The 71,697-nt window shown below is 46.8% G+C and overlaps 3 protein-coding genes and 1 long non-coding RNA gene across 4 annotated transcripts; all 4 read left to right on the top strand.

Annotated features, from left to right (window-relative positions):
- Positions 1-10,441: 10,441 nt before the first annotated feature.
- On the top strand, positions 10,442-12,535 carry LOC100277147 (uncharacterized). Its single transcript, NM_001374577.1, has 2 exons — positions 10,442-11,596; positions 12,265-12,535. Exons 1-2 carry the CDS (start codon positions 10,655-10,657, stop codon positions 12,322-12,324), a joined length of 1,002 nt encoding a protein of 333 aa, NP_001361506.1. The 5' UTR covers positions 10,442-10,654; the 3' UTR covers positions 12,325-12,535.
- A 10,183-nt stretch (positions 12,536-22,718) lies between these two features.
- Positions 22,719-23,263, top strand: LOC103636187 (uncharacterized). Its single transcript, XR_557850.2, has 3 exons — positions 22,719-22,923; positions 23,014-23,101; positions 23,182-23,263. It is a non-coding gene; the product is annotated as an uncharacterized lncRNA (long non-coding RNA).
- Positions 23,264-23,306: 43 nt separating this feature from the next.
- LOC103636188 (uncharacterized) lies at positions 23,307-32,272 on the top strand. Its single transcript, XM_020543188.3, has 11 exons — positions 23,307-24,562; positions 25,493-25,695; positions 25,794-25,993; positions 26,500-26,692; positions 26,787-26,891; positions 26,982-27,143; positions 27,631-28,762; positions 29,693-29,895; positions 29,994-30,892; positions 31,182-31,343; positions 31,830-32,272. The coding sequence occupies exons 1-7, from the start codon at positions 24,250-24,252 to the stop codon at positions 28,177-28,179; spliced, it is 1,725 nt and encodes a 574-aa protein (XP_020398777.1). The 5' UTR covers positions 23,307-24,249; the 3' UTR covers positions 28,180-28,762; positions 29,693-29,895; positions 29,994-30,892; positions 31,182-31,343; positions 31,830-32,272.
- A 5,513-nt stretch (positions 32,273-37,785) lies between these two features.
- Positions 37,786-39,752, top strand: LOC103636189 (transcription factor MYB4). Its single transcript, XM_008658541.4, has 2 exons — positions 37,786-38,355; positions 38,514-39,752. The coding sequence occupies exons 1-2, from the start codon at positions 38,220-38,222 to the stop codon at positions 39,356-39,358; spliced, it is 981 nt and encodes a 326-aa protein (XP_008656763.1). The 5' UTR covers positions 37,786-38,219; the 3' UTR covers positions 39,359-39,752.
- The last annotated feature ends 31,945 nt before the right edge of the window (positions 39,753-71,697 follow it).

A 71,697-nucleotide genomic window follows, 5' to 3' on the forward strand; every position in this document is an offset into this window, starting at 1 on the left:
TGGCTAGTGCAGGACCAGTGATTGAACTAGGGTAGAAAGAACTCTAGTTGCAGGTAATTGTACTTAACTTGACAAATAAAATTGGATTTTTAAGGATCCACTTTAGTAAGCATTTCTGCAAAACAGAGTCTTTGATTATTGAAAAGCCTTATCTTGACTCCCATATAACCAGCATACCCTTGAGAGTCTTTTCTTTAGTCGGGTAAGTCTTGCTGAGTAATTCCATACTCAGGGTTTATCCCTTTGTTGTTTTTAGGTGAGGAAGTAGCAGATTTCTGCTGCTTCTGTGCCAAGGTGGTTCCCCATGATGAAAAACAAGATTGAAGTGCGGGAGGACTTGGTCCTCCACATAGGTTCTTTTGCTTAAAGCTTATCGGGAGGAGTCTGTGCCTCCCTTGGTTTGTATAATATTACTACTCAGCACTCGCCTTTTTAGTTCTAGTCTGTAATAAAATAACTTAAGCTTGCTTTTAAAATAAATGTAATTTATGTAATCGCTTCCGCATTTCTTTATCTCCGATGTTCTGTAATGTCTGCAAGACGAGTGAATCGTTCCTGGTAAGGTAAGGAAAGATACCGAACTTGTCAAGTGACTTAGGAACATCTACAGGGTGTCTGATGTCTGTTAGACAAGGACAACTGTAGGTGGGCCTAATTACTTGGGAGGTTCCGTCACACTCTTCATTTTCATCCTCATCCGCTACCTCAAACTGCGGGTACGCTGAGTAATAATGCGAACACATCTCGGCCACTGGCAGCCCCGGATGGTCTTCGATTGTGCCTTCGGCAACATAGAACCAAAATTCCCACCAGTTGCCCCATTTATTGTGGGCGCAGGGAACCAACTCAACGACTTCCATCGAAGTCTTGCCGGTCTTCGGTGTAAATGTACAAGATCCAAATTGAGCAATCTTATTTCCGATTTTCCTTTTCTGCCAATGCAGACAATAATACTTCGCGAAGACTTCGACCGATGGCTGCCTGCCGTACGAAGTCATTGCCCAGACATATTTTGACAGGGCCACCACGGCATTCGACGTCAGCTGGTGGACCTGGACATTGAATCTACGCAGAACTTCCCCCACAAAACGATGCGCGGGCAAACGAAGACCAGCGGCGAAAAAAGCCTCGAAGACGACCAACTCGCCTTCCGGCTCGGGGACCTCCTCTGTCCCCGGGACACGTGCCACTCCGCCACCGAAATAACCAAGTTGTTGCATGTCCTGCACGCGAACCGAGGACATCCGCGACACGCCGAACTCCACTGTGTCGCCGGCGCGCAACTCCTCCGCCGCCACATTGCTCAGCGTCTCCTTGGACGACGCGCCGACCGACGGCGGCGTATCGGCAGCAGAAGAGGAAGAGGACGACATCGCTACGTACCGTTGGCGGCGGCGGACGGTCTGCTTCACACGGGCCAGATCTCCGACGAGCAAAAGCAAGGAGGGCAGATGAGCAGCGGGCGGTTTGAGAAGGATATTAGGGTTTTCGCGGGGCGCGGAAAGATAAGGTTCAAAACACGCCGCCCCTCGCCCCCTTTTATACCCAGGGCGCGGCGCTTCGGGAAACCCGCAATTCAACAGTACGACGTCAATCAACGGTCATGTCAGAAACCCCTGTGGAACCACTTCGAGCGAGGGCAGCGTCTCCACCATCTAGCGACGTCTTCGGCACCAGATGACTTAGTCGAACTGGTCCCTCGGAGGGCAAATGTTGGGGCGAAGGCGAAGACGCCACCCTTCGCTCGATGCCTTCGCCAACCTCGCTGCACCAACGGAGCAAGACGACTGGCAGATTTACCCTTCATCCCACGCGTCGCCGGACAAAGACCTGTGACAAGGTCGTCGCATCATGCGGCCTCGTCCAACATGGAGGCCCACGTGTAATCCGGCCCATTGTAACAGGCCCTACGTGGCCGCTGCGCATTACGGGCCTAATTTGTAAAGGTCTCCCTATAATTATAGTCTGTAACCCTGCTTTATGGGAATATTCCGGGGATAACCTAGGTGCCTGAGGGCACATGCGTCCTTAACATTGGGCGTTGGGCACTCAGATACCTATAAATACCCCGCACAGTGCCCTTGAGAGGCTGGATTAACAGAGCTATTGCTGTCTCGAGCAAAAACCATGTTTACGTTGCTTCACTCCCCCGTTGGATCAACTTGTCCAGGAGAGCAAGTTCCAACACATGGAATACCCCTGGAACGACGAGGTGGTAGCTCAGTTTTATGCCACCCTCTGGGTCAAGAAAGTAGATGAAGAAGTCGATGGGTATGATTACCCTGTCATGTATTTCTTCATCCAGGGGAACTGGCACAAAGTCAGTTACCGTCGTTTTGCCCATATTTTGGGCTTCTCTGATGGTGATATTCAGGGCAGCAACATGCGAGTCCATGACATTAGGCTGCCCATGCGGGAAGAGGCTGAATTTATTCATGTCTCTATGGATCGGGAGTTCTGGACGACCGCTAACATGCATAGGTACTATAGGTACCTTAACTCTTTGTCCAGGATGGCCGTTCTCCCGAAGGGCGGGAATCAAATGAACGTCCTTGGGGAGAGTCGGGTCTTCCTTCTCCTCCTTGCTCCCAACAGTCTCGCCCACATTAATGTGTTTGACATGATCTGGGAAGAGATCATTCGTGCTTCCTGGTCTCCTCTTAAAGGGTGTCTTCATGCACCCTTTATCATGAAGATGATCGAAGTGGTCACCCAGACTCACTTCGAAAAACCTATCAAACACTTCCGCTACATACCCTACTGGGTTGATTCCTCCAACCCAGCTGCTCGTACGAAGCGGGCTCCCTCAGGGCCTGGAAGCCCTGCCTCCTCTGATGAGCCTCCTCCTCAGCCTCCACATCATCCTTCTTCCTCTCGCGCCGCCGCTGCCTCATATCTGATGGACCGCAGCGGGTAGGGATGTAATATGGTTCAGAAAATATCCGTTCGGATCCGGATTCGAAGATGGTGAACACTGGTTCGGATGGAATTTTCGGATATCCGGACTTTTTCGGATAACGGATACGAATAAGAATATTTTGTTCGGATATCGAATTCGAATACAATATGTCTGATATCCGTCGGATATCGAATATCCGGATATTTTCTCGGATAAATCTTCTCGGATATCCGGATAGCTGTGTGCATTTTGTTGATTTTCTGTAGAAAAAATTTAATAATACACAAATAGCCTTAGAAATTCATGAAAATTTATGGAGGCATATCATATGTTCATATATAATCCTCCAAAATATTTGGACCATAAAATCCACAATATGATAGTGTTTCTTTCATTTCACTTTCACTTGTTGTGTGAATTACACGTGAAATCACTCTAAGTATCCAAGTTCACTTTATCATTTTCATGTGGAGACTTGAGGTTATATTCTTATAGAATGTTTATTAGTTTTGGTAACTTATTTGCATTTTGATGATTTTATACAAAATAAATTAATAACACGCACATAGGCTAAAAATTCATGAATTTTACAAAAAACGTGACATATGTACACATATAATACAAAAAAATGTTTAGACTCAAGGAGTGGATACATGATTACAACCATGATATGTGTGGAATGATGTCTTACACGATATCCGACAAAAAATTCGTTACCGACAATATCCGTGTCCGACTAGTTCCGTATTCGACACACAACTATTTGTATTTCCGAGAACATCCGTATTCGTATTCGTATCCGAAGCTATCCGTATTCGAAATCGAATTCGAATAAAAATATGAAAACAAATATGGTTTTTAGTGATATCTGTCCGTATTCGATCTGATTACATCCCTAGCAGCGGGAGAGGAAGTGGTCCGGGCCAGGGACGGGGTAGAGGCCGGGGACTTTTCATTTGTCTGGCCAAGGGCCTTCTTGGCGTCTTCGCCATGTGCCGCACCCGGGCGGTCGAAGAGTCTGTGCGCCGTCGCAGGACCGACCGACTGCATGATGATTTTCTTCGTTATGCAGCCGAGACTGGTCATCCTCTCCCTCCCGGGTCCCCTCCACCTCTAGCCCCCACCTTCCCCGTAGACCTTAATGAGTGGCACCAACAGGAGTTTGGTGTGCCATTCATTACCCCGGAGGATGAGGTCGAGGACTATGATGACCCTTTCTACACCTCGGATCCTCCCCATCCTCCTCCTCCCTACTCGGGTCAGGAACCCACTCCCGGTGACCCCAGGCCGTCCGGTTCTGGTCACTATCCTCCTCCTCCCTACCCGGATTCAGGACCCATTCCTGGTGACCTGCGGCCTTCCAGCTCTGGTTACCATCACCACCCTCCTCCTCCACCTCCTCCTCATCATTGTACATCTTCTGCATCCGGTTTTTCTGTGGGTGATGAGCCCCCTAGGGACTCCTCACTCGAGGAAGACATCATGAGGACTTTCTTTCCCGACTACACATCATATCCTCCATCCTATCCTCCTCCTGGGGGATATTGATTTATGTGTCTTCTTCTCCCTCTCTTCGTTTTTTTGGTACTTGCTGCCAAAAAGGGGGAGAAAATCCAAAATTTCGAGTCATTCTGTTTGTGGTTCTTTCAGTTATGTATTTCTTTTTTATTATTGTTTTTGTTTTGGCCACTGTTGTGGCTTGTATCCTCTTATCACTGTATGAAATAAAACTGCTGGGTTATTATTCAATGTGATATGATGGTCTTCTGGCCATCATCTTTTGTCCCATCAATTTGTAATGATTGCCTTGCTATGAAGTGAAAATGATGTGTGTTTAGAGATAGTCATATGCATCACAACTCCTGTTATGACACTCTTGCACCCCTCGGATGGTTGTATTTAGTATGGTCTTGGTCACTATCTCTAAATGTGTTGCTCACATGACATATTATGTCAAAACATTGGATTCACACTTGTGCACACATTTAGGGGAGCCATCTACATACAATCATTCAAAAGAAATTTTCTATTTCAAATGTTTATCTTTTTTACCTTAATTGTTTTGGCATCAATCACCAAAAAGGGGGAGATTGTAAGTGCAATCAACCCCAAGTGAGGGTTTTGGTGATTTAATGACAAAACAAATAAGGGTACTAACCGTTTTTGTTCCCAATGTATGATTAGAAAGAAACAGGAACTTAAGGAAGCACCAAGGACTTCATGCAACAGACGTATAAAATTTTATGTAAAATCTTGAGTTGCATGATGTAATTCCTCCTTATTCTTTTCCGCACAGGTAAAGGTGTTTGCTATAGCTCAAGTCCCCAAATTCAAAAGCTATTTTTGAAAACCAAAAATTACTTTAACATTCTTTGGTTGACCATGGTTAGGTTTGAGAAACCTAGAGTGTTCTTGCTGAAAAGCAGCTGAACTTCTTCAACTGCAGCTGAGCTTTCCAGCTGAACTTAACTTCAGCTGAGTTGAGCTTCTTCAGCTGCAGCTGAGCTTTTCAGCTAAGCTGGACTTCAGCTGAGTTGAGCTTTCAACTCCAGCTGAACTTCAACTTCAGTTGTGGACCTCTTTGACCATACACCAGCTGAACTTGCCCCCGGGCAGTTGAGCTGGGGTTTTCTCTCCTAAACTCTCTGGTCTATACCAGCTAAACTGGTCCTAGGGGGCAGTTCAACTGGTCTCTGACCCCTCTGACTTCTGACCTATAGTCTGCCAGTCAGACTGGCAATCAGGTCACCAGGGTTGTCAGGGGGCGGTTCAACCGCCCTAGGGGGCGGTTCAACCGGTCCTGTCATGTCTGACCAGCCTGCAGGTCAATCTGCCACTCAGTCTGGCAGTCAGACTGGCAGACAGTCTGCTGACCTGTCAGGGGGCGGTTCAACCAGTTTTCTGTGGGGTTCCTGGTCAAACGGCTAGTTTTTGAGCCGTGACTATAAATAGAACCCTCTCCCCCCTTCTTCAATGATGTTGTACACTTACACATTTATTGCTCACCTAACTTGAGACAAAGCACTCCTTTCTCCCATCTCTCTCACACTTAAATCTTCCTCAAGATTCAACCTTGTTGGAGGAGCTCTTGGGTGTGAGGTTTGTGCTTGTGCTCACGATTTGGCTTTCCTCTCCCATCTCTTTTTAAAGGCTTGAGCTTGTGCAAACCCCTCTTGTGCTTTCTTGGTGTTCTTGAAACCCTAGGTTTCAAGATCTTTTGAGGTTGCTTGGGAGTCTCCAAATTTGTGGATGACCCCAAGAAGTTTGTTACACCCGCTCCTTGAGCTGAGATAAGAAGAGATTGCCTTGACCTTTGTGGTCGGCTTTTGGAGGATTAGGGTTGAAAAAGACCCGGCCCTTTGTGGGCTCCTCAACGGGGAGTAGGACACCTTTGTGGTGTGGCCGATCCTCGGATTAAATCTTGTGTCTTGTGTTCTTGCTTGTCTTTAACTTAAGATATTTTTACTTGCAAGATTGACATATAGATTTTTCCGTAGAGTATATCTAGAAGTGAAATAGCCTTTACATATTCATCTTCCAATTCTAACTTAGTTATACCTTACTTCTCAAAAGGACTCGCGAAATACTTTTTCGAGTAGATTATAGTCTAAAGTTTATAAAACAGTTGGATTGGTTCAGAGTGGTTCAACTTGCGCACATAGCTGTTGAACCGGCCTGCGCCAGTCGAACTGTGTATTTAACAATCTTTCGAAGTTTGTTGTGAAAATTTTCAGATTAGCCTATTCACCCCCCTCTAGGCTACTTTCACTCTCCCTCCTCTCTCTAGTTCTCTTGCTTCGACTCGATTTCATATCAACTTAAGTTGCTCCCTAAGTAATCTACGATCACTTGAGCAACTTGTGCAAGAACGCTTTCCCCCGCACTACGATCTTACTTATTCTCGTTCTAACGCTAACATGGGTTTGGAGTTTGTGTTTTAAGTTGTAAATTTCAGGTTTCGTCTATTCACCCCTCTAGGTGACTTTCAATTGATATTGGAGCCCGACACTTCATTAGAGTCTAACAACTCGAAGTCATATCGGGAGAAGCCGCCAAGAACGGGAAGGAACCCTCGGGAGGAAAATTCGAGCCTTCGATAATAAAATACGAAGACAACGTGTCATTCGGTGAGAAGTGCGAGGAATCCCATGGATCCTCAACATCGCACAAGAAGAAGGAGGACAAGAAGAAGAAGAGGAAGAGGATGATGGTCTACTACGAGTCCCTTTGTGGTCTCAAGGAGTTCCTTCGTGGTTCACGGGCTTTTACACCCCAACTTGTGCACCAGAGTCTCACTTGTGGTTCCTAAGATGAAAGCGTTGATAATGTCGACATTGGTGAGGTAAGTCAGCTCGTTGCATTGCCACGAGAAGCGCCAGATGTAATCCCTCAAGGTTTCGTCCGGTTTATGTCGGCAATTCTTATGGTCCCACGGGTTACCTGTATGGCTTGATGCACGTACGTGCCCTAGAAATTTCCAACAAAAAATTTCAAAGTCGGCCTTGCTTTGGAAACATACGGGCCTCAAGTTTTGTAGCCACGCTCTTGCCGAATTTGCCAAGTATAGGGGGAGGTTCCGAATTACGAAATCATCATGGTTTGCCCCTCATGCCTGACACGCCAGTCGGTAGTCTTCTAGCCAGAGGCTAGGGTTTCATTATCCTGATTATTTTACGATGTTGGTGGGTGCCCTATATAGTTGTGGTACCAACGCCTAGAGGATGTGGTGGTTGAAGGCTAGAGGTCCCGGTGGAGGGGGCTCAAACTTCATTCCTCATTGTGATTAAATAGTCCTCTGTGGCGTCGATTGTATCAATAGACGATGTCTAGACCCTCTCGTACTTTTACCTAATGCCCGGGGACGGGCACGCTCCGCACGCTTCTTCCTATCCTCGGGTGCCGACGGGACGGGACCCATGTCGTGCCTTCCTCCTTATACTGGGCACCCGTCCTGATGAAGCTCCATTTTTCGACAGTGCGGACACGGTATGCTGGCTGACCCTAGACTCACGGCGTCGCGACATGGAACTCTCGGCTTGCTATTGCGCAACAAGGTCGAGAAGACCCTAGAGCTTGTGGTGGGCCCTCTATTCGCCTAGAGTCTCAGCCTCACGAAGCTTGTCAAGAAGCACTGTGGCTACCGCAACGTTCTAGCTCTCCTAGGGGAATCATGGTGGTCCACTTCCGTCATGGATTATATGGCAGAGACATTCGTCATTGCAGCATACACTTGTCCAACATATTTTTGTGACCGTCCCAACCGTCGTCGTGGTGTACCTCATCCACCGGTCGGGGGCACTTACTGCTTTGGGAAGGACTTGGTCCTAGCGATGGCTTTCGGCAAGGTGGGTCGAGCCATAATGGAGATGTGAGTGTCTTTTTAGGGTATCTGTTGTGAAGCACTCCTGAGCCAGGTTGCGACCTGCTCCTCCAAACGGGGAGCTATCTTCGTGTTCTGACCCTAACAAGAGGAGGTCGTGGAATGAATCCCTGATGGGGTCCACTATTCCTACGAACTTAGCACAAGCGGGTTCTATCGTGCACCGTCGTACGTCACTTCCCTTGACGGACCTGAGCCAGAGGCCTCCGAGCCCCCTAGCAACATCGGTCAAGTCCTTTGTCGAGGGGATAGGGATTTTGAGACCCTGATCATTGTTCCCTCGTTGTTGATGACGAAGTCAAGGCTTCCGAAACAAATGGTCATTCCGGGGCCCCAAACTACACCGTGGTTGGCCATTCGAAGCCTGGAGAAGTCGTTGGGAACGCGCAAGGCCGCTACCTTGCGCGCCAACTCTCGATGTTTCGAACTAGCTCCGTTAAGTACATTTATTAGTGTGTGTTCTATGGTCTGGATGGTGTGCTCAGTGGGCGCAAGATTTATACTTAGAACGTCCCTACATCTAGTCTTCGGTGGCTCGCGCTACTGGCACCTTGTTGCTCAAAGCTCGTAGTAGGAGTTACAAGTGGAGAGTGAGGGAGGAGCTCACAAGTCTCTTATGCGTGGCTAGACCTAAATACTACGGGTTGGATGCTCTCTACCAAGCCTTGGGCGTCATGGTGGTTCGCTCCTTGGCTTCGACCTCCATGGTCCTCCGGATCTTCTAGTGTTGTCGTTCGTCCGTTGTTTCTGTTCCTGCATTGTTTGCGTTCGGCCGACCTCCCCCTTTTATAGGTCAAGATGGGGGTCACCTACCAGCAGCTTCCCTAGGAATGAGCTACTGTGTCGTGGTAAAACGAAGCATTTTACCTTAGTAAAGTTGCGTTTGTCCGTATGTGTCTCGATCGTCTAGGCTTCCCTGGTAGCGGTCTTTATGGCGGGCGATGTGGGCGGCGAAGAGCTCCGGCACCATCATTGTCGTCTATGTGCCACTTCGACCGCTGGCCACCGTAGCTTGGGTCTCGGTGTGGCTCGTCATGTTGCGGGGCCTGTAGGTGGCCAGTGCACTCAGGCCTAGACTCGATAGGTCATGAGTGGGCCATAGGCTAGGGACCCGTAGGTCATGAGTGGAAGGTGGATCGACTCTCCCTGTGTGGGCTCGATGACATGTGCAGTTAATGCGACATATCATTTAGGGCGGATCTGTCCTGGGTCTAGGGTGGGCACTTTTTCACCATAAACAGAAAACCGAATCGAATCGAACCGTACCGAAATTTCGGTTTTTTGGTAGTTCGGTTTCGGTTTTTGTATCTAAGAAGTACGGTTTTTTGTATCGTAATTGGTTTTCACCGTATACCGAACCGAAATACCAAAAAATCGAATACCAAACTTTATAATTCTAAAATTTGACTATTTAATTATGTGAACTAATTGTGTGATGCAATTAAATTGTTATTCACTTATTTGTATGTGATGTATGATGTATCTCTAAATATTTCTATCTATATATTTTTTACCTTTTAAAATTATATGTAATATATCATGTAAACTTGTTGTATGTGTTGTCTTGAGTATAAATTTGGTATTCAATTTTTATCGAAAACCTGAACTAAAAACCGAAACCAAACTTCTCGTTTTTTTATTTTCTAGAAAATCGATCGGTTTTTAATGTCTGGAAAACCGAAGTTTTTTTAAAACAAAAAAATCGAACCAAGTTTAAAAATCCAAATGCCCAACGCTATCTGAGTCAGGCGTGGAATCCATTCGAGTAGCTTCCTCTCGATCTGCCTAACCCTTCTTTTGGCTCTGCCTCATCCGACCCCACGCTCGGCGTCTCAGGACTTATCTGAGGTGGGTCCTTTCGGGCCGAACCTTTCCCTCACCCTTATACTAACTAGTGGGTTTCGGGGGCTCGGAGATCGTTTCCCCCAACAATACCATATGCAAAGACACTCTTTTTTGGTCTCTCACATCTTTCACCTGAAGGGTCATCGAATATATCAAAATCTACAACGTAATCACTTGGTAATATTTTTCTTTCTATTTATGTGGCCTTCACATGGTGAATACGAGGGTCTGTAGTGCGTTTGCATCGTTGTGTAGATATTTTTTTTCCGGTTTTAAGAGGTCGGGCAAGCGAAAATAGGCTCGCCTCTACCTCGGCTCGGGCGCAGAGCACGCGGCACCGGCGCGTCCTCTCCTCCTGCTCCGATCTCTCTGCCCAGCCCCGCCTGTGCGCTTCGCTACTACGCTTCCTCCATGCATCCCCTCAGCCATGTACGCCTGTATTTGAGAAGACATTAGCGGAGTTGAATCCAGAAGAAGAGCCGAAGAGTTATCTTAGCCACAGCCAGGTCGCCCGTTAGTTGTTCGCGGAAATGTCCCTCCGCCAGCTGCTTCACCAAACGCGTCCGTGGCGCGCGCTTGAGCAGCCCACGAAGATGTCTTGTCTCCTCTCCATCTTCCGTGCGCTCTCCATTCTCCGTTCTGAAGGCTCGGCTGAGCCACTGCGCAGATCTTCATCTGTGCCAGCCCCGCTGCCAAGAAGCTTGCCTTGCTCCAGCTCTGACCCCCTTGGCCCCAGATTCAGCATCGACGTGGTCGACTCGGACCATTGGCCCTCGTCATTTGACTTGTTGTCCGACGCTGCACGGAGCAATGAATGCCCAGATGTCTTCGAGCAACGTGAGGATGATGAACTGCACGACTCTGATGATGAGATAGATGACATGAGGCATCGAAAGAAGCTATTCTACAAGCTGGATAGGGGGTCTAGAGAGTTTGAAGAGAACAATGTGCTGTTACGCCGCAGGAAGAGAGACAAAACCAGTGCAAAGAACCCAAAGGAGTGCAAGGAGGCGCAGCCTCCCAAGTCTGTTTCTACCAACGTTCCAAAACTGAAGGAAAAGCGTTCTATGCGTGTGGACGACTTGGTTGAGGTGAAGCGCGAACGGGTGCCGACATTCAACCAAATGACGGATCCTTACCACCACCCTTTCTGTCTAGATATACATGTCACAAAGGGATCAGTGCGTGCTTGCTTTGTGCACAGAGTGACCAGCCGGGTGGTGACTGTTGCACACTCCATATCGAAGGACATGAAGTTTGATCTTGGTTCGAAGAAGGGTAAGGGCATGAAGGCGTGTGTGGCAGTTGGGGCATTGCTTGCGAAGCGTGCAATAGAGGATGATATTCACAATGCAATCTATACACCAAGGAAAGGGGATAGGATTGAAGGGAAAATTGAGGCTGTGTTGTGTGCAATAACCGAGAATGGAGTTGATGTGAAGGTGAAACTGAAGCAAAGAAAGCCGATAAAGGTATTTCTTTAGTTGTATATTCTTTATTTTTATGCTACTGATCCTGAGCTTAAGAGGAAGTTGCTGCAAGTTTGTCAATAATCATTTTCCCTTCAGGTGTACAAATTATTACATATACTGTAGGATAATGAAGTATTTTGAAAAAAACTGGAGGGTTCAAGTATATTAACTCATAGACAACCAAAATGGCCCGAGCTCAGCATTCGCCATGAAAAGGGAAAAAATGAACAGAAGCTTACCTGGTGATATTTAGTTAGAGCATCTAGTGAAACCACATCAAATCATTTGCTTTTGTATTTGCACATACTATATATTGTTCAGATTTCGTAGTAAAAATTTTCGTGAACAAACATCATGAACCGAACCTTGCACATTTCACTCATTTACATGTATAAATTAAAATGTTGGCTGATGAGCATGACCATCTTGGCACAATTGCACTCTAGTATTACTGCAGTACTGCTGGTTTTGTGGCCAGCCCAAGACATTTGTCCGATTGCCTTTTATATCTTCAGAACTGCTACATCAACAAGCTTGGAAGCTTGATCAATTGCTTAGAAACTTTCCACAGCAAATAGAAACAAAACGGTCAGAAGTACATTCCAGTGAAGCGTTTGATTTGCCTTACCGAACATTTTTAACGCTTATCTGTTTCTGTTACTTTGCAGAACACACACAGTATGAGCAGTCCTTCCGACGATTCAGCTGTTGGTCGACACAACTCCTAAGCAGCATGACCCTGAGTGCCTTTCTGGTTCGAATGTCGTCTTATTTTATTGCATGCAAAACTGACAGGGGTACAGGCAACTGAAGGAGACGTAGAAGTAGCCAAGATGGTCCCAGCATTCTTTGTTTCATGTGCTTATCCATCGTTTGTGTGTATGGGTAGTTCCTGACTGCCTGTATCAAGTTCTGAATAGACCATCTGTACGCACTGCCAGTCCGTTGCTGCCGAATCAAGCTGTATGCTTTTTTTTAACGTAATACTGTACTTCAGATCCCCGTAAGTGCTTCGGTTAGTAGGGATTGCAGGAGATTAAATTCCTTCCTAGTCAAAATTGAATAGAAAGAATTTAATCCACCTCAATATCCCTGCATAACCGAACAAGGCTAATTGTGTGCACAACATGCATTCTGTAGCACTCAGTCTCAATTATACTTTTTTAGTAGAATATGGTAGGTGCACTACCGTTTCATTGTAGAGAGGATTGAATAGTTATGAAGTACATACACGAAATCATAGGCGGCGGAAAACCAGTAGTAAACGAAAATAAAGAAGGAAAATCAAAGCTACCAAAAGAAATGGAGAATCAGCCTCTAGGAGCCTCAGGGAGGAGCATCTCTGGCCATACGTTCTAGCATTACATCATTTTTTTATCAAAGCTGCCAGTTCGTTAACGGTAGAAATTGTTTCCTGGTAAATGCGTCGGCATCTTTCCTTCCAAATGTGACAGGTGTGTATATGGCCACGGGAGTGGTAGATCTATTTCTTCTGTTTTTGGATCACCACTGCACTATGGATCTGCTCCTGTGGTGAGGGAGTCGCATCCCGAACCATTGCACAATCTTTCGCCAAACTGCTCTTGCGAACGACCATAAGCATCATATGAAGATGTGGTTCGCGTGCTACTGAACACAACGAGCGATATGGTTGGTTTGATCAGCCCACCTATTAATACGGTCAACCCTAAGAAGTCTGATGTGATGGAGCAACCACATGAACATTCTGCATTTGTTATGTATTTGTACCTTCCAGACCGACGTGAGATGGTGACATTGAGTGTTGCTGAGGAACTAAGCTTCATACGCCGACCTTGCATAGTATTGCTGTTTGGAACCAAAGTGAGCCGGCAGACGGTCCGGCTCTGAGGCTAGACGGTCCGCGGTCCGGACGGTCCGCGCCTGTGGGCCGGACGGTCCGCGGAGTTTTATGCTACGGTTGTTAGCTAAATTTACGGGATTCGCTTGGAAATTAGTTTGTAAAGGGTTCAGCCCCCCTCCTCTATAAATAGAGAGGTATACGGCCGATTTGTAATCATCAATCGAATCAATACCACTTCTATTTCGCATTTATTTCCAGCACAATTAGGAGTAGTTCTAGTCTAGTTCTAGTTTAGCCTCTCGATCCCCAAATTCTTCGTCTCTCTTCGACTCTATGCCGATTAGAGGAGTCTAGGTCGGCCGACCCGAGCCTAGACAACTCCTAGAATCTCTCCTCCCCGACGGGGTCCCTCTCGGGAGCGAGATCCAGGCGCCGCCGGCGATCTTCCGCCGCCCGTGCGCACGCGCGGACCGTCCGGCCCCAGGGTGCGGACCGTCCGGCCGTCAGGCAGGAGACCCTAGCCCCTGCGCCAGGTCGCGGACCGTCCGCGCCTGACCAGAGAGCACCGTCACGGTTCTTGTTGGTGTTTGGCGCTCCAAAAAGGCGTCAACATACTTTTTGGCGACTCCGCTGGGGAAAGCGAATATAGACACATCAAATCGGCCCTCAATGGCCGGTTCAAAGGAAAGCTCTGAAGCTTCCACCAGCAATATCATCACACCGACATGGGAAACCTTGCCTACTGAAGAACAGCTCCTGTTTGAGGAGCGCCAGGAGCAGCTGATCCAAGAAGCAAAGGCGAAGTTCCTGGCCGACTTCAAAGTGGACAGGAACAACAAAGTCGTTCGGCAACGGGCGACAGATCTGGCTTCGCTCCGACCTACTACGATTACCCCCAATGTAAGTAGCACCAACGAACTCCAATCTCTTAAAGCTTACATAGACGAACAGCGAGAACAGTTACAACGTATCGTAGGGGATATACAAAATGATCATAAAAGGCTAGTGTGTGTGCTTGATAAGTCTACTATGGCAAATCTTCCTTCGCACGAGGTTGAATTGAGGGAATACACACATAATTCATCGGCTACAGGTTGTCACGACCAGTCACAACCCCTTTATGGGATGCCGATGGACATGTACCCTAGGCAACGACAGCCTCCCACGCACATCGGTGATAAATTTGCCGATCTGCGTATGTCCGGACCGTCCGCACGTAGGCGCGGACCGTCCGTGCCAACGGTGGCCGATCCCATTTTTAGAAGCGAATTACCGAGACCTGCACCCAACCCGCCACATGTCGTGCAAACCCTAGATAGCCCATTCGGACCATCTGCGTATGGCGCCAGACAGTCTGAATATAATGTCGGACGGTCCGGCCACATGGCCGGACAGTCCGCGCACAGGGCCGGACGATCCGCGCACGGGGCCGAACGGTCCGCGTATTTAACCGGACGGTTCGGCACAGAGTTTTTTAAGGAGGATGGATATCCAACTCCGTATCCGTCCCATCTAGACTCCCCATCTCACCATATGACACACCAGCACCAAAATATAATCTATCAAACCCATGAGAGTGAGTACTTTCCGGCCCCTAGAAGGCCAGAAAGGAATGGCCAGTCCTATGAACCTCATAGGGCATGCATTAACGCGCTGCAAAACCCAAACCAATGGGGAGGAAAACAACATACCAACATCCAAACAAACTCACCCATATTGGATCAAAGAGCCGGTGGTCTCCCACCGGCTGCCATCGATATGGTAAGGGAGGAAATAGCTGGGGCGTTCCGAGATAAGCTCGGAGTTAGTATAGTCCCCGGGGGGGCAGTCATATCGGAGACCTTATGATAGCCAGTTTGACCGGCTTCCATACCCACAAGGGACCAGAATACCTGAATTCGCAAAGTTTTCGGGTGACCAAGAAAAGAGCACGCGTGAGCACATAGACCAGTTCTTAGCACAGTTAGGAGAATTGGCCGACACCGAAGCATTCCGTGTACGTTTATTTTCATTATCTTTAACAGGAACTGCATTCACATGGTATGCCACGCTCCCTCCTAACTCCATTTTGTCGTGGGGAGATTTAGAACAAAAATTTCATGAACATTTCTTCTCTGGCGATTATGAGCTAGATTTAGTAGACTTAGTAGCCCTACGACAAGAAAAAGATGAATCGGTTAGTGATTACATCCGGAGATTCTGGGATACGAGAAACCGATGCTTTCAAATTCATTTAACAGATAAACAACTGGCGGGAATAGCCTTTGATGGATTGCACTATTATTTAAAAGAGAAATTAGAAGGCATCCAGTTCTTTACGCTAGCACAATTACATCAGAGAGCTTCGGCTTGTGAAAGCCGAAGCAAAGAACTAGTCAAAACGGTTCATCATAATGTCCATATAGTAGAACATAGTCAAAGTAGTTCGGACGGTGAACCAAAGGAAATTTACACTGCCAAAATAGTTTGGCCTGACTAGGCCAAATCTTCGGCTTGCTCCTCCTTGCAGCCAGTTCAAAAGAAACGGCAGGAGGAGATTAAGTTTACATTTAATGTTGGCAGATGTGATAAGATATTCGATGAATTACTAAAAAATGGTAACATTAAGATTGATTATATCGTTCCATCTGCCGACAAACTAAAGCGTCGCGCATATTGCAAGTGGCACAACTAATTTTCTCATGCCACTAATGATTGTAATGTGTTCCGACGACAAATCCAATTGGCCATTAATGAGGGACGATTGAAATTTCAGGAGGACACAGAGCCCTTTCCAATGAATATGATCGACTTCAATGGCAAAAAGGTCCTAATTCGGCCCAGCACAGCCGATAAGGGCAAAGACAAAGAAGTCATCATCGGCAACGCACGGGAGGCCAATGGAAACAACAAAATTGCTTGCAGGAAAGTAGTGGCCGAGAAGACTCCTAATGGAGGGGAGACACTGAAGGTGACCATCACAAACTCCGGCACTGGAGGGCAAGTGCAGACAAGGGGACATGCGCAAGAACCCATACTACACATCGCGGACGGTCCGGTGCTCAGGCGCAGACGGTCCGTGGCATCGCCAGACGGTCCAGAGCGTTCCAGCGGACGGTCCGGCAACGCCGAAGAACCAAGGCGACCACGTACCTTCAAACCACGACGACCAGAAATAGGTACGTGGAAAACTAACACGTTTAAGGCAACTGGTCGGTTGGTAAAATCTAGTCCGACCTTTGATCAATTATTGTCTAAATATGTGAAAAAGAAGGCTGGCCCCAGCGACCGACCACCAAAGCGACCTTGCTTACCCACCCAGGTGCGACGGCAGGTTAGGCCGATTGGACCACCACACCAATCGAAAAGGACGGGAGGTCATAATGTTCAATTAAGGCCTAACGTACCTGCATGGACACCTCCACCACCATATCCACCTATGCCATATCCATACACATACATACCTCCACCATATGTCCCAAATCAAATGTGGGGCATGACACCATACCCATTTGGGATGCCACAGTACCCCGCTTGGGGGGCACCCCACACATCTGTATTCAATAGGTTGACATCTCCAGTACAAGACCGATTGAGAGCCCCTCAATCTGGTCCACGAGCACAGGCCCAGCAAGATTGCCGAACAACTCGGCCCCAAAGGCTGACTAATCCGGCAGGGGGGCATACAGCTACAACCTCCAACAGTACGAAAAAAGTAGACGTCATTAAAATAGGAACGACAGATGTCGTCGTACAACAAAATAACGAAGGGCCAATGATTTTTGGTGAATCGGCCAACACAAACAAAAAGAAGGTACGCCTGTCAACAAAGTAGCCGATCCAAAATACTCCATGCCCCGATGGTGCCCATCGGGATTGACACGATCACAAAAGCAAAAATTACAGCGCCTTAGAGCAAAGGAGAATCAGGAGAAGGAGGCGGAAAAAATATTCAATGACACACATCCGCAGTATCCGCCACCACAAAAGAGATGGAGACCAAAGGTCGTTGAGGAAAATCAAACGGCCACAAAGACAGATAAAACAACAATTGTGCAGCTCTTTGCAGGTATGGCAGATAGTTCGGCTATAAAGACCGGACCAACCGTACAGGGCGCGGACCGTCCGACCCCTGAGGCCGACTCATCCGCAATACACCATGACACCTGCAATGACGTACCAACACCCATGGAGGAAGACGACCTGCAAGGAGAAGACCTGGTTGACTACGAAGCTACGCCAGAACACTTAGAAAATTAGGAAAGCAAGGTGACGAATTGGTCAGGACCAGTATGGCGCTCGGCGGTATTGGGACTAACAGTTCGATCAAAGCTAAAGGGGTCACGTCCGTTGAGTCAACCATCGGGACTAAGGCCACTGCGTATCATCCTAGTAAGTGTCAAGATGCCTAAGAAAACTGATGTGATCACATCGAGTTAGTTGCTTTTGGTTCGCCCAGCTCCACCAAAAGGCAGGGGGCATATGTTTGGAACCAAAGTGAGCCGACGGACGGTCCGCTCCTATGGGTCGGATAGTCCGCGCAAGCGCAGGACAGATTAGGGTTCCGAGTTTTGTGCTACAATTGTAGCTAAATTCACGGGATTCGCTCGGAAATTAGTTTGTAAAGGGTCCAACCCCCCTCCTCTATAAATAGAGAGGTATACGGCCGATTTGTAATCATCAATCGAATCAATACCACTTCTATTTCACATTTATTTCTAGCACAATTAGGAGTAGTTCTAGTCTAGTTCTCACTACAACACATATAGCCTTCTATGACGAATACCTTGTGACAATAGATCAAAATGTCATAAGCCTCTCCTACTTATGACGTTTTGTAGGGGATGATTGCCTTTAGTGATGAAAAGTAAAACTTTGTCATTAAGACCAATGCAAAATCGTCATAAATATGAAAGTGTCACATTTGTGACGAACACTCTTTCAATCTTATGACAATTAGGTAGTGTCACTATTTCATGACAATGTTGGTCGTCATAATTCTCATGTGAATTTCCTAAAAAGCAAAAATGTAGACGCCACTACAAATAATGAAATAAATCAAAATGACTATGAAATAAGTTTGAATATGAAATTGTAAAGCCCAAAATTGATAGGAGAAATAAAATAAAATAAATAAATAAGTAAATTTATATGTGGATGTTTTGGGGATTCCTTGAATTCCTTTTTATTTCTCTTTGCATACTCAACTAATGGCATTAAATTATGCAAATAACAAATAAATAAATAAATAAATATGCATTTCATGCTGAACTATTTTGGTTTGTATAATCACTTTAAGTTTGAAATTTTGAAACTAGATTTAAATTTATAAATAATATGAAGTGAAACTAGAAAACATAAAAGAAAAAGGGAAGAGATGACTCACATGCGCATGGGCCAATTCCTCCTGATCGTGGCCCAAAAGCCCACTTCACCTGGCACCCCCTCCGCCTCCTGTGCGTGGATGCACTACACCACCGATCGCCAATGACCCGTGGGCCCAGGTCGTCAAGATCACCTTCCTCGCCAAAGCACGCTCACCGGCTCACCGCTATCCTCGTAACAGACTTCCACCGCAACAAACTCTGCAGGCTCCGCGCGATTTCCTAGATCCCATCCTCCTTGGACTCGCGACTTCGGAGTATAAAGCTGGGCACCACCCTCCTCTCTCTTCTCATCTTCTTGCGCTACCGTGGGGAGCAGAGGGATTAAGCAGAACGTTACCGCCGTGTGGAGACCCAGCCGCCACGCCTGGAATCTCTCCGCGTTACCAGCCCTGTAGTTCTGTTGGACCGCGCCGGTACTTGCGGTACTCTCTCCGTGCTTGCCCGGTGGTCTGGGCGACCATAATTTCTCGCCGGGGGTCGAACTTCGCCGCGGATCCGCCCGCTGCCGTGGCCAGCCTGCAATATACATGATCAACGCCAGTATGTGACTACTACAAGTTCGTTACACACTGCTATAGGCCTAGGACGAATCGGTTATGGGTAGGGCGCGCTAGCTCGCCGGATCTGCACGTCGGTGAACTACAACGCCGCCGTGGGGAGCTCGGCTGCAGGCGTGAGGTAGATGACGGGTCGATGGCCGTTGATCCCATAGCAAACGGCTAGGATTAGATCTAGACGAAATAAATCCTGAGCGACGAATTTAGATATGGGTGGCCACGATTTGATTTGGCGTACCCTTTCGTCGCAATGAATCGTGGCTGTGTGTCGTGGATCTAGGGGGATCTCGACTTCTTTAAATCCCTGCCCTTGATTGTAGATCCAAGGGTTCCTGCTGCGTACCGGTTCGGGAGCGTAGGATTCTAATCCGAGCCGTGTATTGCCGATCGGACGGCTCAAAACATACGATACTCCTTCGCGGCTGCAACTTTTCAAAAGAGTCCCTGCGCTTTTATAAAATAAACCCGTCGTCCTCGCGGAGAGTAGTCTGAGTCTGGTAGAGTTTTATATGTTTAACCCTAGGCTCTCTGATATTAACGTCCTCGGTCCAGAACACTTAGGATATTCAGAAATTAATAAAGAAATAGGTTTTTAGTATAAAAATAAATCCAGCAACTTGTTTAATCCGTATTTAATTCATTTTAAGTCTAAATTGATCCATTCCCGTTCCTATAATTATATTTAAATATTATTAATCACTCAGTAATATTGTTTTAGCATGAAACCCATGATGAAATTCATCTCTTAATTAATTAAGTATTAAACACATAAAACCTTTAGAAATTCATCCATAACTCCAAATTGATTTATTACAGAGGCATTAATTTTGTTTAAATATTGTTTATTACTTAGTACCTTTGTTTAACCATGAAACTTGTTTTAAAATTATTCACATAGATAACTCTATTTTAGGCATTAAATAACTTTAGAAAATCATAACTTAATAACTCTATTTTAGGCATTAAACATTTTTTAAAATAAAAACGTTGGAATGTCGAATGAGTTTTAAATTTTTTCAGCACTAGTAATTTACTATGTTATATTTTATTTCAATGTTTTGCAAATGGATAGATCTTGGATCAAAGACAGACTATTTAGTGATGCACATTTGGATGGGGTCAAAGAGTTCATGAATTTGGTTTCATAAAGATTTGATAAGAATGAGGAGGTACTATGTCCATGTCGAAGGCGTCTGAATCGAGTTCATCAACATAAGGGGGAGGTGTATGATCATTTACTTATTCATGGGATGACTAGCACATACACTAGATGGGTACATCATGGAGAACCATTTGAGGCTGAAATTAATGAAAATTATGATCATGTAGATGAATATATTGGTATCAATGAGGATGACAGTATGAACGAGAATGAAGAAGATGAGCCTGATAATAGAATTCGTGATATGATTCGGGAGTTGTATCCAACTAATGACCAAAGTAGAGGGAAATCTATGTTTGCAGCTTTATTAGAAGAAATGAAGCATGAACTTTACCCTGGAGCACCTTGCACACATTTTTCTTTTTTTGGTGAAGTTACTTCATATCAAGTCATTTTATCGAATCAGCAACGTTGCATTCACTGCAATACTAAAACTATAATCAGCAGCATTCCCAGATTGCTCTCTTCCTGCATCTTACCATGAAGCAAAGAATGTTATTAATGCGTTAGGACTTGGATATGACTCAATCCATGTGTGCCCAAACAATTGTGTTCTATTTCGAAAGGAATATGCAAAACATGATGAATGTCTGGTTTGTGGTGCATCAAGATGGAAAGATAGTTCAGATGGAAAAAAACATATTCCTGAGAAAGTACTACCACATTTTCCAATTATTCCAAGGTTGAAAAGGTTCTTTGCTTCCAAAAAATATCAGAGGAGACACAATGGCATTTATTGAAGAGGAAGGCAGTGGAGAATGAACTAAGCCATCCAGCTGATGGTGAGGCATGGAAAGATTTTGATAGAAAATATAAGTGGTTTGCAAAATATGGAAGGAACATTAGACTTGGTCTTGCTACGGATGGTTTCAATCCATTTGGCAAAATGAACTCTTCATACAACATGTGGCCTATATTTATTATTCCTTACAGCTTTCCTCCATGGGAGTGTGTGGAGCAATCCAACTTCATGATGTGACTACTAATTCATGGTCCATCATGTCCAAGAAAGGATTTAGATGTTTTTTTGGAGCCACTCATTGAAGAGTTGCAAGAGCTTTGGAAAGGTGTCTCTACTTTTGATGCGTTGACAGGAAAAGATTTTGATCAACATGCTGTTGTTATATGGTGCATTCATGATTACCCAGCTTTGAGTACATTGTCAGGTCGAGTCACTAAAGGTTATTATGCTTGTGTGCATTGTGACAAAAATCCATGCTCTAGAAGAATAAAAAATAAGATATGCTATATTGGCCATCGACGTTTCCTTCCAGGGGACCATATATGGAGGACAAAAAAATGGTTTGATGGTAAGGAGGACCATCTTGAAAAACCAGAGGAATTTAGTACAGACGAGTTGATGCAGCAGTTGGAGAGGGTCAAGGATGTTAGGCCGGGACAACACCCTCAAAGTAAAAACAGAAAGCGAGAAGTAGATGGTCAATGTTGGAAACGAAGATCATCATTGTGGGATTTGCCTTATTGGTCAAATTTGAAGCTACGCCATAACCTTGATGTGATGCACATTGAAAAGAATATATGTGGGTCCATTATTGGTACATTTCTTGGCATTATTGGGAAGACAAAGGACACTATTAATGCTAGGCTTGACTTGGAAGAAATGAGCATAAGGAAACATTTGCATTTGAAGCGTGATGGAAATTCCTACTCCGTTCCTCATGCCCCCTATGTAATGAATAGGAGCCAAAAGTTAGTTTTTTGTGACTTCTTGAGAAGAGTAAAATTTCCTGATGGGTATGCTTCTAACTTAGCAAAATCTATTACTAGTGATGGATGTAACCTTCAAGGATTGAAAACTCATGACTGTCATATCCTACTCCAAAGAATTTTACATGTTGCTATCCGAGGAATTATGCATAGGGATATATACGAAGCAATTGCCGAATTAGGTCAATTCTTTCAACAATTATGTGCTAAGACTGTAAAGTTAGATTTTTGCATACAATGAAAGCTAAAATCCCAGTCATTTTGTGCAAACTTGAGAAAATATTTCCTCCTGCTTTCTTTGATGTAATGCTACACCTAGCTATTCATTTGCCTGATGAGGCAATCCTTAGAGGCCCAGTACAATATGGATGGATGTACCCAGTAGAAAGACGATTGTTGACATTGAAACGGTTTGTGAGGAACATGGCAAGACCTGAAGGATCCATTGCAGAAGCATATGTCGCTAATGAGTGTTTGACATCATGCTCAAGGTACTTTGATGATATTGACACACGACACAATCGTGAAGGAAGGAACAAAGAGCGTGTTGATTTGAGAAAAGGTGATTTTTCTGTGTTCCAGCATGGAGTCGATCTACTTGGAGCACCAAGGCTTACATATCTTGAAGATAATTATGACAGAATGGTTTGGTTTGTGCTAAACAATTGTCCGGAGGTTGAGCAATATTTGAAGTATAACGCCCTGATATAATTCTAATTTATCTGTGTGACTTGCTAATTATTAGATTCGATGTTCGAATTAACTATGTTTCATAATTACAGGATATACAAGGAAGAGTTAGCGGATCAAGGAACTCCTTATGTTCAAAAAACCCATGATAAGCAATTTTCTTTCTGGTTTAAGAAGCATGTAAGTTTTATGCCAATATAATATTTATTAAAAAATATAATTTGTGTTGATTTTCACCATATTATTATTCTATTGTTTAGATTGCAAAACTACGTTACGTGGATGGAGAAGACATTAGTGATGACCTATTTGCATTGTCATGTGAACCGGACCTTCGGGTTCAAATATTTTCAGCATGTCTTGTCGATGGGGTTCGATATCACACTATCGACCGTGAAATAAATAGAAGAACACAAAATAGTGGAGTCATGTGTGAGGGTTGCCATGGTGACGAAAATATCGAATTTTATGGTCGATTGAAAGAAATAATTGAGTTGCGTTATAACTCAGATATGTCCAAATGTCGCACAGTGGTTCTATTTCGTTGTGACTGGTTTGACACTTATAGCAAGAAGGTTAGAATGAAAGATGATGGATATTTTAGAAGCATCAACCATGGTAGTTGTTGGTACAAGGATGATCCTTTTATTCTATAAACACAAGCAACAAAAGTATTTTACTTGGATGACACTAAACACTGTGAAAGCTGGAGAATTGTTCAAAAGTTTACACATAGGCACTTATGGAATGTCACTGAAAATGAAAATGAGGAAACACCCATGGGCTTGGGACTATCATACCAAGATGAAACATGTGCAGGTTTTCATGTACAAGTGAATGAAGGCAATTTGAATGATGAAGTACTGGATAGTGAAGATTGTCACCACGTCGATACAAGTTTAGTTGACGAGTTTCGTAAACCAAGGCAAGACAATGTGCAAGGAGACGGGACAAGCGATGATGAAGATGAAACTATATGGCAATATGTTAGTGATGATGAAAGTCCAACAATTCTTGTCGAGGAGGATGATGATGACAAGATGCCGAGTAAAGACTAGAGTAAGGTGTACCATTTTGTTTACATGTTTTAAATTGGCAAAATAATGCAAAAAAGGATTGATATAAAAAATTCAATGAAACATACAAAATTTTGTTTACATGTTTTAAATTGGCAAAATAATGCAAAAAGGGCAAAAACTATATCAAAGCAAGGATTTAAACCTGGCATCTATAGTCTCTGGTAACCAAGGCATACCACTACGCTACATGACACTTAGTGACGACATAGCAAAGCAGACAATAATTATTCAGTACGTTCGTCTGTTTATATGGATCAAAACCTGCAGTTAGAACTTAGACGAACACATTCCCCATTCCCCACGACGTCCCCAGGTAAATCGGAGCTACAGGCTACAGCTCCCTCCCCACGCCGGCCACTCTCCTGCTCGCACATCGGTAAATCCGCTCGATCAACTCCCCCATCGATCCGTCTTCTGCTCGATCCACTCCCCCATCAATCACTCTCCTGCTCGCACATCGGTGAGTCTGCTGAATCCACTCCCCCGTCGGCTCATCTGCTCGATCTGGAGACCACCATGGCGCCTGGGCGTAAAACTACAGCAAAATCAACCAAACCAACAGGTAATTTCTTGACATCTTGCATTGGGATGATGAGGGAGAGGTCGTCCTTGTTGGGTGGTCATATACAGGCACCAGCGCCGTCTTCAAATTTCAGACCTAATTGCAGTGGCAAGCAAACTTATTAACTCATTTTGAATGCTAGGGCCAAGATAATGAACATGAATTTCATCATTAGTGATGCGCTGAACATGTTGTTGCAGAATTGGGTCAAATTCAGCTAGCATTTCAATCAGTCCTAAAATATTCCCATTATTATCTTGGTTCAATTTGCAAGTCATACCAAGTAGCCATATTTGTAAGATGTTCTGCACCACTTTCATGCTCTTTAAGTCTAATGCCAAGGTGATGCCAATCATTGAAACCCTCATTTGCTAGCTGACCCTTCACTTTTGAAATTATCCAGAGCACCCTTTTGAGATTGAGCTGCTGCTTCTAATCTTTGTTTCTTCTTTCGCTTTTGTGCACCAGAATCATATTTTCTATTACTAGAATACATGATAATCAATATGATTTGGAGTCATGTTTGATAAATGAATTAATTAGGGCTTGGGCAAGATTAAAAAAACAAAAGAGCCACACTATGCACTTTGTAGATTAAATAAAAGGAACTTTCATCTAGTTGCCTACTTGCACGTGGGGTGGGTGAGACTGAGAGCATAGAGCCAATTAAAAAATTGAAAGAACGTGCCTGGCGTCTGGCCAGTGGCGTGCTTGGTGCTTGCTAGTTAATTCAGACTCAGAGCAAAGCAACTTGGACTTGGCGGCTTCACACGAGATGGCAGGGCTCTGCTAAGCGACGGGGCTGCAGGCACACATGACATTCCCTGAACAAATCATATATAGAGGTTTCCATGGGGTCAATGATAATGCTGCATGTACATCTATTGACCATCATATTTAGTACATAAATAATTTTTATTTCATGTGCAGAAGTGCCACTAACAGAATATGAGAAATTGAGAGCTGAGAATTTGATGAGGAATAACCAAAAGTTGCAAAGACTTGGTGTCACTACACTAGTGTCAATACTTAACCATACTTCTGCAAAGAGCAAGGTTGACACTCGTGAAAAATCTGGATCTTTGTATGAGGTCCAGGAAGGTGAAGGTTCTGAAGATGAGGAAGTCAATCAGGTATTATTTTTCGTCGCATGTAGATATTTCTTCAATCTAATTTTCTTGTACATTTCAGCATACAAATTTGCTAATTTGGTTCATATTTTTTCCACAAGTGTGCAACAAACCGGAGAAACAGATTAAAGAGGGTCTTGGCACCTGCGCAACAAGATGAACCTACAAGATTTACTAGGCAGAATACAAGGGATTTGGCTTTAACTTTCAGTCCAGAACTGCAACAAGTCGAAACCTTAGGCCTCTCTACTATCACATCCACCCCTCAACAGGACCAGAACAACTCTAGTGATCAAGGCAAGTGATTGTATCTAATTTGTGCAATGCAATCTATTTTCATTTTGTTTTCATACAATGATTAGTTATATACTATCATGTGTCCTATTACTTTGGTAATCGGTAAACATAATAATGAGTGTGGCTCAAAACTGGAGATAACTTTTCCATTTTTAACAAACCATGAAGCATCACACTTTGCAATTTTAGAGAAGCTTCTTAACCAGATACTACCTAATTGAATCCATGCTACAATACTTCCTAGCATCATAATATAGTAATAAAACTGTGGAAGCTAAATATAGTAATCGGAATGCACTAGTTTCAATTAGGACTAGGAAAGACGATAGTAATCACATATATTAGGCGCTTCCTATCTGTTGTTCTAACCTAATATAGAGAAGATTAATTCAGAACCTGATTAATGTCCTTCTGGCTAGATTAGCAATATCATCTTTACAATTCCATGATTACAATTCTTCTGGCTTCATTATATACATAACCTGATTTAGTATCAATGTTTTCTTGAAGACGCAACATCTCATCTTGTTGCATTCATGCTATCTTGCATTGCATCTTTTATATTATCCAGATACTTTCTTGTGTCATGTCACTCATGTATCATATGCAGGAAAAGTGTACCAAAAACCAACTAAATCAAGAGAATGTCCGGTTACATCAGCGCACTGGATCTCGATGCTACATTGCACAGGCCCATGTTGTGGTAAGAAATGAAACAATAATGTGTATGGTCACTATTCTTGAGACCATGTTCTTGTTTCAAGATAATAGCTCGTTACTGTTTGCAATTATTTTAGAAGAAAGATATATTCAAAGATGTAGAGCCCACCTCAATTGATCTATTCAAGAACTTCCATTGTGGCAAAAAAAATGGATTTACCGAGTCTGTACAGAAAGCAATTGTTAGTGATTGTTTACTTTTATTCCTTCTCTACATAAAGTATACATGAATAATACCATGTAAGAAACATCTACTATTGTCATTTTGCTAGGATGATATGGAAGGCATTATGAGTGAACCAGTACAAGATGGACAGGAACCAAAGTCAGCAAAAGAAGCTGTTTCTCAGGTTGTCAAATCAACTACTTTTCTTCGTGTTGCAGGTGTTTGTTCAGCCTCCAAGAGTACCTCTAGAGGTGCAATATCATCACAGGTACAAGTGTTTCACATACCAGTCATGTTCCCTTCTTTCTTTGGATCATTTGTACATGCAACATGTACTTTTTCTAAAGGGTTTGACATAGAGAACATCTTGTTTGACTGCGAGAATTAGTGGCTGCGACTGATGCCACAACTTATTATGTGTAGTAAGTACTGTAAATGGACAACAATAAGGGTATTAGGTGAAGAATAAATGGTTGTAGGTTGCTGCGATCTACTCTCATAAGTTACTATAGCATTACTGTACAATTGTACAGACAACAAGAGCAGCTGAAAGTAGCTACAATTAATGCTGACAGTATCTAGAAAATTTAAAACTATTTTGATAGCCCCTTTTTTTTGCACAACTAGCACATCATATTCCATTCTTGACTAGCAGCACAACTAGCTGAAAGTAGCTACAATTAATTATGTTCTTGTTCTTATTTCTCTATATGTGCATGTCTAGATATGAAGTAATAAGTTATGTTTATTTATAGGTCCACGATCTTCAGGTTGAGCTTGAGAATGAGAAGCAAGAAAAAGGAGAACTTCAACAAGAGTTGGATAATTTGAAGATGGAATCAGAAACTTCAAGGGTAAAACATTCTGAGGAAATAGAGGGTTTAAAGAAGACATCACAAGAAATGCATGGTCTCCTTCGCCAACTATTGAGCTTCAACCAGGGTTGTGAAAGCTGGAGAATTGTTCAAAAGTTTACACATAGGCACTTATGGAATGTCACTGAAAATGAAAATGAGGAAACACCCATGGGCTTGGGACTATCATACCAAGATGAAACATGTGCAGGTTTTCATGTACAAGTGAATGAAGGCAATTTGAATGATGAAGTACTGGATAGTGAAGATTGTCACCACGTCGATACAAGTTTAGTTGACGAGTTTCGTAAACCAAGGCAAGACAATGTGCAAGGAGACGGGACAAGCGATGATGAAGATGAAACTATATGGCAATATGTTAGTGATGATGAAAGTCCAACAATTCTTGTCGAGGAGGATGATGATGACAAGATGCCGAGTAAAGACTAGAGTAAGGTGTACCATTTTGTTTACATGTTTTAAATTGGCAAAATAATGCAAAAAAGGATTGATATAAAAAATTCAATGAAACATACAAAATTTTGTTTACATGTTTTAAATTGGCAAAATAATGCAAAAAGGGCAAAAACTATATCAAAGCAAGGATTTAAACCTGGCATCTATAGTCTCTGGTAACCAAGGCATACCACTACGCTACATGACACTTAGTGACGACATAGCAAAGCAGACAATAATTATTCAGTACGTTCGTCTGTTTATATGGATCAAAACCTGCAGTTAGAACTTAGACGAACACATTCCCCATTCCCCACGACGTCCCCAGGTAAATCGGAGCTACAGGCTACAGCTCCCTCCCCACGCCGGCCACTCTCCTGCTCGCACATCGGTAAATCCGCTCGATCAACTCCCCCATCGATCCGTCTTCTGCTCGATCCACTCCCCCATCAATCACTCTCCTGCTCGCACATCGGTGAGTCTGCTGAATCCACTCCCCCGTCGGCTCATCTGCTCGATCTGGAGACCACCATGGCGCCTGGGCGTAAAACTACAGCAAAATCAACCAAACCAACAGGTAATTTCTTGACATCTTGCATTGGGATGATGAGGGAGAGGTCGTCCTTGTTGGGTGGTCATATACAGGCACCAGCGCCGTCTTCAAATTTCAGACCTAATTGCAGTGGCAAGCAAACTTATTAACTCATTTTGAATGCTAGGGCCAAGATAATGAACATGAATTTCATCATTAGTGATGCGCTGAACATGTTGTTGCAGAATTGGGTCAAATTCAGCTAGCATTTCAATCAGTCCTAAAATATTCCCATTATTATCTTGGTTCAATTTGCAAGTCATACCAAGTAGCCATATTTGTAAGATGTTCTGCACCACTTTCATGCTCTTTAAGTCTAATGCCAAGGTGATGCCAATCATTGAAACCCTCATTTGCTAGCTGACCCTTCACTTTTGAAATTATCCAGAGCACCCTTTTGAGATTGAGCTGCTGCTTCTAATCTTTGTTTCTTCTTTCGCTTTTGTGCACCAGAATCATATTTTCTATTACTAGAATACATGATAATCAATATGATTTGGAGTCATGTTTGATAAATGAATTAATTAGGGCTTGGGCAAGATTAAAAAAACAAAAGAGCCACACTATGCACTTTGTAGATTAAATAAAAGGAACTTTCATCTAGTTGCCTACTTGCACGTGGGGTGGGTGAGACTGAGAGCATAGAGCCAATTAAAAAATTGAAAGAACGTGCCTGGCGTCTGGCCAGTGGCGTGCTTGGTGCTTGCTAGTTAATTCAGACTCAGAGCAAAGCAACTTGGACTTGGCGGCTTCACACGAGATGGCAGGGCTCTGCTAAGCGACGGGGCTGCAGGCACACATGACATTCCCTGAACAAATCATATATAGAGGTTTCCATGGGGTCAATGATAATGCTGCATGTACATCTATTGACCATCATATTTAGTACATAAATAATTTTTATTTCATGTGCAGAAGTGCCACTAACAGAATATGAGAAATTGAGAGCTGAGAATTTGATGAGGAATAACCAAAAGTTGCAAAGACTTGGTGTCACTACACTAGTGTCAATACTTAACCATACTTCTGCAAAGAGCAAGGTTGACACTCGTGAAAAATCTGGATCTTTGTATGAGGTCCAGGAAGGTGAAGGTTCTGAAGATGAGGAAGTCAATCAGGTATTATTTTTCGTCGCATGTAGATATTTCTTCAATCTAATTTTCTTGTACATTTCAGCATACAAATTTGCTAATTTGGTTCATATTTTTTCCACAAGTGTGCAACAAACCGGAGAAACAGATTAAAGAGGGTCTTGGCACCTGCGCAACAAGATGAACCTACAAGATTTACTAGGCAGAATACAAGGGATTTGGCTTTAACTTTCAGTCCAGAACTGCAACAAGTCGAAACCTTAGGCCTCTCTACTATCACATCCACCCCTCAACAGGACCAGAACAACTCTAGTGATCAAGGCAAGTGATTGTATCTAATTTGTGCAATGCAATCTATTTTCATTTTGTTTTCATACAATGATTAGTTATATACTATCATGTGTCCTATTACTTTGGTAATCGGTAAACATAATAATGAGTGTGGCTCAAAACTGGAGATAACTTTTCCATTTTTAACAAACCATGAAGCATCACACTTTGCAATTTTAGAGAAGCTTCTTAACCAGATACTACCTAATTGAATCCATGCTACAATACTTCCTAGCATCATAATATAGTAATAAAACTGTGGAAGCTAAATATAGTAATCGGAATGCACTAGTTTCAATTAGGACTAGGAAAGACGATAGTAATCACATATATTAGGCGCTTCCTATCTGTTGTTCTAACCTAATATAGAGAAGATTAATTCAGAACCTGATTAATGTCCTTCTGGCTAGATTAGCAATATCATCTTTACAATTCCATGATTACAATTCTTCTGGCTTCATTATATACATAACCTGATTTAGTATCAATGTTTTCTTGAAGACGCAACATCTCATCTTGTTGCATTCATGCTATCTTGCATTGCATCTTTTATATTATCCAGATACTTTCTTGTGTCATGTCACTCATGTATCATATGCAGGAAAAGTGTACCAAAAACCAACTAAATCAAGAGAATGTCCGGTTACATCAGCGCACTGGATCTCGATGCTACATTGCACAGGCCCATGTTGTGGTAAGAAATGAAACAATAATGTGTATGGTCACTATTCTTGAGACCATGTTCTTGTTTCAAGATAATAGCTCGTTACTGTTTGCAATTATTTTAGAAGAAAGATATATTCAAAGATGTAGAGCCCACCTCAATTGATCTATTCAAGAACTTCCATTGTGGCAAAAAAAATGGATTTACCGAGTCTGTACAGAAAGCAATTGTTAGTGATTGTTTACTTTTATTCCTTCTCTACATAAAGTATACATGAATAATACCATGTAAGAAACATCTACTATTGTCATTTTGCTAGGATGATATGGAAGGCATTATGAGTGAACCAGTACAAGATGGACAGGAACCAAAGTCAGCAAAAGAAGCTGTTTCTCAGGTTGTCAAATCAACTACTTTTCTTCGTGTTGCAGGTGTTTGTTCAGCCTCCAAGAGTACCTCTAGAGGTGCAATATCATCACAGGTACAAGTGTTTCACATACCAGTCATGTTCCCTTCTTTCTTTGGATCATTTGTACATGCAACATGTACTTTTTCTAAAGGGTTTGACATAGAGAACATCTTGTTTGACTGCGAGAATTAGTGGCTGCGACTGATGCCACAACTTATTATGTGTAGTAAGTACTGTAAATGGACAACAATAAGGGTATTAGGTGAAGAATAAATGGTTGTAGGTTGCTGCGATCTACTCTCATAAGTTACTATAGCATTACTGTACAATTGTACAGACAACAAGAGCAGCTGAAAGTAGCTACAATTAATGCTGACAGTATCTAGAAAATTTAAAACTATTTTGATAGCCCCTTTTTTTGCACAACTAGCACATCATATTCCATTCTTGACTAGCAGCACAACTAGCTGAAAGTAGCTACAATTAATTATGTTCTTGTTCTTATTTCTCTATATGTGCATGTCTAGATATGAAGTAATAAGTTATGTTTATTTATAGGTCCACGATCTTCAGGTTGAGCTTGAGAATGAGAAGCAAGAAAAAGGAGAACTTCAACAAGAGTTGGATAATTTGAAGATGGAATCAGAAACTTCAAGGGTAAAACATTCTGAGGAAATAGAGGGTTTAAAGAAGACATCACAAGAAATGCATGGTCTCCTTCGCCAACTATTGAGCTTCAACCAGGGTCAACACAATCCAGGGTCATAAAGTTACTAAGCCACCAACAGTGAACTATTGTAGGATGTTTCTGTTCTGAAATTTGGTTTTTAGTTTAACTATGTCTAGTTTTATCAATAGTTGGTTGCTAGTTGTTTACATGTACAACTAAGTAGGTCCAAGTTTGTTGATTTTTGTTACTGGTAGCTCCAAGTTGTGTTGAATATTGTTGCTTCTTATAAGACGTATTGTGACCTATGAATTAGAAATTGTGTTTCCTATCATTTTGGTCTTTTGATATGTAAATTTTGTGAAATAAGACATGCGAACATCTGTACATTTGAATGTGATTGTTCAAAAAATAGGCTACAGATTTTGCTAATATAAAATTGTATTAATAGAAAATTACAAATTAGATTTAATGAGGCCACAATTTTGGCCCAGCACTAGGACGAGCCATTTTACAAATTATGACAACGAAGTTCGTCATTGAAAAGCGACATGTCATATTGATAAATGTCATAAGCATTTGCCACATCAGCTCCACATCACTAGTACGCATGATTTTATGACAAAATTTGGTCCACATGGCAAGCCTCTAGCTGATTATTAGTGACGTTCTTGTTTGGCGTAATGACAATATGCAAATGTCATAAAATCTATGACGAAGTAGAATTGTCACAATTTTAATGACAGAAAAACTTCAAATCATCATAGAACATGTTTAGCCACGTCACATACATGACGAACCAAAAAACGTCACACAAGCGTCATAGATTTCAATATATGACATATATTCACTTATCAATGACACAAGGTGAATGTCATAGAAGGTAAGGTGTGTTGTAGTGTCTAGTTTAGCCTCTCGATCCCTAAATTCTCCGCCTCTCTTCGACTCTAGGCCGATTAGAGGAGTCTAGGTCGGCCGGCCCGAGGCTAGACAACTCCTAGGATCTCTCCTCCCCGACGGGGTCCCTCCCGGGAGCGAGATCCAGGCGCCGCCGGCGATCTTCCGCCGCCCCTGCGCACGCGCGGACCGTCCGGCCGTCAGGCAGGAGACCCTAGCCCCTGCGCCAGGTCGCGGACCGTCCGGCCCCAGGCCACGGACCGTCCGCGTCTGACCAGAGAGCACCGCCACAGTTTTTGTTGGGTGTTTGGCGCTCCAAAAAGGCGTCAACAACTGCCCATCAACCGTGAGTACCCAGGATATTGAGTCTGGTCTTTCGGTCAGCTGCACCGTGCGTAGCGCACGCCACAAGTGCAAGAATTGCATCAAACCATTTTCGGTAGACAACCTATGCAAACCCCTCATCCACCTGTCCCCATGAAAAGCAAGCACCACTGTCATATCCTTGCGACATGCCAATTTGAAACAGATCGGGGCGATTTCGCGCGGAGATTGACCTTGTAACCAACGGTCATTCCAGGACCTGGTTTTCTGACCGTTTCCAATTACTATCGAAGTGCATGCCTGGAATAGTTTTTGTTCGGTTTAGGAAATTTGCAAAGGAAAGTGTACCCATGGTTTGTTAGGTTATACCCATCTCTGCCACAACCATCAGAATCGTAGAGCTCTATTGAAGTATTCTAGGTTCTTATTACCCATACCTCCGAGGCTTTTGGTCCTACAATTCCTGCTCCAATTAACCGGACAATGCAGTCTGATTCCAAGGTCATCCCCCTTACACAAGAAATTCTGTCAGATTTTGTCGATCTTGCTAACCGCCCATTTGGATAAAGAGTTGGAAGTCATATAGTAGACCGACATATTACTGAGAACCGCATTAACCAGTGCAAGCCTCCCAGCACGGTTTAGGAGTTTTCCTTTCCAACTCGCCAAATGCCCTGCTATCTTGTCCACTAGTTGTTGTTCATCTCCTCTCGTCGGTCTGTGAAGCCGCAACGGCAAACCGAGATAGGTTGCCGGCAAAGAGGCCACCGTTCCCATGAAGTGCCGATTCCACAGGGATTGGTGCGAAGCGTCTGATCTTATCATGTATATAGCTGACTTCTAAAGTTCAACCGATAGGCCAGACGCGCTGCCAAACTGTTGTAGGATGACTTGAATGTTCACAAGGTCTTGAGATGAGGGACGAAGGAACCGAGCTGCATCATCTGCATATAAACTTGTTCGTATCTGTATGGGCCCTTCAGTAATCGACTGCAAGATACCATGGCGAGTAGCGGCTTCCAAAAGTGTGTGCAACGGCTCCATTGCTAAAATAAAGAGCATCGGGGACCAAGTATTACCATGCTGGTTGAACACCCGCTGTAGAGCCATGTACAAATCGTTCTTGATAATATCCCAGCATTGCTTGTAGAAGGCCCCCGTGAACCCATTAGGTCCTGGGGCCTTTTCAAGGGGCATGCTTAGCACCACAGCCCGCACCTCAGCTTCAGAAATGGGCGCATATAACTGATGTAGACCATGTTGCATTAAGCCAAGCTATTCCCAACTGACCATGGTGGCTCGAGACGTGTGACAACCGAAAATTGAAGAAAAGTACTTGTGCAGTTCCAATGACTTGTCTTCATGGCTCGTTACTACCTCTCCCACGTTGTCAACTTTCCTAATGAAGGCGATGAAGTTTTTCCTCCTTCTTGAGTTAGCGCGAACATGGAAAAAACCTAGTGTTGGTGTCTCCAAGCTTTATCCAAGACAATCTTGATCTTTGTCGAGCTTTGATCCGCCTTAACGCAGAGAACACAAGGATCCGATTCTTGGTTGTGTGCACAATAATGTCAACTCTCTTTGATGCAGTTGCCTCTGTTCCTGAGCCTTTTCAAACAGAGCTACTACGTGACTCGCTATATCTGCCCGCAATTTTAATGCCGAAGAATGCAGACTGCGTGCTCCATTTTTTGAGGGCATTATTAGCTAGGCGCATCATTTTTATTTGTAGACGTCTGATCGGGACAGTGAGCAGAACCTGAGTTTCCCAAGATCGCTGGACCTCATCGACGAAACCCGGTCGAACCGCGCAAAAACTTTGGACCTGAACATTGAGTTCCTGGTCGGGAGATGCATCGGAAGTGATAGACTGATAGTAACGTACAATGATCAGAGATTGATGAAGAAAGAGCCTGAAGGAAATGGGTGGGGGTGTTGCTGTTCGCATTGCTTAGAGAAGAACAGGTGGTCTAGTTAGTTTTAGGGTTTTGTTTGTATGGCGTGCTGGGTTTCTAGTGGGCTGTTTTGCTAGTGCTTTTTTTCTTTTCTTTGCCCCCCTCTACCCTAGTGTTGTCTTTCCTTTTCCTTTCCGGTGTTTGTAAGTGTCCCTTTCTAATAAATTTTTGGCCATGGTAAGCCGTGTCCTTTTTCAAAAAAAAATTGTTGTCATAGTTGAGTTTCCTGTTCCACTAGACAATTTAAAATCAGGTAGCAGCCGTATGAAGTATATGATTGTCGTTGCGTCTTTGGCCAGTGTGAACTACTCCTACATGTATGATTGCCATGTTCGTTTCCGCGCAGTCTTCACCAGCGCAAAAAGGTCAAGGTGCATGCCCCCTTGTCTACTGTTTGTTTACTCCTGTTTTTTTTCAGACAATGCCTCGGGGAACGATTGAACGAATGAGGGGTCACCATCATCTAAACAAGGGGAGGGGAAGGGAGAAAGACGAGTGCCCCCCCTCCCCCTGGACCTCGATTCCATATGAAAAAGGGTCAAACGGGTTGGTGCGGTGGAAACGGCGACGCGAAGACTATTATGCCGCCCGTGCAGCAGGTAGCGCACGATCTTGTGAGTCAGTACCACGCTTGACCCCCCTCGCCCCTCCAGCTGCGTGCGTTTGGAAATGGGTCGATCAAACAAGATGGTGCTCCATTTCCCCTGTTAGCCGAAATTAACTAAGGGAAAGGCCGGCGTCCAGACAATTCATATGGCCAGGCCATGCCATGCCATGCCCTGCTCGTGCTCTTTCTTTATCCCGCGGCGGCAACCGCATGCATGGGTGCAGGGTGCAGCGCAATGCCTTCTAAACTAAACACAGGCAATAATCAACGATGCCGTCTGCACTCGTCAACAATGCCTATAAAGAACCGCTGTCGTCTCAGACACGTTGACAAACATGTCTGCATCGCGGCTGTGAAACAAATTAACGCATGTCTGCCTCTGCCGGGGGGCATTCAGTATGCAGTGAAGGAAGGGCGTCATCAACCCATCTCGATCGTCATCCGCGATCAGCTTCCCTTTGAGACACGGTTGCAACAAGGGATCTTCAATTCATAACCTGGAAACATGAACTGTAAAGTGCTCAGATGTATTTATATAAGAGTCCTATACATAGATCGAACCGTAAAGTGCTCAGATGTATTTAAGTTCCATTTACAAATATCATTTTCAGCATATAACTGAACATGAATGAGACGCGCCACTAGGTTATGCCAGGAGATGAGGTTGGGACCGACTAAAGCTATACGGAAAAAAAGGTTTAGCAGTACTGAACCTAATATCGTAGAAACTGTGGCACTTTTCTGTCTCACAATCTGATAAAGAGTCGGATATTGAGTCATAAAAGGTTGCTTCTCTAGCCACTTATCTTTCCAAAACCTAATTTATTCCACATTTTTTAGGATGAACTTTCCTATAGATTCAACAAGGTATCATTCCCCTTCATTAAACCCGACCAAAATTGTGAACCACCAGGTCTATGTGTCACTTTCGTCAGAGGATATCTATATAAATACTTATTATGTAACAACTGTTGCCACAAACCAACCTCGTTAATCAATTTAAAAAGACATTTGCTTAGCAAACATTTATTTTTAGACCCTGTATTTTTGTTCCGTTTTCGTCCCTACATAGAATGTCCCATCTGTCAAGTTTATATTTCTTCTTATGATTCTCGCCTTGCCAAAAGAACCCGGAACAAAAAAATCAATTCTCGCGAGAACCCCTCTAGGTAGGTATCTCAAAAAAAATACAACATAAACATTGCTATTGCTGGTCAGCACCGAGTTTATTAAAACTACACTGCCTCCCATATACATATGTTTTCCTTTCCAACCACTAAGTTTCTTCTCGAATTTCGTCTCTATTATTTTCCAATCACTACTCCTTAACTTGCAGTAATGCATTGGAATCCCCTTGCAACCAAACAAAAGATGATATTGTTCCTCCATTTCAGCAGCCTAACCAAAACAAAATAACACTGTTTTGTGATAGTTAATTTTAAGACCCGAAACTTGCTCGAAAACTAGGAGGAATAATTTCATATTTTTTTGGCTTTCTCCAAATCATGCTCCAAAAACAAAAGTGTGTCATCCGCGTATTGCAGAATAGACAATCCATCCTCCACTAAACGCTAAACCCCGCTAGAATTTTTAGCCCAACCTTTAGGGCTAGTTTGGTAGTCATAAAACTGGAGGCGATTGGAGGGGTCTAGAATCCCCTTCTTATTCAATTTAAATAAGAAGTGGATTCTAGCCCCTCCAATCTCTTCCGATTTTGTGACTCTCAAATTAGTCCTTTATATTGTCTCACATGTCGAATTTTGGCCTGCCATTTCTACTGGGGAAAAAACACATGAAAATGCACCGCATGCCTGCAGATAGGGCACACCAATAATAAAGCACTACTTGTATTCTAGCTTGTGAGATGTGACCAAGTACAACCACGACGGATTGACTAAACTCGCAAGTAGTAGTAAAACATACTGCCATACTGGTCGGTCAACACAGGAGTATTGTAGAAGCAAAAACATTTTTCAAAACAAACGGACACGGCGCAATACGTACGGCGACAGGGACGAACAATAATACGGTCGGAGCGACGGGGCCGGGGACGGGGGACGGCTCGGCAAAATGGTCGCACCTGGCCCACGCGCACTATCCCAGGGACGGGACCCAAACGCACCTGGCGTGGGTGCCTGCTGCCTGGTGGCTCAAGGTCAAGCTGCCGCTATAAAACGCCCCTGCGCTCCCTGCAGCTGCAGCCTCGCTTGCTGTTGCTGGCCTTGTCGCGAGTAATTGCCAGCCATCTTCTGCTAGAGAAAACACACGCCCGCCCCCGTGGTCCGTCTGCTGCCGCGGCCCCGCACAGAAACTCACACCGCAGCTGCAGCTGCAGCCGCGGCCCGCCAGCAACCAGTCCGATCCCCGCCGCGGCTACCTGCCGGTTCCCCTCTCCCTTCCCGGCGTGCGGCCGCGCGCGTGTTTGATCGATCGGAGCCAGACAGAGCGCGGAAACGGCCTGAGAATTCTGTTGGAGCAGCAGCACTGCCACAGCTAGCATGGGTCGGGCGCCGTGCTGCGACAAGACGAGTGTGAAGCGGGGGCCGTGGTCGCCCGAGGAGGACGACCTGCTGCGGAGCTACGTCCAGAACCACGGCACCGGCGGCAACTGGATCGCGCTCCCGCACAAAGCAGGTGCGTGCTAGCTCAAGCTGTAGGCCGCGGCAAGCCGGCAACCCGGATCGATGCTTACCGCGCATGCATGCGACTATGCGAGCGAGATGGTTTGTTTCTTCACCACCAGTGCAATTCTCATGGTTGCTTTTTGTTTCGTCCATGGCGGATGTGCGCAGGGCTGAACCGGTGCGGCAAGAGCTGCCGGCTGCGGTGGCTCAACTACCTGCGCCCGGACATCAAGCACGGCGGCTACACGGAGCAGGAGGACCGGATCATCTGCTCCCTCTACAACTGCATCGGGAGCAGGTGGTCCATCATCGCGTCCAAGCTGCCGGGGCGGACGGACAACGACGTCAAGAACTACTGGAACACCAAGCTCAAGAAGAAGGCAGTCGCCATGCAGGAGCAGCAGAAGGAGAAGGAGGAGGAGGAGGAGTACTACCAGCAGCAGCAGCAGCACACCTCAGGCGGCCGCGGCGCCGCTCCCCGGAGCCAGCAATGCGCCTCCATGCAGCCCTCGCCCGCGTCCGCCTCGTCCGCGGTCACCACCGCGAGCCCCAGCGACGCGTGCAGCTTCGGGGCCATGTACCCCTCCCCGACGACGCTGCAGGCTCCGGTGCACGCGCGCTACGACGTCACGGCGCCAGTGCCGCCGGTGCCGCAACAGCAAGCGTCGTCGTCTTCGCTCGCCGAGTTCTCCCCCGCGCCGGCGCCGGCGCCGGCGGCGACACCACCCGCCGCCTCCATCATCGGCGGCACCTGCACCTGGGCCGGCGGGCCGCTACTCGACGACATGTTCCTGCCCGAGCTCCTCGGGGACGTCAGCGAGTTCCCGCCTGGCGACTTCTTCGGCACCGGCGGGTTGGCCCCGCTGCTGCAGGACAGGGCGGCGGCGGCGTCCCTCCAGGAGCTCTCCGCGTTCTACTTTCCCAACGCGCAGGCCGAGATGTGGGCTGCAGCGGATCATCACGTTCATGCCAATAACAAGCCTGCGGCCGGACTCTGCCACAGCCTGACATGACTGCTCTCGATCATGCGCAGAGCCGCAGAGGGCTAGCGTGTCTCTCTCTTGCTAGTCGTTCTTGGCTGATCTCTCCCTGTCCATCTGTATGATCGCTCTCTAATTCTCTATGCGAGGTCATCACATGTACATTACTATTATCTTATCACTCTCCATATGCATGGTCTGTGACTAGCACCATACCATAGAGAAGTTATTAGGTTCGGATCGCCATTGCTTCGTTCGTATGGCTTATGTCTGCACCTTCACAGAAAAAGTGTGGGACAAGATAATAAACTGGGCCAACCTCTCATTCTTACAAGGAACTCAGAATTTAGGATCGCTATATACATGGTAGAAAAGTCTGAGGAATCACAGTAAAGATACAAGGAAATTTTTTGATGGCCTTATGATATATTTTTGGTGGCACATTTGGTTGGAGAGAAATCGTCGAGTGTTCCAAGGGCAACAAAGAGACATTGAGCAGGTTGCCTTCTCAATCAAGAAAGTGTTTGAAAGCAGAGCATCTCTCCCGCACTCATTTGGAGGCTAGTGGTCTGAACGCATCAATGGATTTAAATAGGACAAGGGGAGTGGAGTTAGTTTATGGGGGTTGCATTTAGTCATAGCTTGTTTTTGTAAATAATGAGGTACAGTGGTTTTAGGGGGCTTTGCTGTTATCTTGTGTAATGCAGAGTTTGTATTTTTTTTCCCTCTTCTAATATATTTGCGTGACAAAGTTTTTGCCACTTATTTCTTGTGCGTACCAACCAGTCCGACATGTTCAAAGCTATTCTTCACAGTGGCATTGTTTCTCATCACTGTGATAATGACATGGCAGGGCTCTTCTCTATCTCCGTCTTCCTGCCTGCCCCTAGTATATCTACCCAATTGCAGCAGGAGATGAAGTCGTCGTACGTGTAGCTTCCGCGCATCGCAAACAAGTCGCGCGGCTCAAGTCTAAGCACCTAATTAATTCACGTAGAATTATAGTACTACTACTGGTAGTACGTGTAGTAGCCGCGCGCGACCTGTCCGTCACTTGGGAGACTGTCAAATCGATGTCGCCACCGGGATACAATGTGCCTGTTTGTTTCGGCTTCTGGCAGCTTCTGGCCACCAAAAGCTGCTGCGGACTGTCAAACGCTCAACTTTTCAGTCAGCTTCTATAAAATTCGTTGAGGCAAAAACCATCTAAAAACAACATAAACACATAATCGGTTGAGTCGATGTAATAGTAGGAATCTGTCACTTTCTAGATCCTGAGTCCTATAAACAACTTTATCTTCATCCACACGTAATCGTAATGATACTCAGATTCTCCCCACAGTCAGATTCTTCTCACAGCCAGATTTTCAGAAAAGCTAGTCAGAAAAAAGCTGAACCAAACAGGCCCAATATCTGTGACCTGAGGAGGGGAGAGCACTGCACTTCTCGGTGCGCTGTGCTTGCGTCCGCGCGCGTTTCCTCGTGATGATCATGATGACGACGACGGCCGGCGAGGCGAGGCGAGGAGGCGGCGACGGACAAAAGCCGCCGGGGCCGCGGGGGGCCGGGCCGGGGTTGGTGCGGTACTGCGGTGCCGTGTGCGCTCGCGGCCGGCGGCATCATCCATGGGCATGGGCATGGACCAGCTAGCGCATGAGACTCGCGTGCATGGACGCGCGGACTCGGTCCTCCTCGATCACCGACCCGGCGGCCGTTCCGATCCGTTCCATGCGATGACGAGCGAGGCCACCGCGAGATGGGCGGCGCCAATGATTTACTTTTACATCTGGTTCCAGTACTGTTTGATCTTTGTCATGCCTGTCCGTCCGACGTGTCGCTCTTGGGGATTAGCGTTGGAGGAGGATAAACTAGCACATAGGCATGCCCTCCCATTGTTTTATCACAGGCCGGGATGTGTTTGACACTCGTGCATGGCGCGAGAGAAAGGTGGCGCGCGCGCCGTCTACTATAGCAGGCCTAGTTCTAATAGTCTTTACAGTCAGCTTCCGAGAAGCTTCCTTGCCATGACTGTCTCCAGTGTCCACCCACGCCATGCACGCTATCCCTTGAGCGCGAACAATTGCAGACGCAATAATATAATTCTCACTCTCGATCGTCGACAAAAGGTTGATCCACTGCATTAGCCTTTTAATACTCTCTCAGTTTCTTTTTATTTGTCGCTGGATAGTGTAAAATTGTACTAACCAGCGACAAATAAAAAGAAACGGAGGGAGTACTATACACCGGCTAGCAGGAAACGAGCGCCTTTCTGCATCTCTTCTCTTCTCTGCTGTCATGGATCGGTCGCAATGCAAGAAACAAGCAGACACATGCACCTTTCACGCGAACGACGCTGACGGCACGCGTATGCTGCTAATTAATATGCTGGCAATAGAAAAATAGACGCTATCGTCGGATGGAGCAGGAGGAACATACTCATACTTGTATGTATATGACATCCTTCGTGACACACGCCACACCAATCATCGTCCCATTATACCCATGCATACCTTTTACTGCTGCATCGGAACTCGGAAGGCCAGAAACGAGACGGATGTTTTCTTTTCCTTCTCCTGGACAGATTCTGCATGCAGCGAGGTCCGAGTCAAAGTGCGCCGGTCAGCGGCGGAGACTGAGAGGTCTGATCGCGGACGACGCTGCACCGAGCTGGCTGAACGAGCATGCTGAAAGGCTGAAGGGAAGGTTGTTCGAACTGATGGCCTGCCTTGCCCGGTCTCCGCCCTGACGCACGCAGCAGCGCCATGCTGGTTACAACCATCTCATCGATTAGTCTTTCATATGGGTGTGGGATGCATTGGAGCCCCTCGCAACGTCACGGGCAACGGAGATTGGATCTACAAGCACGTAGCTAGGACGACGGCTGTTATGGATAAAGGAGTGTACTATTTATTATTTAGTACGATATCTACCCTGTGTCTCGATAGGAAATCGTCCGTGATCCTTATCTGCCGGCCGCATCGTCATGCATGATCATCTTGCCCTTTTTGCGTGTTGGAAACGCCGAAACGTACGTACGCTATATGGCTGTGTACACTGTCTGTGTGTAAGCGCCTTTTCTGCCGTACGTACTTGTAGAAACAAACTTGGCCGGGCTTTGCTTGCTTTTTACTTATTAGTGTCTAGCTTCAGTCAAAGCAGTGTCTGTACGTGTCGCCGTTGGGTCGTCGAGGCACAGGCATGGGAAACTTGTGCCGGTTGTGCTCTTAATTCTAATAACTATCTATGTGCTATACCTACTCATTCATGTCCGCACACACGGTCAAAACAACGGGCAGAGAGACTGTCGTAGACGCTCGTTGATAGGGAACAGCCGAACAGGGCATGCATCGATCTGGCGGCGTGAATCTGAAGCTGATGAGAAGCTTTATTTGCACGCAACACACACCGTTCTCGCAGGAAGGAAGCGGTAACGAGTAGTCGTTCCCGGCACGTACAGGCCGCGTTGCCAACATCTAGCTAGCTAGCTAGCTAGTCCAGTACACGTACAAACTGTCTCTATCGTTTTCACATGGCGCCTAAAGCTAGCCGCGCACGCGCGTGGGCGTGGTAGCTCGATCAGATGAACGCTGTAACGGTGCGCTGTAGCTTTCATTCATGCTCTGCCTCCCCCTCCCTCTCTCAGTTGATCCTAGAGCTTACGTACACCGCGTGCGTGTCCGCGCTGCTCGGCTCGATCGGTTACTTGCAAAGCCACGTGCGTGCCGGCGGTTCCAAGCAAAGTGCATGAGCTGATGAGCACGTACGTACACTGCACCGCGTGCGTGGCCGTGGCGTGTGGGTACCTCCGCGGCGTAGTAGTACACTGCTGCTGCATAGCTAGAGTAAGGCTGACTCACTGATAGTGCTAATTAATCATCCGTGCAGTGTCTCAGTCTCTACTACACACATGCGTCGCTTTCCCTACCAACCTAAAAAAAAAGGAACGAAAAGGCTATCAACTTATTAGCTGCTGCACCCCCAAGTGTTTTTCGAAGCTGTCTGAAAAGGACCTGCACTTTCTCGAAAACGCATGCATGAGCATGATAGGGCGCATGAGCAACGCGCAGCAGCCACACCTCCCTGCAAAACTGCGCATCACACGGGGCTCTCATTCTCAGCAGGTGTGCCTACCAAGATTATAGGTTTTTTCTTTTTGGTTTCACTCCAGCGTTCCCAGCAAAATGGAATGCATTTCATACACATGTCAATTGTCATTACCGGTATTTGTCACCGGTAAGTATTCAGAGCTAGCAGATTCATACTCCCTCCGTTTCTTTTTAGTTGTCGCTGGATAGTTTAATTTTACACTATCCACCGACAACTAAAACGAAATGGAGGGAGTGGCTTGGGTAGCTAGTTTTTTTCCCCCATTCCGACATTTCGGACTAGTTTGAAGACTTCATTTTCGAAGGGATTTTTATTTTCCTTTGAAAAAGTAAACTAATTTTTTTAGAAAAATAGAAATGATTTGGGAAAATGAGGTTCCCAAATTAATCCTTAGCTATTTTTTATTTAAATAAATTTTGTAAATGGTTTTGTTTATTAGTTTAATTGTGATTGCATGAACGATGTATATCTATGTCGACCATATCCTTAACTTAACTTAAACCTGTTGACATCTTGACTTCTTTTGGAGTACGTCACAATCCTGTTACCTATATTTTTTTTTGCCTTCACTAAGGTTCCTATACTGCAAACCTCTAAAATTGTATGAGAGATTTAGAAGAGTCAGCTAATAGACCAGCTAACTATTAGCTATATAACTCTTAAATAGCTACTAAACCAGCTAATAACTTATTAGGTGACCAACGATTAGGTCTAGATGTTTGGAACATACATGGCTCTGTTCCGTCCAAATTTTCGTTCGTTAGCTGTACATGCACGTGCTTTACGTGACACTTCGTTTTTTAGCATTTTTGTTTCCAATAATCCATGTTAGTATGTTACAGTCAAACTGGTATTTTTTTTTCTTCTTCTTTGCTAGTTTGCTTACTATTGTAAACTAAATATATTAGACATCGTCGGCTCCTCGAAGGCTCTCTCGGCGTGAGCGTGGCTTATTCTTCTAACTCAACATTATTGTAGATACATAGATTTTCGATAGGATTATGTAGACGGTAAGTTTTTTTTACCGTCCTTCCTAAATGAAAAAAAAACGCTGTAGAAAGTAGAATGATTACTGATAACGCGAAAGAAAGTAAAAGCTGCTTGAGCGAATGAGCTCTCGGCTTGAAACTAGCCAAATTTGTTCGCGGCAACGAGCAAACAGAAACAGCGGAGACGCTGAGGAAGTGGTGGTGGCCTCTCGCTGCGATCATCCTGTCTGCTGCGGCGTCGCTCTCGCGGCGTCAACCCGGTTGATCTCCCCTCGCCCGCCGAGCACCGAAAGTAATTAATAATCCCCTCTCGAGCAGCTTGCGCTTGTCGCCTAGCAGGCCGTGGATATTCCCGCGCCGCTTTGGAGCAGCCGGCCCCAGCCCTGCCCTCCTCTTATCCTCGTCCCTGAAGGACGCACGCGGCACGCCTCGAGCTCGACAGCGTCAGCGTCAGGCCTAGTAGTACAATATCCTTCTCGATCACTGTCACCGCCGGAAGGGAGAAGGAACTCATCTGATGCGGTACTAGGCGTGTTGCCGTGGATCTAGACGTCAAACATTAGAGCGAATTATCTGATAGTACTCCCAACGAAGACGCGGGCGGTCCACGGTATAGGGTCAGAAGATCCACGATCTAGGTGCAAAAATGGATCCTCCTCTACATAGTCCGCGACTAGATTTAGGACGGTCCGCGATGACATAGAAGGTCGTCTTTTTTGCAGCTGACCTAGATCTTGCCTTCCAGGAGGGACTCCATTAGGGAGGAGAGATCCTAATATGTATTGATGTTGGTAGGCTACTCAATGTGCTTCTAGTCGACGTAGAGACGAAAAGAGTTCAAGATTCGAGACAGAGGAAGGCTAAACTATGGCTAAACTAGAGCTACTTCTAATGCATAAGGTAAAAATGTTAAGTAAAGTTGATTGAATCGATTGTGAGGGGTTCAATCGATCATAACCCTTTGTCTATATAAAAAGAAGAGGTCTAGACCTGTTACAAGTCGGTTTCTGAGTTAATACCGCTAGAAATCTAAAAACCTAATTGATCGTTTCTGTGTTCAACGATCCGCCTGCGTTTTCGAGCTGCTAGCTAGCCGGCTTTTGGCATGCATACATGGACAACCCTACGATGAGCGATGAGTTCTTGTACGTTCTCCGGCCACCAGGGAGATGGGTGGCGGTAAGCGACAGCAGGAAGCAGCGCTATCTTCCTGACCACCAGCTCAAGGAGCAGTAGAGTACACCATTCCATCGATCTCGCTCGCCCCCTAGCGTCTGTCAGTTTGTGCGCGCGCGGCTGCCGTGTAACGCATGCATGCATATGCGTATTATATTCTCCGGCGGTGTTTGATGATGTGCTAACCATCGGCCTACCTAACGCAGGCCTCGGGCCTCCATCCCAAGGGCAAGGTCAGCGCTTCATGCTGCTCGCACATCAATCGACTCAGCCCTATCTGGGACGGTACGGCAAGGCGCATCACGGCCCTGCCCCTGGTCCAGCGATTCTTCCTCCTTTTCCCCCATGGCCTCTGCTCTCTGAAACCACGCACGTCTCGCACTTTGCTATTCCCGTGTGCGTTGTCTGGTCTCGTCTTGGTGCCCGCAGGGCCAGATCGAGAGCGTAATGTTCCAAATATTCCTGCAGTGCGAGGACAGGGACGGCAAGGAGAGAGATGCCAACTTTCCAGGGACGCAATCTCGCAAATTAAAGGCCAGTCGGAACAGATCTTCTCTCGAGCGCCGTGGATCGACGATTCGTCCATCTATCGTCGAGTTCTTCACAGCATCGTCGTGCAGCATAGCTATTGCCAGCGGGGCAGGGCAGGGCAGGGACGGAACTGAATAGACCGGCCGCGCGCGACTGACTACTCATCGTACATCACATCACTACCCACGCCCGCCCGACGCTCGCGCGCGCGCGAGAAAGAAAGGTGGCGGCAACGAAAGCTGTGTGGCCTGCTTTAATTTACTAGCAAGTCACACAGTGTACGTGTTGCGGAAAGGCAGCTCCATGATTGTCAGCCATCACAGCAGGGAGAACAACGGGCGCGACGACGACGGCGAAACGAGGCGTGCGGATCGATCGGCGATCTCGGACGGGGCAACGACGCAGCGCGGGCCACGCCGGCCGAGCCGCCGCCGGGGCGGGGTCGCACACGCAGACGACACCGGCTAGTGCGTGCGGGGCTGCTGAGATAGAGACCCGGCCGGCCAGTCCGTCCGGCCGAGGGCCGATGCCGATCGATCTGGGGCTGTCAGCTTTGCGGGGCCTAGCTAGCTAGAGCTTTATCCGCAGCAGCAGGCCGGCTTAAAAGGAACGGGTTGACAATTCCCTGGCTGTGATCATGCCGCCGCCTGACTGGCTGGCTGGCTTCTGCCCGATCTCGAAGCGTTGCTTTGCTGTGCTGGACTGCTAGCTGGTGCTGGAAGATGGAGGATGGGGACTGGAGATGGAGAGAGAGGCGTGTCAATGAAGTCCACCCAGTCTATAGCTAGCTAGGCCCGGCCGGAAGATGGCCTGACTGCTGTCGTGTCGACCTTTTTTTTTGCCCCAAGCGATCATCGGAGAGGGTACGGTGGAGGAGGAGTGTACGTAGCAGCTTCTGTTCGTTGCCAAACCTGGGGGCGTAGACCAGATCAGCGGCTAAACGGTGGGCTCTGTGTACCAGAGATGAGAACGAGAGATGGTCGTCGTCCTGAAGCCCTTTTCCAGGGAAGGAGTCGGAGAGGTCTAATTTAAGCGTCCTATTCGCTCGCTCGTACCTAGTCCTAGCTAGCTTGGAACTCCATCGTGTGTGCATGTACGACCGTGTCACACTGCGGCATACTCCCTCCGTTTCTTTTTATTAGTCGCTGGTTAGTGCAATTTTGCACTATCCAGCGACTAATAAAAAGAAACGGAGGGAGTATGTCTTTCGCGCGCGCGCGTCAACCACCAGTCGATTTTCTTGTAAAGGGTACGGGCGACTCTTGTCACCTCTTGGACTGGAATAATGCCTAGCGCAGGCAGCGCCGAGTAAATAATGGTATATTTTTGCCATGACGTATTGGCATACCACATGTAGTAGTCGTCTATATATAGTCCAAAGGATGTGTTGTACTACACGCATATGCATTACACTGCCGGAATCAATATCTTCGCCGAGTGCCGGAAGCACTCGGCGAAGCCCTAAAAACACTCGGCAAAGGCTTTGCCGAGTGTAACACTCGGCAAAGAAGGCTCGGCAAACAGTGCATCGGCAAAGACTTCTTTGCCGAATACTTTTTCTCGGGCACTCGGCGAAGATCTTTGCCGAGTGTCAGGGAGCACTCGGCAAAGAAAAGCGACCGTTACGGCGCCGGTTGACGGAGACGGCGGCTTTGCCGAGTGTCACCGTTGACACTCGGCAACGAAGATATCTTTGCCGAGTGTCCTCCTGGTCGCACTCGGCAAAGCCGCCTTCTTTGCCGAGTGCCGTTTGGGACACTCGGCAAAGAGCCCGCCAGGGAGGGTCCCCGTGTCAGGCTCTTTGCCGAGTGTCCCAGTTGGCACTCGGCAAAGCCGACCTCTTTGCCGAGTGTCAGCGACATAACACTCGGCAAAGAACCTAAGCCGGTGCCCAGGTCTGTGCTCTTTGCCGAGTGTTTTGACCCAGACACTCGGCAAAGAGCCTCTTTGCCGAGTGTTACACTCGGCAAAGTGACCAGTATGTACCTTTTTTATTTGATTTTTGTTTTCCATCCACACAAACAGAAGATATCACATATATACATCACAGATATCATCACAGACATAAATAGCCAACACAAACATAAAACCGTGACCACAAACATAAATATCCATCACAAACATAAGTGTTCAACACAAGTATTAAACACAAACATAAGTCTCAAACGTCGCAAGCTCTCACATAAGTATCAAACAGAAACATAAGTATTATACATAAGTTCTGAAGTCTAAAACAACGACTCATGGAGGTGGGCGGTTTGGCCGGGGTTGCGTTGGGCTGAACCCTTCCGGAGGGTTGTTGGATGCCGCCCCAGATTGGCCCTGCACAAAGAAGAGATAGCATGTGTTATACCAGATGCATTACAAACATCTAACTACAATTTTGGTACTCACAGGAGTGTGGAAGAGAGTAGGGTCAACTGGGGGGAACAATGGAGGTGGCGGAGCGATGCCCTGTGCGGCGCCAAGGCTCTGCATGTACTGGAACATCTCCGCCATCCTCTGATCAGCCGCCGCCCGCTCCGCCATTATCCTCGCCTCCATCTCTTCTAGTTGGGTCTGTAATATTACAAGCCAACGTTATAGTAACTCAAAGACTAGGTATATAACTAAAGGAAGGACGAGTTACAGAAGCACTAACCTCGAGTTGTGAAATGCGATGCTGTGAGCTGTCGTGCCGAGGTCGAATGGCTGGGCTCGAGCCAGTGCTCCTTGCTCTCACCTGAGACAGAGTGGGAGTGGAGGACGAGTCGATTGCCCCGTCGGCAATCCAGTACCGCCCATGTCTCTTGCCTCCTCCGACCCTCATGAGCACATCGGGGTCGATAGGCTCGGTGCTCGGATCATAGTCTGGGCCATGGACCTCCTGCGCCATGGCGGTGTAGTCATGGAGGCGGATTCCTCTGTCATGTACAGACGCTGGATCCTCGGTACGAACGGAAGGTGTCGTAGGATTGTCAAGGGGATGTCGAGCTGCCTCTTTTGTCCATCACCAGAGTCTACCTCCATAAACCTAGACGAATTACACTTGGGACAGTACTTTGCCTCCGCGTATTCTTTCCTAAATAGCACGCAGCCCTTCGGACAAGCATGAATCTGCTCATACGTCATCTTGAGTGCACGAAGTAGTTTCTGTGCCTCGTACATGCTCTTTGGCAGAACATGATCATCCGGAAGCAGACTCCCAATAACCGTCAACAAGCCATCGAATGCGTCTCTACTCATGCTATACTGCGACTTGAACGCCATTACACGCCCAATGGCATCCAGTTGAGAAACCTTTGTCTGGCCGTGAAGGGGCTTCTGTGCCGCGTCGAACATGTCGTAGAACGCTTTTGCAGTCGGCTCTGGCTCGTCATCCATACATCCTCCCGTGTACTGTGCCTCCTGATAGTCGTTCAACATATCTGCTACCCCCGCATCCGCGTCATAATCCTCGACACGTTGTCTCAGCACCTCCTCTCTCGTACAATGCGCTTCACCATGAAATATCCACCGAGTATAGCCCGGCGTAAATCCATTCTTCCAAATATGTTCTACCATGGTCTTCTTTGGTTTTCTTTTCCGGTTGTCACATTTGCTGCACGGGCATGGGACTAGACTCGCTCCTTTAGCAGCTTCGCCATATGCCCGTTCAACGAAATCATCGGTCTTTCTAATCCATTCAGTAGTGACATCGTTTCTTCCTCTACGCCCCGTGTACATCCACTCACGTTGCTCCATCCTATAACATATTTAACCAAAGCCTATCAACAAAAAAATCCGGCAGCACCTCCCCTGCACGGGGAGGTTTTCAAAGCCTGTAAATATAAGTAGCAGCACGATGGCTGACATCCACACATATACATATCCACACATATATATTAATGCCTAAATAACCATATAAACAATTAGAAGACTTACCTAATGCATGCAAAGTGAGGACTAAAAACCTAACTCTATTTCACAATACACAATCACACACAAAAAACCTAATTCTATTTCACAATACACAATCACAATACACAACCACACATATACATTTATTTGATAATAGTTAGCAACTAAAATGTAAAAATTAGTTTATACCTATTTGCTCGGCGTGGACGGTGCACGACGGCGAACGGGCGTGACGACGTGGAGGTCGTGAGCGGTTGACGGTGTGGAGGTCGTCGGCGCGGGTTCGTCGGTGGTCGTGGGCGGCGCGCGGGCGCGCGGCGAGCGGGCGGCGCGCGGCGAGCGGCAGGCGCACGGGCGCACGGGCGCGCGGCGAGCGGGCGGCGCGGGCGCTTGGGCGCGCGGGCGGCGCGGGCGCACGGGCGCGCACGGGCGCGCAGGCCGGCGGCGGGTGGCGGCGAGCGGGCACGGGCGCGCAGGCCGGCGGCGAGCGGGCGGCGCGGGCGTGCAGCGAGTGAGCGTGAGTGAGAGAGAGAGAACAGGGAGAAGCCGTTGGATCGACTAAGTTCATGTTCTTTGCCGAGTGCCCGCGATGCGGCACTCGACAAAGATTTTTTTTTATTTTTAAAAAAGGATTTGCCGAGTGCCAGATCAGCGGCACTCGGCAAAGACGCCTTCTTTGCCGAGTGCCATCCGGGGCACTCGGCAAAGACTACTTTCCTCTTCTTTGCCGAGTGCCACCCAAGGACACTCGGCAAAGCCCACTTTGCCGAGTGTCCACCACTCGACACTCGGCAAAGTACATTTGAATTTTTTTTTGTTTTCAGCATCAAACTTTTTGTGGTATGTTTCTAAACTATATAGACCTACATGTATCATTTTGGGACAATTATAACAGTGTTTGCAATATTTAGTAGATTTAGTTCGTTTATTTGAATTTCTTCGGAAAATTCAAATTTGAACTGCAGGTCACTCGAAACTTGGAAAACCGTACATGAAAAAATGATATTCATGATACTTAGCATAAGTTACGACCGATTTTAGAAGTGTACCGGAAACTTCGAGCAACGTGCTCACTAAACATGGCCGTGAACTTGGCATCCACGTGTTTAAAAATTGTATAAAACACAAATAAAGTCAGAAAATCATGAAACTTGTCCCCGTGTCATGATATCACATGTATAGGCTGTGATAAAAATTTTAGAGTATTTAGAGAAAGTTGTGAGACACTATGTGTAGAAACCTAAGAGATCCACATTAAAACTCTATGATTTCATGTGTAGTCCTCTTAGGTTTCTACACATAGTGTCTCACAACTTTCTCCAAATACTCTAAAATTTTTATCACAGCCTATACATGTGATATCATGACACGGGGACAAGTTTCATGATTTTCTGACTTTATTTGTGTTTTATACAATTTTTAAACACGTGGATGCCAAGTTCACGGCCATGTTTAGTGAGCACGCTGCTCGAAGTTTCCGGTACACTTCTAAAATCGGTCGTAACTTATGCTAAGTATGATGAATATCATTTTTTCATGCACGGTTTTCCAAGTTTCGAGTGACCTGCAGTTCAAATTTGAATTTTCCGAAGAAATTCAAATAAACGAACTAAATCTACTAACGATTGAATCTCTGTTATAATTGTCCACAAATGATACATGTAGGTCTACATAGTGTAGGAACATACCACAAAAAGTTTGAGAGACAAAATCAAAAAAATAAAAATATTCTTTGCCGAGTGTCTAGAGATGACACTCGGTAAAGAGTTCTTTACCGAGTGCTAGATGTGTGACACTCGGCAAAGAATCCTCTTTGCCGAGTGCCAGCCGCTGGCTCTCGGCAAAGACTGACGGCCGTCAGCTTTGGGACGGCCGTTGACGGCCCTTTGCCGAGAGCCACCTGTGCCGAGTGTTTGACACTCGGCAAATCAGTCTTTGCCGAGTGTCTTTCTGTACCGAGTGTCCAGCACTCGGTAAAGAGCCTCGTTGCCGAGCGTCTGGTTTTACCGAGTGCAGCACTCGGCAAATCCTTCTTTGCCGAGTGCCCGACAAAAGGCACTCGGCAAAGATTTCAACACTCGGCAAAGCCTTGGATTCCGGTAGTGTTAGAAGAAAAAAAAGAGATTCTAAGAAGCTTGTGCTTTCACACCTCTCGAGTTATATGGCATCTCATTTGATTATGTTGTAAAGCCGATCGAGTGTGTCAAAGGACGCGTCGCAGCATGCATGGTTGTGGAAAGCTGATGCGAGCAATTAAGTTAATCGGTACCGGTACCGTTTTTCTACGTGACATGCATGCTTTGGAAAATTGAGCCACGTAAAGGAAATCAGAGGCGTTTTTTTGTATGTGACATCCTTGATGTTGCTTTCACAACAGTAAAACGACGTGGTTTCGACGGCTAGCAGCGATCGTCGGACATAGCTTATATCCGACGGCCGCCGTCGAAAATAAGGGTATTTTCGATCTTTACCGCCGAGGGATGAGTACCGTCGAATATAAGCTTTCCGCCGTCGGAAATAAGGGATATGCTGCCTTTCTTGTGCTCGTTGACCTTAGTTTCACTGATGAGAAGCTGTCAAGTCTCTTAAAACTGAGCTGGAAAACTGGCGCCCTTTTTCATGCTTTCATGTGAAGCAAGCAAGCAACCAACCAAGTGACCAACCAAGCGAATCGATCGTTGTCTGGGGCAGCCGTGGCCAGAACAGGAGTGTAAGTGTAACCGATGCTCGTGCAAGCACACGCCTCGTATATTTATATTTTAGAACCACTTCTATCTAATCATGCTCATTATTTTAACCGTGGTTATTTAATATGTAGCCGCGTTTTTTTTTGAAGGCACCTACCATGCACGAGTCCCCGGGCAATAATCTTTTTGCGGAGGATTTGCAGTGCTAGACAGGACTAAACAGACAAAAATATAATCAAACTGTTGGAAGCTAAAATGAGCCTGGCGGACGGTCCGGACTGTCCGCGGTGGTGGCGCGGACGGTCCGCGCGCGCTCAGAGTCAGTTAGGGTTCCTAGTTTCTCGCGGGATTTGTTACCTAAAACCGCGGGATTAACTCGGGAAACAGTTGGAAACGGATCCAGACCTCCCCTTTATATAGATGAAGGGCTACGGCCGATTAAACCCCCAACAATCGAACCAATACAACTTCTATCTCGCATTTATTTTCAGCACAATTAGGAGTAGTTCTAGTCTAGTTCTAGTTTAGCCCTAGTTTAGTATTCCAATCCCCAAATTCTCTGTTTCTCCTCGACTCTACGTCGATTAGAGGAGTCTAGGTCGGCCGGCTCGAGCCTAGACAACTCCTAGGATCTCTCCTCCCCGACGGGGTCCCTCCCGGGAGCGAGATCCAGGCGCCGCCGGCGATCTTCCGCCGCCCCTGCGCACGCGCGGACCGTCTGGCCCTAGAGCGCGGACCGTCCGGCCGTCAGGCAGGGAACCCGAGCTCCTGCACCAGGTCGCGGACCGTCTGGCCCTGTGCCGCGGACCGTCCGCGTCTGACCAGAGAGCGCCGCCGCCTCGCGCCAGGTCGCGGACCGTCCGGCCCCAGGCCGCGGACCGTCCGTGCTTGACCAGAGAGCACCGCCGCTGGTTCTTTTAAGTGATTGGCGCCTCCGAAAAGGTGTCAACATACTTTTTGGCGACTCCGCTGGGGAATAGGTGTCTAGATCTGCTAAAAATCGGCCCATAAATGGCCGGTTCTAAGGATCACACCAAGATCTCCACTACCAACATCATCAAGCCGGCCATGGAGGCGCTCCCGGATGATGACCAAAGGACCTTTGAAGACCTCGTAATGCACGATGAGAAGGAGGTGATGCGGCAATGGAACGAACAACGCGACAAGGAAGAGGCGGAACTGCTGCATAAACTCTCCGAACGGCGCAAGGAGGCGGCAGACAAGTACTTGTCACACTTCACGGTGGATCGCCACCAGAAGATCGTCCGTCAAGGGGAGATCGATATGGAGTCTCTCCTACCTCCACTGCAGGGTCCCGCTGTAAGTACTCCAGATCTATCTTTTACGACTTTCATGGATCAACGAGGAGATCAGTTAAAGCGATATGTAGATGAATCTATTAAAATGCATTTACGTGCATACGAGAAATCAGCTGCTCCTAATTTTCCATCGCGAGAGTCTAATACAGTGCCACCCACGTCAAACACATCGGCTATAAACGGGTCACCTTTGACCCAGCCATCATATGGTATGCCGATGCACGCTTTCGTGTCACCATCACAGCCGCAACCACTAGGCACGCGGCAGGTACTGGACGCGACCGGACCGTCCGAGCATCATCTCAGACAGTCCGGTTATACCGCAGACCGTCCGGCGTATTTCGCCGGACCGTCCGACCAGATGCAGGCCCACACACAAAACACTCAGGTCGCACCGTACATGGCCGGACCATCAGGGTACAACCCTGAACACTTCGGCCCCATCACGGACCGTCCGGTGCATCACGCCGGACCGTTCGGATATGTTGCGGACCGTCCGCCATCTTACGTCGGACCGTCCGGATATGGCATGAACCGGCCAACGTATTACGCTGGACCATCCGACTCTACACGAGTCCATGCGCAGACTGCCCAAGTCACGCCATATATGGCCGATCCATCCGGGCACAGCCCTGGACCATTCGGCCCGATCGCAGACCGTCCAGTTCTTTACGACAGACGGTCTGGGTACGAGACTACCCACGTAGCACCATATACGGCTGGACAATCCGGATATACCTTCAGACCATTTGGCCAGGTCGCGGACCATTCGGCCTCTTACGCCGGACCGTCCGGATATGCATACGCAGAGCCGAGAGCTGCGCAATACGCACAGTTCCCACATTCATCGCAACAACATTATGGTGCCCCACCAGCAACACATTATAATCATGCCATACCACCTCATGGACATAGCGCTGAATACTATTCGGCCACAAGAGAGCCTGAGGGGTATAGGGCAGGAGCTGGTGACATTAATAGGACACCTAACACACACCTCAAACATACCTGGGAGGAAAGCCGACAGAGTAATGTCAGGCAACCTGAAATCTCCACCCACAAACTTAATGGATGGTCGCCAGACATGGCAGAGAGGGTCAGAGACGAGGTAGCCGGGATGTTCAGGGACAAACTCGGTGTTAGTGTGTCAGGTACAGGGCAATCGTATCGGAAGCCTTATAGCCACCGATTCGACACCGTGCCATACCCATAGGGAACTAGAATACCAGACTTCTCTAAGTTTTCTGGTGAAAGTGGGAAAAGCACACACGAACATATAAGCCAATTCATAGCACACTTGGGAGAATTGGCTGATGGGGAAGCCTACCGCGTTCGTTTATTCTCGTTGTCCCTTACTGATACTGCATTTGCATGGTACGCAGCTTTGCCACCAAACTCTATTAACTCTTGGGAAGAATTAGAGCAGAAATTTCATGAACACTTCTTCTCAGGAGAACATGAGTTAGAATTGGCTGACTTAGCTTCAGTCCGACAGGGGCCTGAAGAATCGGTTAATGACTATATCCGGAGATTCCGGGACACTAGAAACCGATGCTTTCAGATTCATGTCGCAGAAAAACAACTGACAGGGCTAGCTTTCAATGGGTTGCGACCCTACTTAAAAGAAAAATTAGATGGCACCCAATTCTTTTCATTAGTGCACTTACACCAGCGGGCTATGACCTGTGAAAGCCGAAGTAAGGAAACATCAAAATCGGCTAGCCATAAGATGCATTTAGTGGGATACGATAATTCGGACGATGAATCCACGGATGTATACACCGCTGAACTGGTTTGGCCAGGACAGGCTAAACCTTCAGCGTGTTCTGCTTTACAGTCGATTCGAAAGAATCGACAAGAGGAAGTTAAGTTTACTTTTAATGTTGCCAAATGCGATAAAATATTTGACGAGTTACTGAAAAACGGCAACATTAAATTAACTCATACTATTCCTCCTCCTGATGAATTAAAGAGACGTGCTTATTGTAAGTGGCATAATTCCTTTTCTCATGCCACCAATGATTGTAATGTTTTTCGTCGACAGATACAATCGGCCATAAATGAGGGTCGATTGGCTTTTCAGGAGATGCAAGTAGACACACAACCCTTTCCTGTTAATACAATAGAACTCACATGCAAAAAGGTATTGGTTCAGCCCGAAATGGCTGATAAAGGCAAAGGCAAGGGCATCGTCATCAGCAATTCTCGCATGTCAGATATATCACAAAAGGAGATTGCTCGAAAGGCTTCGGACGAGAAGGCTAAAAGGTCCGAAGACGTCGGGGGGCAGGCACAGTTAATAAACCAAACACATCAGCCTAGCCCCAGCATCGTAGATGGTCCGGCACCTACGTGCGGACAATCCGGTGCTCAGACAAACGGTCCGACTAACTCAGCCGGACAGTCCACCTATGACCAAAGGCGTCAACCTCTACACAAAGCAAGGAAAAAGACGCAAGGTCAAAGCACATATAATCGGCTGATCAAAGCCGATCCTACTTTTGATCAGTTGCTCTCCAAAAATACTAGCAAAAAGACTGTTCCACGTGATCGGTCAACAAAGAAACCCCGGTCACCTGCTAAAACAAAACGGTCAAACAAAACGACCCGAAAGGCGACACAACAAGCATCTCCTATTCATTCTATGAGACCAGGGTACTTTCCACCTATTTACTCATCGTCGGTATATTATCCTGTTCAAACATGGAATGGCATGACGATGAATCCATGGTACATGTATAGTCCCTTTGTCTATCCAGGCTGGGGGGCACCTCCATTCTATTCATTTTGATCCATTGATCAAATGGTCATGGCCGAGAAAGATACAATCCAAAACGGCCTTTATACATTGGTGCTTTATTGAATGATCTCTATTTTGAAAAGCCGATGACTTACATCAGGTTTAGTTCATATGCTTTTGGTTCGTCAAACTGCACCAAAAGGTAGGGGGCATATGTTGGAGGCTAAAATGAGCCTGGCGGACGGTCCGGCCTTGAGGCCGGACGGTCCGCGGTGGTGGCGCGGACGGTCCGCGCGGACGGTCTGCGCGCGCGCAGAGTCAGTTAGGGTTCCTAGTTTCTCGCGGGATTTGTTACCTAAAACCGCGGGATTAACTCGGGAAACAGTTGGAAACGGATCCAGACTGTCGGCGTTTCGAGACCGGGGGTCCCTAAGCCGACGAGTGAGTGTGATGCGTGCCCCAGCCCAGATGGGTCGAGCGCGTGGGCGAGCGCGAAGGGGGGAGAGGCGAGGTGGCCGGAGACGGGCGTGAGAGAGGTGGAAGTCCCGCGGCCTTCGTGTTCGTCCCGCGCCCAGGTCGGGTGCGCTTGCAGTAGGGGGGTTACAAGCGTCCACGCGGGTGAGGGAAGCGAGCGGCCCCAAGAGAGCGCCTGTCCTGTCCTCGGTCCCGCGCGGCCAACCTTTTCTAAGAAGGCCCTGGTCCTTCCTTTTATAGTCGTAAGGAGAGGATCCAGGTGTACAATGGGGGGTAGCAGAGTGCTACGTGTCTAGCGGAGAGAGAGAGCTAGCGCCCTGGGTACATGCCAATGTGGCAGCCGGAGAGGTCTTGGCACCTTGCTGGCGTGATATCGTGGCTGTCGGAGGAGCGACGGAGCCTGGCGGAGGGACAGCTGTTGGAGCGGTCGAGTCCTTGCTGACGTTGCCCTGCTTCCGTAAGAGAGTTGAGAGCCGCCGTCGTCACAGAGCTTGTGGGGCGCCATCATTGCCCATCTGGCGGAGCTGGCCAGATGGGACGCCAGTCTTGTTCTCCGCGACCCGAGTCGGCTCGGGGTAGGATGATGATGGCGCTTCCCGTTGACGTGGCGGGCCCGTGCCCTAGGTCGGGCGACGTGGGAGCTCCTCCGAAGCCGAGGTCGAGTCTGTCTTCCGTGGCCGAGGCCGAGCCCGAGCCTCCGGGTCGGGCGAGGCGGAGATCGTTCGGCCGAGGCCAGGGCGGAGCCCGAGCCCTGGGGTCGGGCGAGGCGGAGTTTCGTCGTCTTCTGGGGCTGAGCCCGAGTCCGAGCCCTGGGGTCGGGCGGAGCGGAGTTCGCCGTCTTTCGGGTCTTAGCCCGAGTCCGAGCCCTGGGGTCGGGCGGAGCGGAGTTCGCCGTCTTCCGGGTCTTAGCCCGAGTCCGAGCCCTGGGGTCGGGCGGAGCGGAGTTCGCCGTCTTCCGGGTCTTAGCCCGAGTCCGAGCCCTGGGGTCGGGCGGAGCGGAGTTTCCCATGGCGCCTTTGGCAAGGCCTGACTGCCTGTCAGACTCACTCTGTCGAGTGGCACTGCAGTCGGAGTGGCGCAGGCGGCGCTGTCCTTCTGTCAGACTGGTCAGTGGAGCGGTGGAGTGACGGCGGTCACTTCGGCTCTGCCGGGGGGCGCGTGTCAGGATAAAGGTGTCAGGCCACCTTTGCGTTAAATGCTCCTGCAACTTGGTCAGTCGGTGCGGCGATTTAGTCAGGGTTGCTTCTAAGCGAAGCCAAGGCCTCGGGCGAGCCGGAGGTGTGTCCGCCGTTAAAAGGGGGGCCTCGGGCGAGACGGAAGTCTCTCGAGGTCGGCTGCCCTTGGCCGAGGCTAGGCTCGGACGAAGCGTGATCGAGTCACTCGTGTGGACTTGATCCCTGACTCAATCGTACCCATCAGGCCTTTGCAGCTTTATGCTGATGGGGGTTACCAGCTGAGAATTAGGCGTCTGGAGGGTACCCCTAATTATGGTCCCCGACAGTAGCCCCCGAGCCTCGAAGGGAGTGTTAGCACTCGCTTGGAGGCTTTCGTCGCACTTTTTTGCAAGGGGACCAGCCTTTCTCGGTTGCATTTTGTTCCGGTGGGTGCGCGCGAGCGCACCCGCCGGGTGTAGCCCCCGAGGCCTCGGAGGAGTGGTTACACTCCTTCGAGGTCTTAATGCCTTGCGTAATGCTTCGGCTGGTCTGGTTTTTCCCTCATGCGAACTGGCCATAGCCCGGGTGCACGGTCGGGGCCCAAGCTCTCGGGTTGGTATGTTGACGCTGTCAACGGTTCGGCCGGAGCCGGGTTTGCGAGAGCAGCCCCCGAGCCTCCGCACAGGGCGAGAGGACGATCAGGGACAGACTCGACTTTTTACATACGCCCCTACGTCGCCTTTCCGCAAGGAGGAGGGGGGGGAGTGCGCCATGTTACCCTCGATGGGCACCGAACATGGTGTCTCCGGTGAGCTGCAAGCGGGTAATCCGAGTGGACGTCCGTGCCCCGTTCGTTGGGGGTCGGCTAGGGGCCCAGAGGCACGCCCAAAAGTACATGCGGGTGATTTGCCGGACCCGGTCCCCTGGCGACGGGGTCCGAGGGCTCGATGCCTCCCTCCGATGGGATTCCGTTACAAGATCGTTCCCGCTGGTCTCGGAAATGTCCTAGGGTACCTCGGGAGCGCAGCCCGAGCCTCGGTTATGTATCAAACGTACCCCTGGTCATCCCTCGCTCGGCGTCTGAGGCGACTGTGAACCCTTCGGGGGCCAGCCTTCGAACCCCTGATCAGTAATGGGCGCGGAGCCCGAGTAGCCTGAGGCGGCCATGGAGCCCTTCGGGGGGCTGGCCTTCGAACCCCTGACCAGTAGTGGGTGTCGGGCCCACGCGATCTGAGGCGACTGTTGAACCCCTCGGAGGGCCAGTCTTCGAACCCCTGATCAGTAAGGGGGGCTCGGAGCCCGGTTCCTTCGCGGAGAAGGATCCTTTTCGGGGTATCCCCCTTTCCCGGTCCCTGTTGCAAGAGATAGAGAAAGAGGAAAAAGGAAAAGGATACGAAATCGAACGACGTGGCGTACCTCTTTTTGACGCGGTTATTACGGCGAAGGCGAAGCGTCGTCCGCTTCTCCTGCCAGAGGCGCCGCCTGTCCCGCCGCGGAGTTAATGCGACGGAGCGAGTGGTTGGCGGGGCGGTGAAAGGGAAATAGGCTTTAAACCTTTTCCTAAATGATTTTGGTGGTTGAATGACCAACACAAACAATTGGACTAATTAGTTTGCTCTAGATTATATGTTCTACAGGTGCCAAAGATTCAACATAAAACCAATAAAAAGAACAAGACAAGAGTCAAAATAAAGGAGCAAAGGGGCAACCGAGGGCACCCCTGGTCTGGCGCACCGGACTGTCCGGTGTGCCACCGGACAGTGAACAGTACCTGTCCGGTGCACCAGGGGACGCTGACTCAAACTCGCCACCTTCGGGAAAGTTCAGGGCCGGCGCGCTATAATTCACCGGACTGTCCGGTGTACACCGGATAGTGTCCGGTGCTCCAACGGAACGCGGCCTCAGGAACTCGGCAGCCTCGGGACTTCACGAAGACTGCCCCGCTAAAATTCACCGGACTGTCCGGTGTGCACCGGACTGTCCGGTGTGCTAGTGGAGCAACGGTCATCTTCGCGCCAACGGTCGACTCTGACGTATACAGTGCAGAACAGTACACGCGGCAGAAGTCAGAGCAGAGGATCAGAGAGGCACCGGACTGTCCGGTGTGCACCGGACTGTCCGGTGCCACATGAGGACAAAAGCCTCCAACGGTCGACCAGCTCCAACCCCAACGGATAGGATGACGTGGCTGGGGCACCGGACATGTCCGGTGTGCACCGGACTGTCCGGTGCGCCCATCGACCAGCAGCTTCTCCAACGGCTACAAAATTGGATGGTGGCTATAAATACCACCCCAACCGGCCACTTCAAGGAGTGGGAGTCCAAGCAACATTCCAAGTCATCTAGTTGACATACTCAAGCCCTCCCAACCACCTATATTCATTGATCCATCCTATACACAAGATTTAGTCCACTACAACCAACACAAGTGCCACAAAAGAGAGAGCAAGCAATTGAGAGCTACTCAATTGAGTTTAGCCCTAGCGCCTTGTGAGATTCATTGAGAGATAGTGTGTGCTACATCTTTGTGTTCATTTGCGCGTGGAGTTTTTTTGACTCCCATTCGAACTTCCTCCAAAGTTTTGGAGGCTTGTAAAAGCTAGCAAGAGACACCAAAGATTGTGGTGGTCCTTGTGGGATCGAGAGTGATCCTTGAGAAGAAGAAGAGCTCGCCGATCCTTGTGTGATCGGGAGAGAGGGAAAGGGTTGAAAAAGACCCGTCCTTAAGTGGACTCCTCAACGGGGACTAGGCCTTCGAGGGCCGAACCTCGGTAAAACAAATCACCCGTGTTCATTGTGCTTTTGCTTGTGATTTGTTTGCTTTCCCTTACTCTAAGTTCTCTTGCACTATTCTTTACTCATAGCATTTGGTGTTGCTTCAAGTTAAACTCTCATTTAAGTGAAGCAACGCTCCGCAAGAAAGAACTTGTGTTAGTGCTCTTTTCATCTAAGCTTTCTTGCTTTATTATCATAGACTTATTAGTTGAATTGATTTATCACTTCCGCATTATTTGAAAGCTATACTCTTTACTAGCAAGAACTTAGTTTTTATACTCCGATAATTGTTCATCTTGTTCTAACCACTAATCAAGGGATCTAGTTGGGGGATAAAGTTTTAATTTTCAGGTTCCGCCTATTCACCCCCCCTCTAGGCGACTTTCAATTGGTATCAGAGCTAGGCACTTCATCTTGAGTCTAACAACTCGAAGTGATGGCTCGTAGAAGATCCCAAAAGAACAAGAAGACTCCTCCAACGAACGCAACTCAAAAGGAGGTAACTCTTGAGATATTATTTGATGATTGTTCTAATTATGATTCATGGTCTACTAGTGTGATAAACGCCTTTAGAACCATACATCCTCAATTAGAACAAATTATTGACAAGAGTATTTTCCCCTCTAGTTTTAATGGAAAAATTAATTCCGAGGAGGATCAAAGATGTTATCGCTTAAACTATCTAGCTTTTGACATCTTAACTAATTCTCTTAGCAAAGAAGATTATCATGCCTTCATATCAAACTATAACGAATCCATTCCCGATGCGCATGATATTTGGACTAGAATTAAAATCAAGTTTGATGAGTCCAAACATAATAGTTCATTTGATGCCTCTACTTCCTTTAGTTTTTGTGATACTAACCCTTGCAAGGAAGAAGGAGAAAATGAACGATGGAGACCAAACGATGAATCCACCTCTCCAAAAGGTTTGTCTTCCCATTTCGATTCCCACATGTGTTGTGTGGCTAATGAAAATGATAGCGGAAGCACAAATGAGGATGAGGAGGAAGAAAGAAGTTTTGTGCATCTCTACGCTCGCCTAAGCCAAGAAGATAAGGCGGTCATGCTCAAACTTCTAGAAAGAGCGAGAGAGCAAAGCGAAGCTCGTCAAAGGCTAGAAGATATTCTCTCCATAAAGATGCAACACTTTGACGAGTTGACTAAAGAACATGAGGAGCTAAAGTGCTCTCATGTTGATTTGGTCCAAAGGTATGAAACTATTTCAATTGAGCAAAATAACGCTTCACATTGTATCGCTCAATTAGTAAATAGGAATACCTTGCTTAAGGACCAAATGGAAAAGCTAAAAATTGAAAATCTAGCTTTTCAAGAAAAATATGATATGCTCCTATGCTCTCATGAAAATCTTAGAGATGATCATATCATATTAAACATTGCTCATGAGGTTGTGATAGAAAATTTAAAATCCCAACAACCTCACTCGTGCACATGTATTCAAATTAATACTATATTACCATGTGCTAATGCTTGTTGTTCGTCGACAAGCAAATCTTCTTTTGAGCTAGAATCTGCAGGAACAAATGATGATTCATATCAAAAGCTCAAAGAAGAAAATGAGAGGCTAAAGAAGAGCTTGACACAACTTAAAGGGAAATGCATTGCCCAACCTTCTCAAGATAACCATGATCACATGGTGAAGAAGCTTGAGACGGAAACAACCGTGGCATGCACTACATCCCTTGAAGAAAATGTCAAGGATTTGAGGACTGCCAAGAGGAATAAACAAAAGAAGAAATTCAACACCTCCTCCAAAAGCCTCAACCACGCCTCCACAAAAGGTAACATCCAAGGTAATGATCAAGCCACACTTCACATTAAGAGGTGTAGTGAATGCTTTGAAGAGGGGCACTTGATTAGGTCATGTCCCTATATTAATGGCTTGATTATTAACAAGGATGATAGACTTTGTTTTAAATGCTCCAAGAAGGGACACTTACTTAGATCTTGTCCCCATTTAAAACAAAGAGGCATAGGGTTAGAAAAGGAAATTTTTACTAACCATGTAGCAAGCAACAAACAAGGAAAGAAGAAATCTTCAAAACTTGGAAAACGCCTATGCTACACATGCCGAAAGAAGGGACATCAATGCAAAGATTGTCCCATTGGTAAAATTCCCACTCCTAACTTGTCAGTGGATTCATATATAACTAGGCAACCCAAGATTGCAACTTGTGCTAGAAAGGTAACAAGTTCACCAAGCGCTAGCACAAAGGACACTTGGGTTCCTAGATCTTTGTATATTAACCTTAACGGACCCATCAAGCGATGGGTACCAAAATGTGCTTGACAAGATTTGCAGGAGAAGGAGATGGTATGAACCTTTGGGGTGCTTGAGGGAGTTAATTCAATTCTTATCAACTCAAGCTATCAATCTTCAAATGATCTACATATTCAAGATTGACCCAAGGTTATTTCAATATGTTATTCAAAACCCATATCATCTCGGAGAAGATATTGATGTTGTAGGAATTAAAGAATTATCATGTGCGGAATTTCAAAGCCTACAACATGGAGGAAAGTCAAAGGATGGTAACATTTATATTCTTAAGTGCAATTATCTTAATTTGTCATGTGTCTTGTGTAGTCACATAGAAATAGAAAGCACTTAAGGATGTTTTAAAATTATGTCATCATTCTTTGAAGAAATTCCTTTCATATGGTAGATTGTGTATTTATCAATTCTATATTATGACAATCTACATGTTTTAAATTGTTGCAATTTTTCATGGCATGTTTTTACATTAATTATTATTGCCATGTTCTAGATATAGAGAGATATTTCATGTTCTTAAAAGAATAAGGTGTCATGTAAGGAATTCAAATACTTAGGACACTTATAAAAGGAAAAATTCTCTCTATAGCTAAAAATGTGAGACTAATGTTTTTATCTAAATAATTTAAGTAGTCTCACTTGTAGAGATAATTTTCTCTATGGAAATGCGTAATCCACCATGACAAGGAAAATCAATCCAATAATGTATGTTGTATGTTTTATTGCTCAATTGGATATGATTCTTTCACATTTATCGCTTTCCAAATCATGATTTAGATTTATTCCTTTAATCTCAAAGGATTAGTTATGCTTGTTTTATGAGTTAAAATTAAGCATAACATCATCATGGATTAATCTAGTTCATATTATAAAGTTTCCATGCCAATAGTAATTCACGTTTCATTCTTTGTCAAAATGATTACTAAATGGAAACTAGTGCTTGTGTTACTAACATATCTCTTGAGCTTACTTATAAATATGCATAAAAGGGAAAGTACACAAGCCTCATGGGTTGATCTTCACCCAAAAGAAGAAAGGTAAAAGCAAAGGTATGGGAACTCATCTTCTTGGTTAAATTTAGTTCCCATCTCAATGAGTATTTAATCTAAATTATCATATTCTACCCTTGTGAGGAATAGATTCGCTATTGGACCGAAATTAACTAAGTGTGCATTCAAATATCATTTTCTTATTGCTTATGTCCATTAGAATCTATTTAATGCCTTTGCGATATTTATATATATGTTATCATGTTGATTTGCTTCCAAGTGATGATTAACTAACTTCAATATGATAAAGTAAAATCTCCAATGATTATTAAAATGCTTAAAAGGTGCTCACTCATTTTTCTCAAAAGAAATGCACTAATATTAAGGATTTTACTTCATATCTGTGTGACTTGTGGATGATGAATTTTTGTATGCTAATTATCTAAAGTAATCATCTTTCCCCATACACTCCCGTGCGCTATTAACATGTCTCTTGAGTATTTTCAATAAGTTTGGAAGGAAAAAGAGACAAATATAACGGGAGGACACTCAAATGAAAAAGAAAGAACATCAAGGAAAACAACACCTACTTGGACAATAAGGTCTTCAACGATCAATGGTGTGGTTGTAAGCATTCTAAATCCTTTTTCATTATGAGGTTACCAGGCTTAAGTTATTTGTTGCAAAATTTATGAGCCTTGATCAAAATGTATAATACTTCCCCCTTTATGTCCTTAAAAGTAAATGCATCGAAATCAATTCTTTCAATTACCTGATGCATATCTTTAGGGGGAGTCCATTCTTATATTTTGATTATTTTGAGACTATTGCTTTATCTTAGTAATTTCATATAGTCTCTTGCTTGAGAATAATGTTTCTCATATAGTATGCTACTTCACATCAATCAAACTTGTTAAAGTAATATCGCTTTTATCAAGGATTGTTACTTTCATTTCTAAAAGTAGCATGCTTATTGGATTCTCCTATTTTTAAGCTTGATTGAAAGTTTAATGTCCTTGTTGCTCTCTTGATCGCATATTGGTTGATCATTAAACAACTCCGAGTATCACTTATGTTTCTTAGTGCCTCATGTAATTTCAATTTGATCTCAATTGGTAATTGACATCTATCTTGATAAGCACTAAGGAAAAAGGAGAATTCATAATTCATTTATGCAACTTGTGATCCATTTGATATATGCTAACAATAACTTGAAAAAGATCACTAGTTGTAGAACTCTCTCTTGTGCAAAATATTTCCATATATTGTCATTGAGTATAGGTCTTAAGCAACTAAGACTAAGGACAAAGCACAATGAAGAGAGCGTCTCTATGAGAAGGTACAAAAGGGTAAAACCACTTCCTTTCATTTAAACTTGTACCTAAATCTTCCTCTTATAAGCATTCTTTGCATATCTTATACATAAGGAAGAGAAAGCATGTCCTTTGCATTTATCTCTGCTTCATACCTAGTTTAACCTCTTAAAATTTCACTCATGCTTTAATGCATCTTTGCTAAAACTAGATGAAGTGATTTAATTGTCAAAGAGCTTAAAAGCTTAACCTTGTAACGAGGATAAGCTACCTTTGTTCCAAAGGTGGATGGTCCTTAAGTCTTTTTGAAATCCTTCAAGGAAAATGCTTAAAATGTTTGCAACATGCTTTCATAAGTGCATAAACTGTCATGAGCATCACACTTATCCTATGACACAATGCACTTCACATTCTATATGATTTAGATATGTTCTCATTAACCTAATTATGTGCAACTGGCATTTTAGGCCAAACTATGTGTTCTCTCCATGCACATATTTAGGGGGAGCAATCTATGCTGTATAGAAATATGATCATGCTTAATTGACATATCTCTTGATCATATCTCTTTCATTTTGGTACAAATGCATATATCCTATTATTCTCGTACCATGACTACGACTAATATGTTTCCAAGTATATTACTATGCTAAGTCGTAGATTGAAAGGGAAATGGAGTCTTCGGCGAAAACAAAGGCTTCCACTCCGTATATCATACTTCGCCATCACTCCAAGCAACTCTCTATTCCTTGGGGGAGAAATGAAAGACCGGACTTCGCCTTTGGTATAATCTTAACTCATTTATTTTTGCCCAAAGGGGAAGATAGCACTTCAAGGGCTCTAATGATTCCGTTTTTTTGGCGATTTATGCCAAAAAGGGGGAGAAATAAGCCCAAAGCAAACGGACCGCACCACCACCACCACCAAATTCAAAAACTTAGTGCTTTCCAAAAGTATTTATCATTTGGTATCCTATTGTGTTCAAAAAGGGGGAGAGAGTAGTATTTCAAAAATGGTATATCAAAACCCTCTTGAACACTAAGAGGTGGATCTCTTTTAGGGGGAGTTTTGTTTAGTCAAAAGAAAAGCATTTGAAACAGGGGGAGAAAATTTCAAATCTTGTAAATGCTTCTCAAGAATCCTATTCATTTATTTTTGACTATTTGCAAAAGACTTTGAAAAGAATTTCCAAAACATTTGCAAAACAAAACTTGTGGTGCAAGTATGGTCCAAAAATGTTAAATAAGAAAGAAAAACCATTCATGCATATCTTATGAAATCAATATTGGTTTATTTCCAAACAATCTTTGCACTTACCTTAGGCAAACTAGTTCAATTATGCTCTTATATATTTGCTTTGGTTTGTGTTGGCATCAATCACCAAAAAGGGGGAGATTGAAAGGGAAATAGGCTTTAAACCTTTTCCTAAATGATTTTGGTGGTTGAATGACCAACACAAACAATTGGACTAATTAGTTTGCTCTAGATTATATGTTCTACAGGTGCCAAAGATTCAACATAAAACCAATAAAAAGAACAAGACAAGAGTCAAAATAAAGGAGCAAAGGGGCAACCGAGGGCACCCCTGGTCTGGCGCACCGGACTGTCCGGTGTGCCACCGGACAGTGAACAGTACCTGTCCGGTGCACCAGGGGACGCTGACTCAAACTCGCCACCTTCGGGAAAGTTCAGGGCCGGCGCGCTATAATTCACCGGACTGTCCGGTGTACACCGGACAGTGTCCGGTGCTCCAACGGAACGCGACCTCAGGAACTCGGCAGCCTCGGGACTTCACGAAGACTGCCCCGCTAAAATTCACCGGACTGTCCGGTGTGCACCGGACTGTCCGGTGTGCTAGCGGAGCAACGGTCATCTTCGCGCCAACGGTCGACTCTGACGTATACAGTGCAGAACAGTACACGCGGCAGAAGTCAGAGCAGAGGATCAGAGAGGCACCGGACTGTCCGGTGTGCACCGGACTGTCCGGTGCCACATGAGGACAAAAGCCTCCAACGGTCGACCAGCTCCAACCCCAACGGATAGGATGACGTGGCTGGGGCACCGGACATGTCCGGTGTGCACCGGACTGTCCGGTGCGCCCATCGACCAGCAGCTTCTCCAACGGCTACAAAATTGGATGGTGGCTATAAATACCACCCCAACCGGCCACTTCAAGGAGTGGGAGTCCAAGCAACATTCCAAGTCATCTAGTTGACATACTCAAGCCCTCCCAACCACCTATATTCATTGATCCATCCTATACACAAGATTTAGTCCACTACAACCAACACAAGTGCCACAAAAGAGAGAGCAAGCAATTGAGAGCTACTCAATTGAGTTTAGCCCTAGCGCCTTGTGAGATTCATTGAGAGATAGTGTGTGCTACATCTTTGTGTTCATTTGCGCGTGGAGTTTTTTTGACTCCCATTCGAACTTCCTCCAAAGTTTTGGAGGCTTGTAAAAGCTAGCAAGAGACACCAAAGATTGTGGTGGTCCTTGTGGGATCGAGAGTGATCCTTGAGAAGAAGAAGAGCTCGCCGATCCTTGTGTGATCGGGAGAGAGGGAAAGGGTTGAAAAAGACCCGTCCTTAAGTGGACTCCTCAACGGGGACTAGGCCTTCGAGGGCCGAACCTCGGTAAAACAAATCACCCGTGTTCATTGTGCTTTTGCTTGTGATTTGTTTGCTTTCCCTTACTCTAAGTTCTCTTGCACTATTCTTTACTCATAGCATTTGGTGTTGCTTCAAGTTAAACTCTCATTTAAGTGAAGCAACGCTCCGCAAGAAAGAACTTGTGTTAGTGCTCTTTTCATCTAAGCTTTCTTGCTTTATTATCATAGACTTATTAGTTGAATTGATTTATCACTTCCGCATTATTTGAAAGCTATACTCTTTACTAGCAAGAACTTAGTTTTTATACTCCGATAATTGTTCATCTTGTTCTAACCACTAATCAAGGGATCTAGTTGGGGGATAAAGTTTTAATTTTCAGGTTCCGCCTATTCACCCCCCCTCTAGGCGACTTTCAGGCGGTCGTTGCGCGTGCGCGATCCGTTCGAGGAACGGGTCACGGGTGCACCGTCATCACGCCGTGGGAGGAGGCTCCCTTGCTGTCCCCGGACGGGACGTGAGCCTGGCTGACGACGTGACTGCTGCTCCCGCCCGCCTGCCACCGTCATTACTGCCGGCCCACTTTCGGCCGCATTGACCTCCGCTGGCTCGAAGTTGCCGGCATGGCGCTTCACATCTGGCACTTCCTTGGAGAGGTTCTCCAGGTCGGCGATGAGGGCCTCGGACTCGGCGAGGGCCTCGGCGTACTCCACGCACTCCACGTCGCATTCGAACGCGTGTTTGTACGTGGGGCCGACGGTGATGACCCTGTTGGGGCCCGACATCTTGAGCTTCAGGTAGGTGTAGTTGGGGGCGGCCATGAACTTCGCGTAGCATGGCCTCCCCAGTACAGCGTGGTAGGTTCCTCGGAACCCGACCACCTCGAACATCAAGGTCTCCCTTCGGAAGTTGGAGGGCGTCCCGAAGCAGACGGGGAGGTCGAGTCGTCCGAGGGGCTGGACGCGCTTCCCAGGGATGATCCCGTGGAAGGGCGCAGCGCCTGCTCGGACGGAGGACAGATCGACGCGCAGGAGCTTGAGGGTCTCGGCGTTGATGATGTTGAGGCAGCTGCCCCCATCCATCAGGACCTTGGTGAGCCTGACATTGCCGACGACGGGGTCGACGACGAGCGGGTATTTTCCCGGGCTCGGCACATGGTCGGGGTGGTCGGCCTGGTCGAAGGTGATGGGCTTGTCGGACCAGTCTAGGTAGACTGGTGCCGCCACCTTCACCGAGCAGACCTCCCGGCGCTCTTGCTTGCGATGCCGAGCCGAGGCATTCGCCGCATGCCCTCCGTAGATCATGAAGCAGTCGCGGACCTCGGGGAACTCTCCTGCTTGGTGATCTTCGTTCTTGTCGTCGTCGCGGGCCCTGCCACCCTCGGCGGGTGGCCCGACCCTGTGGAAGTGGCGCCGAAGCATGACGCACTCCTCGAGAGTGTGCTTGACGGGCCCCTGATGGTAGGGGCACGGCTCCTTGAGCATCTTGTCGAAAAGGTTTGCACCTCCGGGGGGCTTCCGAGGGTTCTTGTACTCGGCGGCGGCGACAAGGTCCGCGTCGGCGGCGTCGCGTTTCGATTGCGACTTCTTCTTGCCTTTCTTCTTGGCGCCGCGCGGAGTAGACGCCTCGGGAGCCTCTTCCGATGGGCGGCCCTGGGGCTGCTTGTCCTTTCGGAAGATAGCCTCGACCGCCTCCTGGCCAGAGGCGAACTTGGTGGCGATGTCCATCAGCTCGCTCGCCCTGGTGGGGGTCTTGCGACCCAGCTTGCTCACCAGGTCGCAGCAGGTGGTGCCAGCGAGGAACGCGCCGATGACATCCGAGTCGGTGATGTTGGGCAGCTCGGTGCGCTGCTTCGAGAATCGCCGGATGTAGTCCCGGAGCGACTCCCCCGGCTGTTGCCGGCAGCTTCGAAGGTCCCAGGAATTCCCGGGGCGCACGTATGTGCCCTGGAAATTTCCAGCGAAGGCTTGGACCAAGTCGTCCCAGTTGGAGATCTGCCCCGGAGGCAGGTGTTCCAACCAGGCGCGAGCAGTGTCGGAGAGGAACAGGGGGAGGTTACGGATGATGAGGTTGTCGTCGTCCGTCCCACCCAGTTGGCAGGCAAGGCGGTAGTCCGCGAGCCACAGTTCCGGTCTCGTTTCCCCCGAGTACTTCGTGATAGTAGTTGGGGGTCGGAACCGGGTCGGGAATGCGCGCCCGTCGGATGGCCCGACTGAAGGCCTGCGGACCGGGTGGTTCGGGCGAGGGACTCCGATCCTCCCTGCTGCCGTAGCGCCCCCCACGCCTGGGGTGGTAGCCTCGGCGCACCCTTTCGTCGAGGTGGGCCCGACGGTCGCGTCGATGGTGCTCGTTGCCGAGGTGGCCCGGGGCCGCAGGCGCGGTGTTGCGCGTGCGCCCGGTGTAGACCGAGGCTTCCCGCATGAATCGGGAAGTCGCGGCATGAGGTTCCGAGGGATATCCCTGCCTTCGGGAGGCAGTGCTCTCGGCCCGTCGGGCCGCAGCGCCTTCCAGGAGATTCTTGAGCTTTCCCTGGATTCGCCGACCCTCGGTGGTTGATGGCTCCGGCATCGCGCGGAGGAGCATCGCTGCGGCTGCCAGATTCTGGCCAACCCCGCTGGATGCGGGCGGCGGCCTGACCCTGACATCGTTGGCGACGCGGTGCTGGAGACCTTGGGGCAGGTGACGTATTTCTCCGGCCGGGGGTTGGCCCGCCCATACCTGCCCGACGTCCCGACGGATCGGCTCAAGCGCTCTTGTTCCCTCGTTGAGCCTGGCCTGCGCCTCGCGGACTTGCTCGAGTTGTGGGTCGTAACCCCCCGTCGGAGCGGGGACCACAGCTTGCTCCTGCGGGATGTCGGCGCAAGGCACCGGCCTAGGAAGATCACCGTCCTCCGGCATGCCGAGATGGTTGCCTTCAGAGGGATCCCCTAGCTCGATGTGGAAACATTTGCGGCTTGGGCCGCAGCCCTCGTCGTCAAGGCTGCGGCTTCCGTCGGAACAGTCGGAGAGGCAGTAGTCACATGCGGTCATGAAGTCCCGCATGGCACTAGGGTTGCCAAGTCCGGAGAAATCCCAACAGATGCTGGGATCGTCATCTTCCTCGGACCCAGAGGGCCCGTAGGTTGAGACGTCCGTCAACCGGTCCCAAGGCGACCGCATACGAAACCCCAGTGGGGTTGCACTCGCCTCGATGAGAGTGCCCGCCAAGGCGAGATCGCTTGGCGGGTTGAGGCCGAGTCGAAATGACGTAATATGGGAGTTAGTCGGTACCTTTTGGTCGACGAGGAGCGACGTAGTCACATCGGGGACTGGTTGCACCGTCATCCCAGGTACG

The sequence above is a fragment of the Zea mays genome, chromosome 8 (assembly GCF_902167145.1).
Source record: "Zea mays cultivar B73 chromosome 8, Zm-B73-REFERENCE-NAM-5.0, whole genome shotgun sequence".
Classification (NCBI taxonomy): domain Eukaryota; kingdom Viridiplantae; phylum Streptophyta; class Magnoliopsida; order Poales; family Poaceae; genus Zea; species Zea mays.

Excerpts from the sequence above, each read along its gene's own strand:
- LOC103636188 (XM_020543188.3), top strand. The coding sequence starts at position 24,250 with ATGGATCAAAACCTGCAGTTAGAACTTAGACGAACACATTCCCCATTC. Across the intron at positions 25,994-26,499 it reads AACTCTAGTGATCAAGGCAA|ACGCAACATCTCATCTTGTT; the intron begins GTGATTGTATCT and ends GTTTTCTTGAAG. Across the intron at positions 27,144-27,630 it reads GAGGTGCAATATCATCACAG|GTCCACGATCTTCAGGTTGA; the intron begins GTACAAGTGTTT and ends GTTTATTTATAG.
- LOC100277147 (NM_001374577.1), top strand. The coding sequence starts at position 10,655 with ATGTCCCTCCGCCAGCTGCTTCACCAAACGCGTCCGTGGCGCGCGCTT. Across the intron at positions 11,597-12,264 it reads AGCAAAGAAAGCCGATAAAG|AACACACACAGTATGAGCAG; the intron begins GTATTTCTTTAG and ends GTTACTTTGCAG.
- LOC103636189 (XM_008658541.4), top strand. The coding sequence starts at position 38,220 with ATGGGTCGGGCGCCGTGCTGCGACAAGACGAGTGTGAAGCGGGGGCCG. Across the intron at positions 38,356-38,513 it reads CGCGCTCCCGCACAAAGCAG|GGCTGAACCGGTGCGGCAAG; the intron begins GTGCGTGCTAGC and ends GGATGTGCGCAG.